Genomic DNA, 72089 nt, shown 5'->3' with positions numbered 1-72089 from the left:
CCATGTGACTTTTGTTATCACATCACATGTCCGCAATGCCACCAGATGGCATCCAATGTTGCGGTGAGCAGTGGTCATAATGTTTTAGCTTATGAATGTATTATTCTTCCAGACAAGTGATTAGGAAAAGGTTCTTTAGACATAAAATATAAGAAGAGAGGAAGAATAGTGTTTAATATCTTGTTGATATGAAGGGAAATTAGAAACTGAACACAAGTTAAAATTGGACAAGGCTGAGAAAGAAAATTTTCCATGGCCATTTTCAGATGAACCTGTCATTTACCTTCAACAATTTAGGCAAATTACTGAAAATCTGAACCTGGGAGGGCGGAAAGGGGATTTGAACTTCTGGATGGAACTCAGCACCTAAATTACTGTGCCATCTTAGGTAGTAGGTGAAATCTAATGATCATCATGTACTGTGAACCTTCAGTTGAGATATGAAAGACGTTGGATTCCCATGAAGAAGTGTAATTGGATCACATCTTCACTGTTTGACTAAGCCATCTATTTAAAAAGTGTTTTCTTGATGATTATCCAGAATAAAAGTTACATTTTTGATCAGAATATTTCAACAACTTACCTATTTATCTTTTTCAGGTGCTTCAGACAATAGTTTTAGGTGTGCTCTGGGGTCCTGACAACACAAACACTCAAGTTCAACATAGTCAACACCTGATAAAGGTGATATGTTTGTAGTCGAAGAATGCTGTATAAAAATTTAATCAACAGCTCAAAAACATATGCTGTCAATCACAGCATGGAAAAAGCACAGAAATCGCCACTATAAGTGGGCTGAGCCTGTCTTTTGAACTATTTTAGTGAGACTATTTCTGTTTAGTATGAGCAGTCATACCAACATAATTGTAAAGAAATCCAGTAATATCTAAACAAAACTCCAATTGAAGGGATTCTAAATGTAGATAAATGCAAAATGTTGCACAGACAAGAGGGAAACCTTTGATGCCTTTTTGCAGCAGACTCGCCAATATGCCTCTGGAGTTGGTCAAATAGATAAAATATATAGGAAATTTTTAACATAGCTGCTCTTCAGCAACAATGTCTGTAAATGAATGATTTGAGAAAATCAGCCAACCAGTTGCAGGTATAAATGTTTATTAACAACCCTTGACCCTGGTTTCAACAACTGTAAAATTTTCTTTCCCAGAAGTAAATGGACATGTAAAATCACATACTGGTGGTGACAAATTTCAAAACAATGATGCTCATGTGAAGTAACATGGTATATGTGACCATCAGTAAAACGAAATAAAATCCAGTCAGACATGTTTATTGGAGCTGGGCTAATCATAAATGTCTTCATATTAAAATGTACATTGAATTAAAAGGCAGTGAAACAACCAGTATGTGGCTGTTCTGAAATTTTTCCAGATTAAAACATCCACACAACTCCAAACCACCAGACTGCAGTCAATCCTTTTTATCATCATAATATTATTTGGACATCTAAAGCGGCCTATTCCGTAGCTACCTCAAAGGACGTGGGAGTCCGCAAATGCAAGTCAGCTTGCCTGAGAGTGGGTGCAGGTTGGATAGGCAACCCACCATGTAGTCCTATTGCACCCCGTTCAAATCTGGTTCTGCATATGTGCAAGCAATTTGTCCATTGATACCTGCAGGCAATGTGAGATATGATTGCAGTGCCTGTGCATGAGCACGTTGCCCACCCTAAGCACCTATTGACACCTGCAGGCAATGTGAGATATGATTGCAGTGCCTGAGCATGAGCACGTTGCCCACCCTAAGCACCTGTGCCCATGTGTGCCAAGCTGTCTGTGGGTAGCCATTTGTGTTATACAGCGTTATCTAAAGGAACCTCTGAACCCATGCGGCAGGTGCATTTATACTGCATTGAGATGCAATTTGTAATGGGATGCATCCAGTGAACTCAGTAGCCCCGAGTAGTCACAGCTCCTTGCCTCAGATGAAATACCCCTGACAAACACACTGAGTGCATACTGGTTTTACTTCCCAACCTGTCACCTGAAACTCTCACAATTTAAATTCCATCATCAGAAACCAGCATGCAATAAACATCAAACTGGCATAAAATGTACTACATGCCTGAATATGCAAATGGTAAGTATTTCTGCATCACCATACAAAGGGGTTTTGTGAATAAAACTGTTCAGATAACTTTATTTATATCTTTATTTATAATATCATTTTGGCTACTGCCATCATCAGATCTATAATTAACATTACAGAACATATGGACAAGAAGTGTTTCTAATACATCATCAGGCTACAAAAGATGAAATTTTTTTTTTTTCTAATTTAAAAAGTTCACTCGCCTAAACTAAAAACTTGTAAAACAAAATTCAATGTCAGTATAAATAAAACCCATGCCTAAGTGGGCCATCAACTGTCAACTCATCTCAAATATATCAAAGATGTACAGTAAGTGCTAGCCAATAGGTGACTGGAATGATCTTGAAACTTCCTGGCAGATTAAAACTGTGTGCCGGGCCAAGACTCGAACTCGGGACCTTTGCCTTTTGCGGGCAAGTGGTCTACCAAATGAGCTACCCAAGCACAACACACGCCCCGTCCTCACAGCCTTACTTCTGCCAGTACCTCATCTCCTACCTTCCAAACTTTACAGAAGCTCTCCTGCGAACCATGCAGAACTAGCACTCCTGCAAGGAAGGATATTGCGGAGACATGGCTTAGCCACAGCCTGGGGGATGTTTCCAGAATGAGATTTTAACACAGTTTTAATCTGCCAGGAAGTTTCATATCAGCGCACACTCCCCTGCAGAGTGAAAATCTCATTCTAGAAACATCCCCCAGGCTGTGGCTAAGCCATGTCTCCGCAATATCCTTTCTTTCAGGAGTGCTACTTCTGCATGGTTCACAGGAGAGCTTCTGTAAAGTTTAGAAGGTAGGAGATGAGGTACTGGCAGAAGTAAGGCTGTGAGGATGGGGCGTGAGTTGTGCTTGGGTAGCTCAGTTGGTAGAGCACTTGCCCGCAAAAGGCAAAGGTCCCAAGTTCGAGTCTTGGCCCGGCACACAGTTTTAATCTGCCAGGAAGTTTCATATCAGCGCACACTCCGCTGAAGAGTGAAAATCTCATTCTGGAATGATCTTCCTGGCACATAAAACACAAGTTATGATTTTTATCTTGTTAATATTTGTATGATACAGAATTATGTTGGATCTGTCCAAGGCTTTTCAGTAACCTCTCATTTTGATAATTTTATAAATTAATAATAATGATGGTGATGATAGTAACATTAATAACCCATATCCTTGTCTACAAATTTTTTTCAATATTATAAAATAAGAAAAACACCCAATACCAGTGTGATAAAAATGAGTATATGGGAGTCCTTACCACAGCAGGGCTACATAAATCATTGCAAATTAACAGCTTCCTCCTGTTTTGCTCAGATCCAAAATTAACATTAGCCAAATATCTCTCCCTTAAAATCACAAAATATCTACATACTCCAAAGTATCTTTTGCAGTGATTTGATACTCATCAAATCCTTACTCTCTGTATTCCACTAATGTGTCATGTCAGAAAGAAAGCCCAGATGCCTAGAAAGACCAGCATACCACTGTATGTTCTTTTTACAGTTTTACTAGTTTAAAACAATTTGTTGTGTAAATAGTTTGTATGGTTGAAGAGCAGCTAGTCAATCGCTGTCAACCTCCAACTGCGGAACATAAAATAAATAAACAAATAAATGACCCAGAAACAGTCATAATGGTATAATATAAAGTGAAATGTCTGTGGACATACACAGTTGTTTCACCTAGAGATGCCATCCACACAAACTAATAGTGTGTAGAAGCTTCCTTTGCTACTAAAACAGTATTTAATGTCTAGTGACAGCTTTCAATTAAGTTGCAGTACTGCACACGTTTTCCTGGAGCTTTGTTGATGACTGTTCTCAGGTTTTTGGACAAACTAAAATGGTGCTCATTAGAAGTTCCAGTTCGCCCCATAGATGTTAGTTGGAGTGCCAAGTCATCAATTTCACACAGTTTTCTTTGAATCACAAAGACTGTTCACCACACTGTGGACCGAAGTAATATTGCAGTGATACAGGAAAGATTTGATACCGAACTATTCCTCACAGTGTGACACGCATGGCTAGTCTAAATTGTATAGAAAAAAAACCTGAATTTTTGCCACAAAATAAAGCTACATCTACACTCTGAAACCACTCTGAAGTACATGACAGAGGGCACTTCTCACGGTACCACTTATTAGGGCTTCTCCCATTCCACACTCATGTGGAGCATGAGAAGAACTGTTGTTTGAATGCCACTGTGCATGCTGTAATTAATCTAACCCAATCATCACAATCTGTAGAGGAGTGACACTTAATGCTGGATCTCGAAAATTTTTAAGACCGAGTGCATTTTCCTAGTACCCTACCAATGAACAAAAGTCTACCACCTGCATTACGTACAACGAAGCCAATATGATCACTCCCTTTCATATCCCTACAAATTGGTACTTACAGCTATTTATATTGGTTAACTGCTTACAACCATTTTGTATTTTGTGAAGTGCACAGTTTTACATTTCTGAAAATTTGAAGTGTGATGACCAGACAGAAGTATTTCTGTCCAGTCATAACTATGGATTCGTTGATTGTTCTGGGAGAAGACTCATCAAACTAGAACACATGAAATATTATCTCACTTTATTACATAAAGGAATAAAAAATTTACTTAACTTTGACATAGTTCTTTGTTACAGGACTACTTGATAATTTACAACTGTGATTGACTATGAAAACATCACTTTATGCACAGAATAAAAAAGTTTTCTCTTGCAGCACGGTATTCAACATTTGTGACAATGAAAGTTCATCTGAAATTTCAAAAACTCATTGGTCCTACACTATGATGTTGACTCCTTCAGATGAGGTCATAAACTGGGCAGAGTAGTTGCACACTCGACACTATACTGACCTCACCATGAAGGTGCTCCTATACTAAGAGGGAGGCAGTGTCTTGGAGAGTGTCTTCCATTGGTTGTTGCAGATTGCAGTGAGCCCTCACTAATGTCCATTGTATCAATTCGCACTGCCAACTTTGGTGTTTGACTGTGACCTGTGGACGATACCACATAAAGTAAGTTGCCAATCTTTGCAGCACTTTGCAATCTTATCAGTATCTGGCTGAATATTGGGGCAGCTTTTTTTCAGAACGTAATCTGTTGTAGATATCTGCATCATCTGTGAAGATATTGAGATTGCTATTAACATTGTCATTAATGTACAATTTAAACAGCAGGGATCCCAACAAACTTCCTTGGGGCATGCCTGGTGTTATTTCTGCATCTCTTGATAACACTCCATCTGAGATAACAGACTGAGCCTTCTTTACCAATAAATCCTCGATCTAGTTATAATTTTGGCTTGATACCCCATATGATTGCACTTTTGGTTATAAGTGTAGGTGTGGTACTGAGTTCAAGGCGTTTTGGAAATAAAAAAATACTGCAACTACAAGTCTGCCTTGATCTTTGGTTTTCAAGATATCAACTGAGAAACATGGGAGTTAGATCTCACATGACCAATGTTTTCATAATCTGTGCTTGTTGGCATGGAGAAGGTAATTCCATTTTAAAAACTTCATTATATTTGAGATCAGAATATGTTCTAAGATTCTACAACAGATGGATATTGAGGATATTGGACAGTAGTTTTACGGATCATTTTTGCTACTGTTCTTGTAGAGAGATGTGACCTGTTCTTTCTACAACTGGGTACAGTTTTTTGTCCTTTATAGAACCTGATAAGGATTCCATCAGATGCTGGTACTTTGTTCTATTTTATAAATTGAGTTGTTTCTGATTGTCTCTATACCAGTTTTCTCTGCAGTAGTGCAGAAATTTAACTGGGAAAATACTTTTGAATTATCCTTTGTAAAGGATCATTTATAAATAAAGATCAGTGTTTCTAATCCACTAAATTTTGGACACGCAGCCATGCAAATACTACTTCTTCAACTGATATTTCAGCTGTGTATCATTCAGTGATCCTCAGAATGAGGAGCAAAGTGCCAAGTGTAGTCTGGTGGCATCTCCACAGTGGTACTCCGTATACGGGTCACAGATGCCAGTCAACTTACACATGTGCCACCTGTGGCAGAAGTGTTCAGAAACTGAATTTGCTTATTGATGTATATTCAGTGGCAGTACCACCTTGATGACTTTTGTGCACTTTAGTTACACCAAGAGCCAGATTCCATGTCTTATCCAAATTAAAACCATTATATGTATTTACTGGGTTATCACGTAATCTAATTTCTATGGCTTTCTTGAAAATAGAATCCTAAAAGGTAGAGGTAGATGTTAAAATTTTCACATCACTATGGTGCATTGAATGACCCATATCTATACAATGTTCTGACACAGCTGACTTATGTGGCTGTAATAAGCATGTGTATCTTTGGTGTTCCATGCACCTCTCACAAACAGTGCAGGTCATTCAATGGACTACAATGACATGATAGATTTTAGCATTCACCTCTTCTGTTAGGGATTCTATTTTCAAGGAAGCCTTAGAAACCAGATTAACTGATAAGATAATAAATAAAGGTAATGGTTTTAATTTAGATAAGGCAAGGAATCCGGCTCTTGGTGTAATTAAATTGCAGAGAAGTCATCAAGGTACTACCACCACTGAATATGTCTGAATGCTTTCACCACAGGTGGAATGCATGTAACTGTACTTCTTTGCCACTGATCAGCATATGTGACCCACATGTGCAGTGCCTCCATGGTCAAGCAGTGCTTGACACCTAGCTGTCAGTCTTGCAACTTACTCTGAGGATGGCCAGATGATATGAGGCCGAAATATGAGATGAAGAAGTAGTATTTGTGAAGCTTCAGGACAAAAATATAATGGATTATTCACTACTCTGTGAGGAGGTAAAAATGCACATAAGTATTTATGCTTTTGCTTTACCACCCTCAGTTTCAGTTCCTGTGTGTCTGGATATTATCATAGTTTCTTTGGGTTTTGTGAGAAATCTTTTGACAACATTCTGCAATAGCAATCATTGCAAGCATTATCTCCTTGACAATCAAACATATTTCATTTAGCATTTCTCTATCTATTTTACTATGTTTCGGTTTACAACTGTTGTGTAGCACACATTGTGATTACGGTGATTCTATATCGTGGAGGGTCCCTCGCATCATGAACTGTTCTGCTACGTACATATCTATCCAGAGCATAGTCAACTATTCTTCTAAACTCAAGCCACTGTTATTCTGCATGCTCTGGCCCAGAGTTACATGTTTGAAGTCCCTGACTGAAGTAAGACACTGAAACCTCTAGTGCATTGAGCATATAAATAATTCTACTTGTTTTAGTTGTCTCTTGTACTTTTCGCAATAATTGTTTCTACAACTGCCCCTTGGTCACTGATACTAGTTTCAACATGGACATCCTCAATGAGAACTTGTCTGTTTGAGGCCATTGAATCTAATAGATTTCCATCATGAATGGGCTCCCAAACTGTTTGTTGTAGTCAGTTTTGTGAGAAAGCATTTAGTACTGTTTCCCAGGACATCTTGACCTGCCAACCACTTACAGAACTGCAACTATCCCAGCTAATTGTTGAATGATTACAGTCTCCTCCAATGTTGATGGTATGATTGGGAAGAAACATGCTAGCAAACTGATGTTTCTCCTACATTTTTCAGTACATCTGGGGGTGACTGGTGATTGACAGAAAGATCTAATTATAAGTTTATGCCCACTCTAGTCCACCTGCTCAGCCGGGTGGTAATGTGCTTGCCCCAATGCAGTGGGCCCGGGTTCGATTCCCGACCGGGTTGGGGATTTTCTTCGCTTGTGGACCGGGTGTTGTGTTGTCCTCACCATCATGTCATCCTCACCATTGGCCACAAGTCGCCCAATGTGGCATTGACTGAAATAAGATTTGCACTTGGCAGCCGAACCCGAGTGGGACCTCCCGGCCAACGATGCCATACGATCATTTCATTTCATTGCCCATTCTAGGTATGGAGTCTTGCCCAAACTATCTCAAATGCAGCTTCATTTCCTATCTTGGTGGGTTTGAGATTCTTGTGTACTGAGATAAAGACACAACCTCCATTTCCCATGAGCCCATCCTTTTGATATACACTTAAATTGTTCCCAAAAATCTCACTGCTATGAATCTCAGATTTTAACCAGCTTTTTTATCTAGTATTATGTGAGCTCCATTGTATTTTATGAGTGCTGGGGTTTGGAGCCAAACCCCAGCACTTTGTTGTTTGTGCTGTAGTAGGTGATCACTATGGAAATTGTTCTGGTGGCAAGTGGAACAAATATTATCACATATGTGGACAGGTCAACTGATAAGATATTAATTAGCTGAAGGGTCATGGTCTTTGTCTGAATCCCAGTCTGGTCACAGTTTTAAAATGTCTAGCAGTTTCACGCCAGTAAGTGACACTGAAAGATTCTAGGTTGTGGCTAAGTCACTAAACAGGATGTTCTTTCTCTTATGAAAATTAATGCAGCAAGGGATGTGCTGAGTTTCTTGGGAAGCTACAAACAGATTGATGGTAAGCCATAAAGCAGGCCTGGATGGTCAGTCGATAAGAGTATTGCCTGTGAAAGGCAACCCATCAGGTAGTTTTGTAATCAAGATATCCTTTCCCCCTTTTTTAAAGAGACATTTAAGCATCATCATGCATCAACTCTACACAGTACAATTCTTCAAAAACATTCTACTATATGTTTCACTATTTCAGTTGGACAAAGAACTAGAAGTCATATAGTCAAGATCTATTCTAATGAAACAGTCTGGCAATCACCTAGTTCAGGAAACCACAGAAAAACTTGATTTGAATCGCCTCATGAGGATTATTATTCACTTCCACCTTCTTCTGCATAGGTAGGAAAAGGAATAATTTTGAAGTTAATCTTACAGTAGTCATTACACCCCTGGAGCACTGTACATGGTACATTTTACTACAAAAATATTCTTGTTAAAACACTGGGCTAATTGATAATGTTGAACAATGAATTCAGTAATAAGTGCTGTAGTTCAACAGAATAAATAAGAACAACATATTTAACATCTAAAACAACTTGTGTCCTTCAAGGTATCCATAAATATTAATCCTGAATCATAGTCAATGGGATTTTACTCCATTCCTCACAAAGATACTATTATGATTTCTTGAGAGATCTTGAAGGGGTTTGTGGGCCCTTAATTGCTTTTTTCCACTACAGACTGTAATAACATGACAATAATCAAAATCAGTAATTGTGGAGGACAGGGAATGTATATTACTCCACCCTCATTTTCACAAATCCAATCTTAGAGGTTGGGTTGTTTTGGGGGAGGAGACCAAGCAGCAAGGTCATCGGTCTCATCACATTAGGGAAGGGCAGGGAAGGAAGTCAACCATGCCCTTTCAAAGGAACCATCCCAGCATTTGCCCAGAGCGATTTAGGGAAATCACGGAAAACCTAAATCAGGATGGCCGGATGTGAGATTGAACCATCGTCCTCCCGAATGCAAGTCCAGTGTGCTAGCCACTGCACCACTTCACTTGGTTCAATCTTAGGTGGGGCCAGCTTGTGAGTATGGGCATCCTCTTAGAAAAATAGAGTCCACACTGCTGAGAAGTGCCTGCAACACTGAATTAACATACCCACATAAAATAGCTTCACAGACCTCCAAAAAAAGGGAAAGCTGCCATTAACATGAAGGTTGATTTGAACACCACATTGATTTACTGGATACAGTACTATTGGGAGGTGGTATGCTCCTACCTTCATCTGACCTTCTGCTTGACTTAACCATTCAGTTATAGAGGGACCTAGAGTTTAATGTGGACTCAGTAGTGCAACTCAGTAGTGTTTCACATCAACACACTTCACCAGAGCTGAAAGGAGTGGTAAGTGAGAGATAAAAATCCTAGGACTGAACAGAGATAAAAGTTCTTGTAATTGATCTCCATTCTGCCACTTTTCACTTTTTCACCCCTGGCAATGTTTGTTGATGTGAAAAAATTTGAAGCTGCACCATGATTCAGAGTCCACATTAAACTGCTGGTCCCCCTATAACTAGCTAGGTATGTCAGGTCAAAGGTTGGGGAAAGGCATACCTCATCCAATAGAACCAAGTATAGTAATGCATTGTAGTGTTCAAGCCAGACCTTATTAGTTATCTTTTACTTTCAGTGTGAGCATAGCTGATGAGCAAATAATGATCACCAGACCATTAGAGAACATACGTGACTTGTCAAAGTTGGAAGATATAACTTTATTATATGTGAATGTAGACTTCCCCAGCATATACTGCTGACAAAATCTTCTTTGGCTTGCATCTGGATGGCCATGTTTAAATTTCACAGTGTTTTGATAAATGTCATTTTTGTCACCTTCTGTCAACAATGATCAGGGTGACACTCAATCCCAAGAAGATTTCATCAACATTGCTGTATTGTTCGTCTTATGTTCACAGATAATCACATCCTACAATTGAGGATAGAAAAATAATAAAATCACCAGCCCACTCTGTTGGATTGTTGCCACTGTTTTTGGGATAACTACACCACTAAAACATCTTCTTCTCATTCCAATAATGGAAAGTGTGGCGATGCCATTCGTTGTATATTTGAGTAGCAGTCACATAAACAAGACTGAAACTGTTGCAGGCTATTTGAGCAATACTCCAGGCTTGACACAAGCTTTTGTTGTCACTGATATTTCCATCCATGATTTCTGAACACTTCTGCCACAGGTTGTCTGCTCATGGTCAGCAGTAAATCCAGGTTTGACTCTCAGTCCTTCACATATTTTCAATTGTCACTGCACCATGTGCATTGCAGACTCAACGTATCTGAACAGTTTACATTTATATCATTTCATCTCATTGCATCTTCACTGATTTCATTCACACTGATCCAGTCATTTAATTTGAGAGCATTTAATTTGCCTAGAGCAATTAGGCTTAGCAGTCAATTACAATTCAGTGGTATTCTTATGAGAGCTAATACACCTGTTTAATGTTCTGCTGCCTCTTCAATAATTTTACATTTTCCTTTTCTATTGTGTTATGGGGATGGTGTTTTGCCATCCACTCTGTATGTTGTCAAGGCACTAGACATAATAATTAATGGTATACCTCCCTAATTTATCATTTTTGTAATTATTGCAACATCTAAGTAGGCCCTGGAAATTTGTCTAGTTGAAAGTCTGTAAGATCTTACATGATATTAGATCAACACACAGCCCACAACGCACTAAGACATATTAGTGACACAGAACATTGCCACAGGTCTTATAGTGCAAGAGACAAGTGGGAGATGATGTCAGCATTTTTCAGGTAAGTTATAAGTTAGCCCTGTAAATGTGGTGCTTTTACGATGATGTACATATTACTTTGTCCAGCCTTTGCATACTCATCATATCCAAAGAAATATGGTATGAAACACAAAATGATGAGAGGACACACCATACTGTCACTTTAACGCTGTGACCTGACTTGTCTGAAGACTTAAGAGCTGTCACGTAACAAGTGTGTTAAGTTTTATTCATTGACTAGACTTGAAAGGTGAAAAGGGAATACATCATTAATCTCTTTATGTGCAAGACCTAATTCTCAAAAGGAAGTCTGTGTGCATGGTTGTAATTATTCTGTGCATTCACTTTTTGAAATTCACAAGTGACAGTGCTGATTTTGTCACAAAATTCCACTTGTTCTGTGATCAGAAATGCCTGGTGGTAACTGATGCTGATATACTGCTCTACTAGCATACCATCTACTCTAGCATTACATCTGAAATAATACTGATTTCCTTTTTAGTTGTCCTCTTAAGGCATGGCAAGCTCAGAAGAAGATGTTGTCCACATTATTATGATCATAACATGCACATGGAAACGTAAGCTGCGTCTACCTCACTTAGGGCAGCAACCTAGGAAAACAGAACACACTTTGTTTCACAGAAAGCACCAGCCAGTGGTAAGTGTCAACAAAACTGCAACTATGTCTTCAAAGGTGAGCTATGAATACATCTGTGATTGACCAGGAACTGCTTCATTATTTGTTTTTGTTCAAAACACAGGCTCATAAATGACTCACGACATATGTGAAAGAAATTATGACTGCTAGTGTGCTACAGTGTAAGAGATTTACAAGGGCTGGTAGAATCTGGAACTATCATATTGTTTAACTGAAGCTGGCCAAGTTCTGTCAATACAGAATTTAAGGAGAGATATAATGTGTAGGTAATATACACAAACAATACAATGCAAATTCTTTCCCTCAAATAGATACTATTTTTTTATCAAAAGAACATAATCCATGTTATGATAGTATGGTAGCAGGCACCAAAGCATTATAGGGGTTAGCAGAGTATTCTCATTGTAATCTAACCTCCTGATGTTGCAATAGAGCTTGACTCCACAAGCTGATGATAATGCAGAACTGTCCCTTAGCTCTTTCATACGGTGCTATTAAAATGGCAACAGGTTTAATCATAACTGTATAAATATGAGGTAATACAGAAGTAGTTTGCCGTGCAGGATTAGCCGAGCGGTCTAAGGCGCTGCAGTCATGTACTGTGCGGCTGGTCCCGGCGGAGGTTCGAGTCCTCCCTTGGGCATGGGTGTGTGTGTTTGTCCTTAGGATAATTTAGGTTAAGTAGTGTGTAAGCTTAGGGAATGCTGACCTTAGCAGTTAAGTCCCATAAGATTTCACACACATTTTTGAAGAGAAGTAGCTTATTACTGACTGTTCAAGTGTAGTTTGCAATTGTGGATTTACAGGCCCCACTAAATGTGCAGTGTATTTATCACCTACATCTTCTTTTATTCGTGTAGAAGGTTTTATTTTCTCAAAGATATAAGACATGTGTTGCATGGCACTTATCAACATGATGTGAGTTTTCAGCGCTGCCACATGGCTGGAAACCCAATGGCTTTTGATCAGTTATATGGTCAGTTGTGAAAGAGGCATATGACTGGTAATTGATGTAAACATATTACATATTTTCTGTGGGAGAATGGAACTGTTAGTGATGCACTAGAGTTGTGAAAATTATTTGATAACCACTTCAGACAATAGCTGGCAAGTTAAATCAGGATTTTATTTTTACTGGCAACTTTGCTGAATTTTCATATGCTGATCTCTTAAGAGAGTTATGTAACATATAGATACAGGAAAAACTGTAAGGCTAAAGTAGTATCAAATATTAAAACACTGAATAGTAAAGACTCACTTTGGTATGCTGCAATATCAAGTAAGCTTATTAAAATCAGTACACCATACTCTGTCATCCGTGCAATGTGTTTTCAAAACAGGTAACTTTCAACACATGTTACAACACTCATTAATAAAACTACTTGTTGCTGAGAGATCAAGAGATAATGTAGGCTGTTACAGTTAGTCATGGAAGTAGGGAAAACAGTCAGCAGTGGTTCATTTCATATCTAGAAAATAGGTTACTAGTATGACAAACAATTTTGTATATACATATTTTATATGTGAATCAACTTGATGCAAGAAACAAGCCAGGCTCTTGTATGAAGGACTATTAAAAAAGATGTTGCCTAAGGAAACATTGAGAAACATGTTGGAAGAATATTCAGTCCAATATTAAGACCACCCTATCAAAGAGATGAAATGATGAAAAGTACTGCTGTCCACAACCTAAAGGCTAATTTTAACAGCACAGTGCTTCTGGCAGAGGTATGCCCTTGCATTCCTCTGACATTTAACTGGCTAATCAAAGGAAACCCTACAGTTTAACACTGATCCCTTACCTCAGTGCATCTTTGAATTTTTCACATTATCAAATTATCTTAAAACTGAATAGGGACATGAACCCCCACACATCAGAGTTAGTTGTCTGGCACTTACCCATTGCGCCATGGAAATGGGATGGGCTCTACGTAGTACAGTCAGTCGCATAGTACCAAAGCTGAAAACCTATGTACATTCCCTTTGAAATTCACACCATACATGACCGATGTAAGCTCTTGAAAATATAGTGCTTACAATACTGTAATTTTCCACCGCCTAAGGTATTTTGTGGCGAGCAAAAGTATGGACTGAAATTATGGATGGAATGCCACGAAATAAAAATTAGTAAAGGTAAAATATTAAGGCAGCTAGGTATTTACGATAAATAGATGATCTAGGTTCGAGTCCCGATCTGGTAATAATTTTCGTTGTATGTGACATACTGGTGTTCATTAAATTGCAAGTTCTGAGAGTTTTTAACTGATTTCGTTTCTTGCCACTGTATGTTTCCTTATTTCATCCTCATTATGTCCATTCATTTGATGTCAGTGAATTTAATTTAATAGATGCGTTGAACAACGATTGGACATTCATTCATTGCAGGCAGATATTATTATTATCATTCATTTTTGTGCGGCATGCAAATGTAAATGGAGGCCAGGCTGTGCACCTCGGCTAAAGGTTATAAGTAACAAAATGCAGTTTTACATGACACCACAAAATTCAAAACTATAAGAAAATGGTGAAGAAGGTGTGGGAATATAAATTTACAATCACCTCCGAACGTACGTCAAGACGGCCGAGAACAAAATAAGATAAAACCTAAAACAACACATATTAAATCGCTGTTTCTCATCTGTCGCTAAGATTCTTGAAATGATGTAATTTTATTGAAAGCTCAAGATTTGTATCAGTACGTATTGTAAGTTATGCTTCCTAATCGTACAGATGTTATCCATTAATATGGTATGCAATCAGCTGACATATAAACAATATTTTCCTCTGTATAGTGAGTAGTGATACGTATCACCGCAATCATAAATGTAACTTATGCTGCATTAATATGGTATGCAATCAGCTGACATATAAATAATATTTTCCTCTGTATAGTGAGTAGTGATACGTATCACCGCAATCAGAAATGTAACTTATGTTGCAGTTCACTGATATGTGCCGTCGTACTATCAAATGTGATGGTTTGGTCCAAGCTAGAAATGAGATGAAATGATATGAAACGAACTGCCGCCCACGCACTTCAGATGTTCGCAGCACAGACCAGTCATTGGCAGTGTGTCACGTTGAAGGCAGCCAATAGGAAAGCGGTAACGGGTAGCCAATGATAAGCTCTTAACCGGTGACGTTGAATTGCCGGAAAATACGAATTGCTCGTACTGTGTGGACAGATCTTACTCTAATTTCTGCTTCGTGACGAGCTCTTAACCACATGACGTATATTTCCCGGAAAATGCGAATGGCTCACATTTTGTAGATGCCCTTCCTCCACTATTTGCGTTTGTCTCATGAAATGTCTCAATATCGCCACAGGATACATCTCCTTTAAGTACGTTTCACACAAGCGACTACCGTGTCTCAGTCAGCTACTCGTGGCAATGTATTGAGTGCAATACGGTAGCGTGCTGCGGAAATCGCTAACATTAAACTGCAATTGCCATGTGACTTCAGTAAATAATGGCATTTTTGGATGTGGGGGTTTGAACTATGGTAGCGGAAGACATCGCTAGACGTCGGACTTGAACTGTCACGTTTACGACACTGCAAACCTTACACAAGCAATCGCAGTGTAGCCGTTACCAAATGCTTTGTGTTCTATCCTTCGATTTGGGTTGTGTATTGCTCGTTGTATTCCTTTCGTATTTGGAAATGAGTAACGGGACTAATCCTGTTCCATTACAGGATTTGAGCATCACTCTTACGCACTAGAATGTATCAGAGATCCCTATGACAATGGGTGAATGTTGGCTGACAGCCTCGCGATTTTGTGATGGAGATTTGTTCCTCCGTACCGCGCCTCACCCCTCGGGAGATGGAAGTTCGTATTTGTTTACGCTCACGGCCGACTGCAAAGTCATATTTTCGGCAATAAAGTGTCGTTTATTTACATTTGTCGTTAAGACGGTGACTCTTACACGCGTTTGTCTTGTTTTCACACATTTACCTATTAGCAACGGATAACATATAACTGTGTAAAAACATACTAAATGCATGTAATATTAAAGTTTCGGTCTTAGCACCAAATGTGATGATGATAATAATTTCACGTGCCTCGACGGCCTGGTGCAACCTTGAGTGTCCCAAGTATGCCCCAGTAATCCTACTAGTAAAGAGGACCTACAGTTCAACGAGGAATTCTATTGGAACAGCGTGTCGTTTGTAGTGAATCTTAAGATGATTAAGAGGCGAAGACTAGGTTAAAGGCAGACTAGAATGATTCCAAGGTTCGACCAAGATTCGATCCCACAGCTTCCCAATTTACAAAGCGAGCTCGTTGCCGTTATATCACCTGGTCCAACTACTGTACGAAATGTAATGAACACAATGTACTCTCCAAGTTGCTAACAATACATTGGAATTTTCATGTGGCTGTTTCTTTATGTTTAGCGCTAATCCCACAACTTTAATATTACACGCATTTCTCCTGTTTCACGTATATATTTATTAATAACAGCATTGTTGAAGAGATTAAAGCTGCTGCGGATGCAAATCGAAATACATGAAAGAAGGAACCGTTACTTTCCATAGATAAGTACCACAAATTCGCGTCACTTTGAATATTGATTATACTGGCCACAAAAATTATGTTGTACGTATCTGAATCCTCATTCCACATTTATTACTATTTTGTGGCAAGTAAGTCTACCGCAACGCCCCTGGTGTATTGTTCTTGTACTAACAGTCGCTTGTCGCGAGTACTTTGTTTTTCATTGTGACGGCGCCAAGATCGCATGTGTGTACAAAGGTGGCTGCGTGCTTGGCGCACATGTTTTTTTGTGAAAGATAATTCATATTAGACATCCAAGAACGTTATAAACAGAAGGGAACTTTACTGTCAAATGGTGGTGTGTTTACACTAGACGAAACGTCGATATGATATTTGCGTCGCGTCGCGTAGCCCAGTACTGAACGGGAGAAGTGAGGTTATAAGGAGGTTATAAACAAACGCGTAATGTAGTAACGGCATTTAGGAGCGAGAAATGACAGCAGACTTCATGAAACCTTTTTAAACTGCCGTCCATGGGTTTCACTTGCTCGCTCCATAAACCAGATGTTGGCAATGCGGGTGTTTGAGGCAGCCAATCGGACGAGAGAATGTGATAGCCAATGAACATCTGTTCACCAAATACTAATTCATACCGCTCGTATACGAATTACATGTTTCGGACAGCCTTTCGTCTTATTTTGCTTTTTAAAGTTATATTTACCCGTTTTGTATGTGAATGCTATTTGTGATTCAGTCTAAAATACGTAACTTGGTTCTGGTGACAAAACTAAACGGAAATTAAAAGCCACACAAACTGCTTGCATTGTGTGGGCGGCCCTTTCTTGATTTTTTTACTTTTGGGCATTATTACGCTTCTGTTATTAATATATACTTACCACTTTCTTGTCGAAATATTTATTAATAAGTTCATCTGAAACACCGAATATTTGTTTCGGAAAAGAAATGATAAGAAACTGATTCTTATAAAGTAGGAATTATGATAGTGGTTTCAAACTCATTCATACATTTAGCACTGATGCATCTTTCGAGTGACAATATTTTAATTATTTCAACTGAAATACGAATCTTGGTTGTGGTGAAAAATGCGAATCACTCGCGTTGTGCATCACGCCGTTTCTGTTCTTGGTATACATTACCCTCTAGACTTTTATAGAAATAGTTTGTAATGCAATCGTCTGAAACTCGAAATATTGGTTGCGATGACAGATGGATACGGATTAATTCATAAAAAATACTAGATACTAGTTGTGACAGAGTCATACGAATTACTCGTATTGTGTGGAGGCCCTTCATTAATTTTTTAAAGTTTTTACACATACATGCGTTTCTGTTATTGATAAAAACAGCAGTTTGCTGTCTCTGTTGAAATGATATCGTCTCAGAGGCCAAATGTAAGTTGTAATAGGTTGATCAGTGGTCTAGGTTAGATTCGAAGGTGACAGTTTGGTTGTGAGTTGGTTTAGCCAGTATGTGAAATCTAGATGTTTATGAGAAACTGATCTGTTTGGCGAATCCCGAGATCAAGGTTAAGTGGGGTGAGTTTCGTTGTGAGTTGGCGCATACAACGAAGGTCAAGCTTGTATCTCGGTTCCGATTCCTGACAGACTTTGTAGTGTAGCCCAAGGTTAGGTTAGGTTGGAAACTGATAGTTTCGTTTTTCATTCTTTAATACTTATTTGCGCCCTGAGTCCTGCACTATTTTACAAATCACAAAATGTTCCACCTGGATTGTTACTGAATGTTTTATTTACCATCGCGATTTTGGATATTGTGCTGTTCTCAAGTAATACCTGTAACAACAAACGAGTCAGAAAGAACCATTTCAGTTTTATTGTTACATTCTGCTGTCATAAAATTTTCTTTTTCAAAAGATGATATATATTTTTAAAAAATATTGCCACTTCTTAGCCCGCTACGAACTGTGTCATTATACATTCATTCAGATCAAGAAAGTATCATCCTCGTGTTAACTATGTTTACACATTGCATGATGTGAAACAACAAAGATTCGTATTTCGGCAATATCATAAAACAAAAATGTGAAAACGTTGTATGTACCTGTAACAGAAACTCCTGTATTCGAGGGCAAGGCCGCCTATTCATTTGAGTGAATTTGGTATGAACCAAAATTCCAAATTTTGTGCTTATTAATTCGTATCAGAAGACCACATCACGGCAAGCGAGATTTTTTGTTGAACACTAATTCTTTAATAACTATTTCAATAGAAAAAGTACAAAAATTCCATCCATATGAATAACAGAAACGTCAAAAAAAAAAGAAGGAAAAAAAGATCGCTTCGCGATAGCCGTTACCTATTTACACTTCAAGGTCAGAGGGTGGGCAGCCCATCGAAAAGTAAAACGCATGAAGAATGTTCTAGATAAAGGTCGTGTGGTAAATATCCCACACTGCTTACAGCTGAAAGACTAAGAAAAGTGTCCCACAAATTTCAAAACATTGATATTTATATCCTAAAGGAAGTATGTGTACACGAACACATCAGACAATATTTAGAAATGCATTTTTACTTTATACGTAGAGCCGTGTTTCCATCCTTGATGACAAATAAAGTGACACACCTATCATTGAATTCGACAGGGTAGACTTTTTCACTGTTGACACAATTTTTTTTAATACACCTATTTTTAACTACCGATATTTACTTTCTTATTTATGCACGATATATAAATTTTCTTAGACCACGTAATGTAAAACCTATAATTTATTGGTTTCAGATATTTGATCTGTCCTACATAACACTCCTGGAAAAAATTAAGTCCTTAAGCAACTTTCAGACAGTGTCACGAAAACAAAGCAAACTATGAAATAAAGTTTAACAACGCAGAAAGTCCAATTTCGTACTATAACATAACATAGCACTGCGAGAAATGGTTAACTTTCCATGTTTAGACGCACCATGGTCTCCTATTTCAGCACATGTGCAGTCTTCATCATACACAGGACTTCTGATCATTGACGTTATCGAGGAATTTGCGAAGCGGTTGGCTACTGATGTACACACTAGCATCTGACACGCACGAAAAAAGTCGCTCGTCTAAAGGTTCAAACATCCCTGTGATGCCCCTTATAGTTGAAACAAACCATTAGTCGTTTTGTGTTCACCTTCGTTAGACACGTCCTATATCCCCTGTTAGTCCTATTTTGCATGTATCGCACACACTCGAGGAGAACTGCAGGATGGATCGCATGAATTTTTGTGTAGAAATTTCCTTTGAAGACCAACCATATTTTCCCAATCAACTGAAGTCTGCCACCTACTTTACCAATTGAGACTATGTTATCACCAGATTTCATATCCAAGGCCAGTTCGAGAACACTTTTCCACACTAGTGACGTATCATTTGACGCCACACCATCCTTGGGATTTTACTCATGCCATAAATATACAAATTAATTCGCTCCTTAGCTGAATCAAAGTGTTCACGCTTTTCACGCAGTGGACCTGGATTGGATATAGTGGCAGTACAAATTTAAACTGACATGCTCATCAATGAAATGAAGTCAGATGAAAATGTCTGCTCCAAGCTGTAATCCACAAAACATCTATCTCTATGTATATAAAAGGCAGTGATTGTTCCAGCTGACTGACTCATTCACTGACTGACTGACTCACTCACTCACTTACTCATCATCAGCCAGCCCAAACCGCCTAAGGATAGAAACTTGAAATTTGCAGAAGGTGTTGATCTTATACTGTAGGCGTCATTTAAGAAGCAATTTTTCGAAATTACAACCCTAAGGGGGTGATATAGGGGATGCAATTTTTTTTGGAAATATATGGCTATTACGGCAATTTTTAAGCCAGACCTACGAAAATTGGTATTTGGTTTCTCGGTCAGAAATAAAGAAACACGTGTTTCAGCATTTCTGAGAATTTAATCCCTTTGGGGGTGAAATAATGAGTGATATATTTTTTTAAAAAACAAGTCATTATTAAAAAACGCAAAGTATTTTTAAAGCTACATCCATGAAAATTGGTATTTGGCTTCTATGATTCATATAAAAGAAAATACGTGTTCCAGTGTTTTTGGAAATTCCATCCCTAAGGGTATGAAATTGGACCTGAAGTGTATTATGAAATATTTCATTATGAACGCACTTTCAAAGCTAAATCTATGAAAATATGCATTTGGTTTCTCCGTTATAAATAAAGCATGCGTGTGTCACTGTTTTTCGAAGTTCAGCGTCTATGGGGGTGAAATACGGGATGAAATTCTTTGTGGAAACGCTTCATTATGCAAGTATTTTTTAAATTAAATGTAAGAAAATTTGTATTTGCTTCTTTATTAGAAATTAAAAAATACTCATGTCTTTGTTTTTGGAAATTCAACCTCTAAGGGGGTGAAATAGGCCAGACTGATTCAGTAACTTACCGTCGCGCAGCCGAAACCGCTAAGGATAGAAACTTGAAATTTGAAGAGGGCGTGGATCTTATATTGTAGGTGTTTAAGAAGGGATTGTTCGAAATTCCACTCCTAAAGGTGATCAAAGGCTTTTTGAAAATATTAAGCCAATTTTGAAGATATAACTACCAAAATTGATACTTGATTTCTTGGTAAGAAATTTAAAAAAATACCTGTTTCAGCTTTTTTGGAAATTCAACCATTAATGGGGTAAAATAGTGGGTGCAAGTTTGTTTTGCAAATAATTCAGTATTAAAGACATACTAAAGCCGTGCGGGGTAGCCGTGCGGTCCATGTCGCCTTGTCACGGTCCGTGCAGCTCCCCCCGTCGGAAGTTCGAGTCCTCTCTCGGGCATGGGTGTGTGTGTGTTGTCCATAGCGTAAGTTAGTTTAAGTTAGACTAAGTAGTGTGTAGGCTTATGGGCCGATGACCTCAGCAGTTTGGTCCCATAAGACCTTACCACAAATTTACAATTTTTTACATACTAAAGCATTTTTGAAGCTACATCTTTGAAAATTAGTATTTTACTCCTCGGTTAGAAATTTAAAAAAATACGTCTTTCAGTGTTTATGGAAATTCAGCCCCTAAGGGAATGAAATAGGCGATGAAATTTTTTATCAAATTATTTCCCAATGAAAACATTAGACTCCTTTCTGTACTAATGTCAGTCCATTGAAGTCTTTGTATAGATTATTTTTCGTCTGGCGGTTATATGCATGCTTTTTACTCTTTTTGAGAATAAAGAAATATTAGTGATGATAAAGGACATTAATGAATACCGATATATATGTTGTGAACTGGCTGTCGAGATACCAATGTGTTTGAAGGTCTCTACAGGATCTGATAACCTTTACAGTAAGTTTAATTTTTACGTCACGCTTCTGTGAATGCAGTCATTTTAAGTAAGACGTTTCCACATCCCAGAGACTTACTTCAGCGGAATTCGTGTGATGACTAATGTGCCACGGAATAGAGAGGGGTAGGGGTATGGATACCGCCACTGATATCAATTCAATCACAATTCTTATTATCGTATGCGATTGAAACTTCTGTTCAGCTTAGACGTACGAAACGGTTATTATTATTATTATTTATTGAAATTATGGTCTCATTCGAAAAAAATATACTTGATCGAATTATTTGTCGGTATCGGATGTCATGTTTAATGGTTGTGATGTTGGTGACCATTTTAGCCACTGCTATTACCGGTTTATTCCTCAGCACATGTGCGGGCCAAACAATTTGAAAGAGGGAGTTTGGGATTTTTTTATCCGTTTGACCGCCGCTTTTCCGCCTCGCACCACGTGATAAAAAGAAAAACAGTTTTAGTTCGCAATCACAGGAAAAATGACAACAGGGACTTTTAACGTCAACAAGATGATTATCTCACATCTTCATTCGTATACACCATCAGAGTGTCATCAAGGTCAGAGCGGATATAGCAAATGAAGTTTCCGTACTCTTATTTAAGAGTTTCAAGCAGTTTCTTCATTAGAATCAGACGGAACGGAGTGAAAGATGAAAACAGATCCAGTTCTTTATATCCTTAATCGACATCCCCAACCAGTCACAAATGGTATCTACAGTTTAGAGGGTACTGATTTGCTTTTGACTTATAGCATCCTTAATTCCGTAATATTTTGTTATGCGAAGTTAACTTCTACGTTAATACGACAACAGAAGGACGTAGTTCCCGAGATGTTGTTCTCGCAGGTTCTGACAAACCATTACTGTGGAATGTCTTAAGAATGTTCTTCGGACTGATGTTGGAAACATTGTACTTACCAACTGTAAAAAAAGTTACAGAACGCAGAGATTACGGACAGTAGAAGACGCCTTAACAATAACATCTAGTTTCATTCGAACGCAGACGAGAAATAAAATCCCACCAATGTTGCAAGTATATTGGGGCGAGATTGCTTGTATCATTTGTGCAACTTAACAGTATGAGTAACCAGAATTGATATATTTCCTGGAGGGTCTTCCGGTCAGTTCAATTGAGCAGATGTTTAATGGCATCAGAATTCTTTTAGAACCCACCTGCCAAGTATATTCAAAGAGATTTCTATGACACCACATTGGAGCATTAATCGGGATTATTTGGGTTTTAGTTGCCAACAGCGTTCATCTTACGAGCTCGTATTCAAATACGTATTACATAATCATCTGAATTAAATACTAACGATTGTGAAAAAAGGGCTTTAATAACTAAACTTTTGTAGCTACCAATACTTAAGTTTCATCACGAATCAGTAATAGCGCATCGACGATGCTACCTAGACGCAATTTTGGCCTTTAGGTAGTGATATAGACTACCTATTTTAGGCTGACCAGATTTCAGAGAAAAAAAACCTGGACACCTGTGTTTACACCTAATTTCATTACTACACTCACGCTTATCTTTCTTGTTTGTTATCGTGATATTTTGAAATCTATAATGCCTGTGATGATGCAGCAGTTGAAAACCCCGTATCAAGAATGTATCTTCACTTTGTGAATTGGAAGAGAAAATGTGGGCATACAACACACAAATAAACTTCTCTTCTTCAGAACCAAAAAAGACTTTCTATTGTAATAGCCTCCATATGTTTTCTGCAATGTTTGTCATTAGGGTGCATAGGTACTATTTGTTAATTCTAAAAACTGTGTAATATTGCTAATCAATTATCAGATACAAATTATACGTTTCATATTAAAATTTAATATTTCAGACAGTTAGGGCAAGCGTGCATAACGGATAAACAATATTCAATATGCGCTGCTAACACACGCCGCGCCGCTCACATTCTTCCTAAAATTACCTTCCACAAGGCTGCAGTCCCGCTAGGCAAAATGTTTTATATTATATGATGCTCCTTTATACCTGCATTGGTTTTGGTTTTATTGGTCTCGAGGGCCATAAGGTGGAAGGTTAGAGGCGAAGGTAGGTAATACCTGCTTTCCTTTTCAATATATCTCTTAGTTTTTCTTTACGCATAATATGAGTTAAACCAAATCCGGTAGACCAATATACTGTGAAAATATATATTTCGATACCGTTCTACGTCTAGGAAACTTGTTTCCCGCAAATCTTTAATTAAAGGAAAATATTACATTCACTTTATTTCTTGATTAAAAACCGGGACAATTATGTGTCTCGAATTATTTACTCGAGTAGGTCATTTATGTGAAAACCAGGACTGTCCCGACAAAACAAGGACGTCTAGTCAGCCTGACAATATTGCGGCATGCATTTGCAGGCGACTTCTGGAGTACTGATCAGTTTATGTTAATTGTAGATCTTTCATTAACGGTTTTTATTTATTAAAACGTGAAATATTGTACAGCGTTTGATTGTACTGAAAGATACATGAAAGGAAATAGTATTTCGTCCCACACATAAAGTTGTTTTAAAAACACAATAAATTGCGAAACTTTTTTCCAGATTAAGTCAGTAAATTTACAGGCTGAAACTAAGGAATATGTATTGTTGAAGAATCGTCAGAAACTAAATAGCTCTTGCCACACTGATAAAAAAATAATAATAATAAAAATAAAAAAAAAATCAATGTTTCAGACTGTGTGGTACCATTTCACCTGGTCCAATGCAAAACGACAAACATAATATTAATATTTGGAATTTCGGATGAATTAGGGTAACTTTATTGCTACAAGTCATCCAGTTGTTAAAATCAAGGCTTGATTTCAACTATAAGTGAGAAAAACCTTAAATGTCAGAGCCACTCGAGTTTTCTGCCCCTTAACACAGCCCCTTAACACAGCAGAAATAGGGAAGTATATATATTCAACCCTCACATACATCTTCGAAGAACGCCATATATGTAGAGAAATACACAGCAGCATTTTCCATTTTCTCTCTCTCTTCCTCTCCTGAACACACACACACACACACACACACACACACACACACACACTTGCTCATGTGTTAACTTTATCTGGATTTGTTCCACAGTCACGATACAACCTCGCGCATGAAAGACAAGGTCTATGTGAATCTTGGAAAGTTACGGTAGTTAGACGTTTTCAAGCATCCAGGCTTTTGCGATGCATGCCGCTCGCATTCTGCTGCTGGCTGAAACAACTATTTAGAAGCGACGTTGGCACAAAGCTCCTTTAGCCATCCATTCGGTGTGGCTTGTATCCCCTCAGGACAGAAAAAAAAGAGGTTGTTTCTCAAAAATAGGTCTTTTAGAATTTCTTGGCTATAATTAGTGCTCAGTGTTCCAGGTACACAGCAGTACACTTGCCTGCCCAGGGAAACTAATTACAAGATAAGCAGCAAAAATACTCGAGTTAGGATTCTACCCTTAGATAATAACACAGACGAAGCAATGGACAACAGGCAACGTAATAATGTTCGGACCAAGTGGCCAACGCCATTAGATGCAAAAACAAATGCATACGTTTGTGGAATTAACTGAACAACAAGAGTAAAACCGTCGAATTAAAAACATTTAGAAAAGAATCTGAATACATTGATACAATTTGTGTAGCTACACTCCATCTTATTGGCAACAAAATTTTCGAAGGCAGTCGCCAGTGTATTACTTTTGTCGATTAGTTCTCATGGGTTAGTAAGGCATCATTTCGAATGTACCGGTACAGCTATGATTGATTTTTGTAAGTAATATTTTTCCCTTGTAATTACAGTAATTTTCACATAAATTACAGGTTACCAGTTTTTTATTACCTCAAATATTGCTATTCTTTTAGACATGTACCGGCACAAAAAAGAATGAGCGTTCTTTATATACGAGACAATATAATCAGAAGTCGGATTAAAATACCTCCGAATTAATTTCCCTGCAGGACGCTACACTATACACGAAACGAAAGAGCCGTAATAAACAAGCGCAAAATGCGAGACAACATACGAGCTGTGTACCTATGCGAGAGATTAGTTCGAGGAAAATTCCAGGAATGTAGGCCTGACTGGTGCCTACGTCCGTAACCGAATTAGTAAGAAGCGCTGAGTTCATGTCTTACTCGCGCTGAGCATGATGTTTGAACACATCCGAACATCCTTGCGTTTCATTATAACTAATCGTAGCAAAAAGGATGGCTTTTGTCCCGATGCTTCAGAATAACATATAACACTAGTCAAAGAAGTACTGCACCAGCTAGCTAGTCAGATGTCGGTACTGACAACTTTGAGTTAAACGACCTCGAAATACGTCCCGTGGTTTTACATCTACATCTACATTTATACTCCGCAAGCCACCCAACGGTGTGTGGCGGAGGGCACTTTACGTGCCACTGTCATTACCTCCCTTTCCTGTTCCAGTCGCGTATGGTTCGCGGGAAGAACGACTGTCTGAAAGCCTCCGTGCGCGCTCTAATCCCTCTAATTTTACTTTCGTGATCTCCTCGGGAGGTATAAGTAGGGGGAAGCAATATATTCGATACCTCATCCAGAAACGCACCCTCTCGAAACCTGGCGAGCAATCTACACCGCGATGCAGAGCGCCTCTCTTGCAGAGTCTGCCACTTGAGTTTATTAAACATCTCCGTAACGCTATCACGGTTACCAAATAACCCTGTGACGAAACGCGCCGCTCTCCTTTGGATCTTCTCTATCTCCTTCGTCAAACCGATCTGGTACGGATCCCACACTGATGAGCAATACTCAAGTATAGGTCGAACGAGTGTTTTGTAAGCCACGTCCTTTGTTGATGGACTACATTTTCTAAGCACTCTCCCAATGAATCTCAACCTGGCTTTTCCGATGAAAAGCCAGCGTTACCCGAAGATGTCCTGATGAGTGGCATTACAGAATTAAAAGTCTAAGTAAACAGCAATGAACGTAGTGCTAAGACGACTGGACTTGACTTTCTGTAACGATGAAACCAAATTGTGTACGAGAAATTAATAAAAGTCACCCTGTTTAAACGCCAACATTGGACGAAATTTACATTTGCCCAAAGATGACAGAATACTCATCGGTGCAGCTTTGTTTTACTACTCACTGTAGTGAAAACGAAATCCGCCCTCGACTCACTGTAGTTAAAACGAAATCCGCCCTCGTTGTTAGTAGACAGTATTTAAAAAGCCTTGCGCTTTCGCACATAATTTGAAATACTTAATGTAGAAACGACAGCCGTACAATTAAAATCTGAACCGAAATACTTAGTACATAGTTCTCCATTAGCCAATTGAAGTATAACAAATAGTTGCACATGAAGACAGTTTCGAAGTTCTGACAAAGTATTAATTCAGAGGACGCTGTCAAATAATTTTATATATATTTCTGTGAGTGATGAGGTCCTAGATCACATAAGGAAACTGGAGTTATTTAACGTCGTAAAGCATGTTCCGTGTGCACAGCTGTAGTCAAGATCACGATGGTACGATATTAAAATGGCGTACAACAGCCAGTTGAACTGGCAATTTCAGCGACTGAGGTCAACTGGCTGTTGTACACATCGTCAACTTCAGCTGTTGTTGCTGTCTGAAGATGGCCTAAGTATAGGCTGAAGCCGGTCATTTTAATAAAGAGTCATCGCGATCTAGACTGTTTTTTCACTGATTTTATGCTCACACGACAGCTAAAAAGCACGAAAACGGCATTCTTGGTCATGCTCCTGGAACACTATCAAACCTACGTAACGCATTTTCTATTCAGAAATGCCAGTGAAACAGTCTTAAGAGTTATTCATACGTATTACAGCTGGAGATAAAACAGAAGTATGCACTCGGGCAAACGGGTGCAGTCATAAAAGTCTGTGCTATTCGATAATGTCGTTTTAAAAATGCTTTTGGTCAGACACTAAATGTGTTATCTGACGTTGTGAATTCAGTGCACCAGTAGAGCGGTAAAATCCGTTGATTTTCTCGTGTCGTACACGTCATTGCGTTCCAACTATTATTGCCTGATCTCGCAGCTACCTTAGTGGCACGGAACTTAGCCTACTGTACGCACACACGTCTGACGTTGTAATTCATTGCGTCACTGTTACAAAAACTTTGTGCAAGTGAGCACACGTCTTTTCATCTGTACTGTACTAGTGTCCTAGACGCTTGAATTTTTTTTTTTTTCCCGAAGGTGGTGATATTCGTACACTTTTGACAGAACAATAATTGGGCGAAATTGAAATTTGATCAACTCCATAAGGCAGTTACACGGAATCTGATTACTTTACAGTGTGTAGAGCTCAGATAATAAAAGTACAGCAAAATAGCAGTTATATGTGATTGTAAGGGTTACTTAGGAAAGACATTTGATTTGAGGTGGTTTCAAGGACGCAATAGTGACAAGATGTCGGTGTGACTAGCGTAGTGTGTCTTGGTAGATCACGAAGTGGCAAGTATAAACGCTTTCGTGGATATTTCGATTGTTAGTGCGGACTAAAGTTAGTGAGTGAATTAGTCAGTCGCAGTGTGTATTGAAGATGGATAATGCTGGAGCAAGTGGATCTACGAGCCCTGTGAAGAATTTTACCGATAAATTTGGAGAAAATTTTGTTTTTCCGTACTGCGATGACGCTACAAAACACCAGACAGTGGCAAAAATAGGTGAAGGAACATACGGAGAAGTGTTTCAAGCGCGACATAAGGATGATCCGAATAAATTTGTCGCACTGAAGAAAATTTTCGTGCCTAACGAAATGGAGGGATTTCCACTGACAGCACTGAGGGAAATAAAACTGCTGAAATATCTGAAGCATGAAAATGTCATCGATTTAATTGAAGTCTGCCAAAGCCAAATTCTCCTGCACAATCGACGGCGATTCTCATTTTATTTGGTGCTCGAATTTTGTGAGTATGATTTAGCTGACCTGCTGTGTAATTTGAGATTACACATTAGTCTGGCAGATATTAAAAGAATAATACAGCAATTGTTAAATGGGTTGTATTATATCCACATCAAGAGAGTAGTTCACAGAGATTTAAAGCCAAATAACATCCTTATTACAAAGGACGGTATCTTGAAGATAGCCGATTTTGGTCTAGCACGAGAGTTTAGTGATACTGAATATGGAAAGAAGCAGTGTTATACAAGTCCAGTTGTGGCATTGTGGTACCGGCCACCGGAGGTTCTGCTTGGAGCCCGTCACTATGGGTCAGCTCTTGACATGTGGGGTGCTGGCTGCCTTATGGCTCAGATGTGGAGACGGAGAGCAATTATGAGAGGCAACAGTGAGCAGGCACAGCTAATAATAATCTCAAAGCTTTGTGGTTCTATTACTCCTGAAGTTTGGCCTGGCGTACAATCACTTCCATTGTACAACAAGATTCAGCTGCCACAGGGACAAAGACGCAAGGTGAAGCCCTGGCTAAGGCAATATGTGAATGATCCACATGCATGGGATCTCTTGGATAAACTGCTAGTCCTCGACCCATCAAAGCGGTACGATGCCAACTCCGCCCTCGACCACAATTTCTTCTGGACGGATCCTATGCCAAGTGATCTTACAAGGTTGTTGACCCAACATAGAGAAAGCAACTTCAAACGTGTAACAGCGGCACTTCAATGTAAGGGTCGTAAGTTATAGGAGCAGCAGGAAAGGCTGCAAAGTCATTAATATATTGCATTAATAGACAGTGGACATCAAATTCTTGTGCTTTAAGAATCACACTTTCAATGGACCTTATTCATAATTTTTCAGTTTTTCTTGTGTTAAATTGAAACTTTTTCTACAGGATTATGCTTATGCTACCTGTAATGCAATAGTACCAGTACCTCAAAACTTCTGCCACACCTAAAAATCACACTTTCAAATATGTCTTATTCATAAACTTTCATTTCTTCTTGTGTTTAGTTGTATATTAATTCTACAGGACTAGTCATTATTGTCTGTGATGCAATGGTAATTCAAAACATTTATCTTGTCTAAAGATCACACATTCAAATGTGCCTTATTCATAATTCTGCAGTACTTCTTTGGTGGAGTTGTTTGTTAATTCAACAGGACTATGCCATTATTGCCTGTGATATCCCTAGAATTAAATCAAAGCTTTTATCTCAACCAACATTGGTCTTATACACTGTTTCTCAAGATCATAATTAACAAGTAATTTAGCTAGACTGTTGTCTGTAGTTTTGACGCAATGTAACTAGGATAAAATCAAGTGTTCATTGCAAGTGTTTTACATTCTCTGCTATCCATTTGATGGATTATTAGACCAGTCTTATTGCGTTCTGTGACTGAAAGTTACTTAGTAATTTGTGCTGTGGTAGACAATCCAGTGCTATGTGACATTAATCATGAAGAGACAGGTGGTGCAGATTACAAATAAATGTTTTATTTCATTCTATGACTCAAAGCTACTTAGTAATTTGTGCTATGATAGACAATTCAGTGCTATGTGACATTAATCATGAAGAGACATGAGATGCAGATTACAAATAAATGTTTTATTTCATTCTATGACTGAAAGCTACTTGGTAATTTGTGCTATGGTAGACAATTCAGTGCTATGTGACATTAATCATGAAGAGACATGTGATGCAGATTACAAATGAATATAACTTCTGTATCGATAAAAGTTTGTTGGGACATTGACATCATGATACATTAGTCTTTTTATTTGCACTATATGTATTCTTAGTTGTCTATGACTATTGTTATAGACATTAAATGTCCAAAGAATACTGAATGTTTACCAGAGAATGTAATTTTCTTTATATAGTAATATAATTGTCTTGTATCATGTTATTGTATGTCTGCTTTATTACTGGAAATGGTCATGAAGGAAATATGGAACTTCTCATAAACTGGTAAGAAATTGGCTGCCATGAAGTATATGGGTGTAAACTGGAAAGAAAGTAATTGAACTGAAAGTGAGGTGGTGCAGTTGTCTGAACTTGAATTGTGTTCTGTCACTGGCTACTATGGAACAAATGTTGCACTTACAGACATCTCTCACCATGTTTGACTACCAGTCAGTGCATCAGAATACCACCACCTCATACAGAATAACATCTATTGTAGTATATTGTTTAGAACAAAGAGTACTTTTGAATAACATTACATTTCAGGTGGATATCATAAGAAAGTAATCACTTTCACCTCTTCACTTTTACCCAAAAATATCTCCTTTGCCAGACTGAAAATGAAAGTATCACACTGACAGATGGTGTTCCTGAGTCCTACAGAACAATCAGTGAGATAGGTATGTAGCTAAACACGAAAGCTAAACAGGAAGGGCAGCAGGCAGTGTTATTAGTTGTACTAAGATCTATTGTCTGTGTCTCACGTAATTCTTCATTTTTGTAATACATTCTAAATTCCAGTATGAAGGTACCATTTTGTACTTTCCAACCTCAAGTTGAGCAGTGTGGTAAGTATTAAGACATAAATGTGCAAGGATGACAATGGCCTTGCTGCAGTGGTAACACCAGTTCCTGTCAAGATCACTGAAGTTAAATGCTGTTGGACTTGGATGGGAAACCATCTGGTCAGCCAAGTACTGTTGGCAAGCTGGGTGCACTCAGCCCTTTACTGAGGAGCTACTTGATCGAGAAGTAGCAGCTGTGGTCTCGTAAACTGACATACGGCCAGGAGAGCAGTGTGCTGACCACATGCCCCTCTGTGTCCGCATCCAGTGACGCCTGAGTGCTTAGGATGACACGGATGCCGGTCAGTACTGTTGGGCCTTCATGGCCTGTTTGGGCAGAGTTTATTTTAGTTTGTAAATGTGCAAGGACCCTCTGAAGTACCAGCCTTATGAAGTGTTACCTTTTCTAAGATATTGCATGGCTTATTTTCCACTTCCAAAGCATCCCATGTGACAAAACTGGAGCATAATTTAAATAACACTCCCTTTAATTGTTATGGGCAGTTGATATGTACACCCAGCATATTAAAAGCTGTACTGTGTGAAGTCTTGCTGAAAATACAAAGAAATGCATCAGTAAACAGCAGTAATAGTCCATGCCCAGGGCTGTATAATTCAATTGTTGTTGCTGGTGTTGTTGTCATTGTTGTTGTCTTCAGTACAGAGACTGATTTGAGAAGCCTCTTCATCTCTAAATAACTACTGGAACCTACATCCTTCTGAATCTGCTTAGTGTATTCATTTCTTGGTCTCCCTCTATGATTTTTACCCTCCACACTTCCCTCCAATACTAAACTGGTGATCCCCTGATGCCTCAGAACATGTCCTATCAACAGATCCCTTCTTCTAGTCAAGTTGTGCCACGAATTCCTCTTCTATTCAGTACCTCCTCATTAGTTACATGATCTTTGCATCAAATCTCTGTAGCACCACATTTCGAATGCTTCTATTTTCTTCTTGAGTACACTGTTTATCATCCATGTTTCACTTCCACACTCTGTACAAATACTTTCAGAAAAGGCTTCCTGACGCTTAAATCTGTACTCGATGCTAACAAATTTCTCTTCTTCAGAAATGTATTCCTTGCCATAGCCATTCTACATTTTATATCCTCTCTACTTCGACCGTCATCAGTTATTTGGCTCCCCAAACACCAAAACTCATCTACTACTTTAAGTGTCTCATATCCTAATCTAATTCCCTCAGCAGCACTTGATTTAATTTGACTACATTCCATTATCCTCGTTTTGCTTTTGTTGATGTACATCTTATATCCTCATTTCAAGACAGTGTCCATTCCATTCAGCTGATCTTCCTTTGCTGTCTCTGACAGAATTACAATGTCGTCGGCAAACCTCGAAGTTTTTATTTCTTCTCCATGGATTTTAATTCCTACTCCATTTTTAGTTTCCTTTACTGTTTACTCAATATATACAGATTGAATAACATTGGGGATAGGCTACAACCCTGTCTCACTCCCTTCTCAACCACTGCTTCCCTTTCATGCCCCTCAACTCTTATAACTGCCACCTGGTTTCTGTATAAATTGTACATAGCCTTTACTCACTGTGTTTTATACCTGCCACCTTCAGAATTTGAAAGATAGTATTCCAGTCAGCATTGTCAAAAGACTTTTCTAAGTTTACAAATGCTAGAAATATAGGTTTGCCTTTCCTTGATCTACCTTCAAACATAAGTCGTAGGATCAGTATTGCCTCACGTGTTCCAACATTTCCATGGAATCCAAGGTCCGCCTGCTTAGCTGAGTGGTAATGTGCTTGCCTCCCATGCAGTGGGTCTGGGTTTGATTCCTGGCTGGGTTGGAGATTTTCTCCACTTGTGGTCTGGGTGTAGTGTTGCCCTCATAATCATTACATCCCCATCACCCACTCTCAAGTCACCCAATGTGGCATCAACTGAAGTAAGACTTGCACTCAGCGGCCGAACTTCCCTGAATGTGGCCTCCTGGCCAACAATGTCACAAGATCATTTCATTTTTTTTTTATGGAACCCAAACTGATCTTCCCCAAGGTCAGCTTCTACCAGTTTTTCCATTTGTTTGTAAAGAATGTGTGTCAGTATTTTGTAACCATGACTTATTAAACTGATAGTTCAGTAATTTCCACACTTGTCAGCACCTGCTTTCTTTGGGAGTGGAATTATTATACTCCTCTTGAAGTCTGAAGGTATTTTGCCTGTCTCATACATCTTGCTCATCAGTTGAAAGAGTTTTGTCATGGCTGGCACTCCCAAGGCTATCAGTAGTTCCAATGGAATCTTGTCCACTCCTGGGGCCTTGTTTTGGCTTAGGACTTTCACTGGTCTGTCAAATTCTTCATGAAATATCATATCTCCCATTTCATCTTCATCTACTTCCTCTTCCATTTCCATGATATTGTCCTCAAGAACATCGCCCTTGCATAGACCCTCTATATACTCCTTCCACCTTTCTGCTTTCCCTTCTTTGCTTAGAACTGGGTTTCCACCTGAGCTCTTGATATTCATACAAGTGGTTCTCTTTTCTCCAAAGGTCTCTTTAATTTTCCTGTAGGCAGTATCTATCTTATCCCTAGTGATATACAGCTCTACATCCTTACATTTGTCCTCTAGCCATCCCTGCTTAGCCATTTTGCACTTCCTGTCAATCTCATTTTTGAGACTTTTGTATTCCTTTTTGCCTGCTTCATTTACTGCATTTTTATATTTTATCCTTTCATCAATTAAATTCAATGTCTCTTCTGTTACCCAAGGGTTTCTATTTGCCTTTGTCTTTTTACCTATTAGATCCTCTGCTGCTTTCACTATTCCATCACTCAAAGCTACCCATTCTCCTTCTACTGTATTTCTTTCCCCCATTCTTGTCAATCGTTCCCTAATGCTCTCCCTGAAACACTCTACAACCTCTGCTTTTTTCATAATATTGCCCTCAAGTACATCGCCCTTGTGCAGATACTCTATATACTCCTTCCACCTTGCCTAGGACTGGTTTTCCATCTGAGCTCTTGATATTAATACAGGTGGTTCTCTTTTCTCCTAAGGTCTCTTTAATTTTCCTGTAGGCAGTATCTATCTTACCCCTAGTGAGATAAGCCTCTACATCCTTACATTTGTCCTCTAGCCATCCCTGCTTAGCCATTTTGCACTTCCTGTTGATCTCATTTTTGAGTTGTTTGTATTCCTTTTTGATGCTTCATTTACTGCATTTTTATATTTTCTTCTTTCCTCAATTAAATTCAATATCTCTTCAGTTACCTAAGGATTTCTACTAGCCCTCGTCTTTTTACCTACATGATCTTCTGCTGTCTTCACTATTTCATCTCTCAAAGCTACCCATTCTTCTTCTACTGTATTTTTGTCCCTTGTTCTTGTCACTTGTTCCCTAATGCTCCATCTGAAACTCTCTACAACCTCTAGTTTATTCAGATCCCATCTCCTTAAATTCCTACCTTTTTTGCAGTTTTTTCAGTTTTAATCCAGAGTTCATAACCAGTAAATTGTAGTCTGAATCCACATCTGCACCTGGAAATGTCTTACAGTTTAAAACCTGGTTCCCACATCTCTGTCTTACCAGTATATAATTTATCTGAAACCTTCCAGTGTCTCCAGGCCTCTTCCACGTATACAACCTTCTTTCATGATCCTTAAATCAAATGTTAGCTATGATTAAGTTATGCTCTGCACAAAATTCTACAAGGCGGCTTCCTCTTGCATTCCTTACCCCTATTCCATATTCACCTACTACTTTTTCTTCTTTTCCTTTTCCTACAATTGAATTCCAGTCCCCCATGACTATTAAATTTTCGTCCCCTTTCACTATCTGAATAATTTCTTTTATTGCATCATACATTTCTTCAATCTCTTTATCATCTGAGGAGCTATTTGGCATATAAACTTGTACTACCGCAGTAGATGTGGGCTTCATGTCTACCTTGGCTACAATAATGGGTTCACTATGCTGTTTGTAGTAGCTTATCCACATTCCTATTTTTTTTTTCATTATTAAACTTACTCCTGCATTACCATTAATTGATTCTGTATTTATAACCCTGTACTCACCTGGCCAGAAGTCTTGTTCCTTCTGCCACTGAACTTCACTAATTCCCACTATATCTAACTTTAACTTATCAATTTCCCTGTTTGATTTTCTAGCCTACTTGCCCGATATCCAATCTATAGAACACCAGTTTTGTTTCTCCTGATAACAACTTTCTCCTGAGTAGTCCCCACCCGGAGATCCAAAAAAATCTCCATGCTGCCGAGAAAAATTACGACCATAGTTTTCCCTTGCTTTCAGCTGTTTGGTTGATGTTACAAGGCCAGATCAGTCAATTATACAGACTATTGTCCCTGCAACTACTGAAAAGGCTGCTGCACTTCTTCAGGAACGACACTCTTGTCCTACCTCTCAACAGATACTCCTCTGTTGTGATTGCACCTATGGTATGGCTAGCTGTAATACTGAGGCACACAAGCCTCCCCACCAATGGCAACATCCATCAAGGTGATCATCAATAGAGTAAAAGAGGTTACTGACAAGTGATAATCTGTGATTTAGCTCTGAAAAAAGATAGACATCCTGAGACTATCTGAGTACCACATAACCACAAGGTTACATAAGTTACATATTAAAAATTAGTCTCTAACAGCTTACTCGTGCACAACTAATCTGGGAAAGGGAGGAGTTGTTACATATATTAACAGAGGAGACAAGTTCAAAAACATTGATGCAAGTAGAGTTTGTTGTGATCAGCACATAGAATTATAGGCTTGTGAATTAATACTGAAAAACTGTTCATTTTTAATTGGAATTGTATATAGATCCACAGTGGGAATTTTTGAACTGTTTATGAAGAATCTGGATTCCTTACTACACTATCTGCAAGACAGCAGCAAACAGTTTATGGTCTGTTGTGACTTCAGTGTAGATAGATATGAGCTGAAAACCTTATTTGGGTCATAAGATTTGATGTCAGAAATTAACCTTCCAACATGGGTGGAAAAAAAAGTACTTGCCTAATTGATTATGGTTTCCTTTATGAAGCTCAGAGCAAGAAAATGACAGTTGTATACCCAGTAACAAATGCTCTCTCTCATCATGATGCACAGTTAGTTAGGATAAGTAAGATAATACCTTACTGTACTGATATTCCTCCCTTGAAAACAGAATAATTAATGACTATAGAAGAAATGTTCTTAACAATAGTTTTCAAGAGATAACCTGGGATGAAATTTATAATGAACCAAATGCTGACATCAAATTTAATCTATTCCATGATAAATTCATACAATTACTTGAAAATGGCTTCCTGTGTATGCTAATCAGAAAGGACATTTGATACCCATCTAAAAAACCATGTACCACTATACAGATTAAGTATCTTGTGAAAGGAAAATGGAAATGTATCTGTTGCCAATAACGAGTGGAGATTCTGCAGTAGTTGCGCACTACAAAAACTGCTCAGAGTTACTCAGAAGGGTTATTAAAAATCAGGTAACATGCACATAATATCAGAAATCAGTAATTCTGACCACAGGCTTAAGGCTATATAGAATGTAGTGAAGTGAGAGACAGGATAACTAACTACAGAACAAGATGACATCACTCTTGAACTGAAAAGAAGGGCTATAAATGTTGAGTCACAGGTAGCAAATATATTTAGTAAACATTGCTTAAATGTGGTAGAAATTATAGGGACAAAGTGTTCCAAGAGAAAAATCACAGCAGTGCAGTGAAAAAGCAACTCTCATAAAATTCGGTCATATAACTGTATCACCAACTTCTCTTTGTGAAATTAAAAAAATAATATATTCTCTCAAAAATAAAAGCTCATTGGGTTTTGATGAAGTTTCCAACAGAGTACTAATGATTTTTTCCCAAAATAATAAGCCCTGTCTTATCTAAAATATAAGGAGTAATAAGAAAGTAAGTTTTGACTGGTTGTGAAATGGAAACCACTGTGAAAATGAAAAATGTTTTGTTTTCAAGAGCTAGCCACAACTTCCAGTTACATATCTACAGAGGCACTGATCCAACTTAGACATTTGTCGTAGCATTGTACCAACTTTCCAATACCCTCATCACAGAAGGTAGCGGCCAGTGTTTTCTGCCAATTCTCTATGCTGGTTACAGCTCATGTCTGTGCCAAAATGTTGTCTTCATAGCCAGCAGTTCATGTGAGCAGAGATGAAACTCAGAGGGAGCCATTTAAGGACTGTATTATGGGTGATCGAAAACTTCACATTGAAAATGCTGAAGGAGCATCTTCATTGCCTCTGCAGAATGCATGTGAGGATTGTCTCTAAGAAGGAAACACATGACAGGTATGTTATGTGGGCTGCATAGCTTCAGGTGAAATTTCTCATCAGGCCCTCATACTTGGTGGGAGACACTATTTTCTAGGCATCTTTATGTGCTCACTGTGTGCTCAGAACTGAATAGGCCAACATGACGCAATCAACGGGTATGCTAGAGACATTGCCCGACACCTCTGTCCTAAGATTCATTGGATTTTCACCGTGGTTTCCATTTTGTTACCAATCAGAGTTCATTTTCCAAATAGCCCTCGTATGTAATGCGTTGCTAACTCAAGTTATTTTTCCAGAGAGACTGAAATGTACTGTTGTCAGACCCCTCTTTAAGAAAGGTTAGCCGGCTGGAGAGACCGAGCGGTTCTAGGTGCTACAGCTGGAACCGCGCGACCGCTACGGTCGCAGGTTCGAATCCTGCCTTGGGCATGGATGTGTGTGATGTCCTTAGGTTAGTTAGGTTTAGGTAGTTCTAAGTTCTAGGGGACTGATGACCTCAGAAGTTAAGTCCCATAGTGCTCAGACCCATTTAAGAAAGGTTATGGGAGAAATGTCAATAGCTACTGACCTGCATCACTGCTGACATCATTTTCCAAAATCTTTGAGAAGGTGGTGTACTCTACAATAGTATCTCACCTATGCAACAGTAATATCCTCAGCAGCTCACAGTTTGGGCTTCATAACATTTGCTCTACTTAGAAAGCCATTTACATGTTCACTCACCAAATTTTACTACCATTAAATAATAAAATACCGCTGGCTGTTATTTTCTGTGGCCTATCTAAGGCATTTCACTGCATGAATCACAGTATTCTCCTAGATAAATTAAAGTTTTATGAGATTGATGGTATAGCCAACTGATGGATAATGTTATATCTAACCAAAAGAATGCAGAAAGTTGTACTTATTAATTAAACGACTGTAGTCTGGATACATTATATGACTCGGGCGATATTATGTATGGGGTTCCCCAAGTCTCAAATTTAGGTCCACTGTTGTTCCTCATATATGTAAATGATATTCCATCTAATATAAAACAAGTAGAACTAGTTTTTTTTTTTTTTTGCAGATGACACCAGTATTGTAATCAGTCCAAGCACACACACATAAACAGAAGAAATAGTAAACAAGATTCTTAAAAATATCACTGACTAATTTTCTGTGCATGGTCTCACCCTCAATTTTAAAAAGACACAACATATTCAGTTCTGCATATCTAGGGGTACTACACCAGTAATAAATGCAACACTTGATGAGGAAATAATAAATAGGGTCAAACTTCAAAAACATTAGTTGTCCGTATTCATGAGAATTTAAACTGGAAAAAGCGCATTTTGAAACTCCTAAAGTAATTTAGTTCAGCCACATTTGCAGTTAGAATCATTGCAAATCTTCTGGAGAGGCAAAGCAGTTAGTTGGTGTATTTAGCATATTTATATTCAATAATGTCATATGGAATATTGTTCTGGGGTAACTCATCTTTAAGAAAAAGTTCTTCATTGCTCAAAAATGTGCTGCAGGAATAACATGTGGTGCTCACCCATGATCATCTTGCAGACATCCTTTTAACAATTTGGGCAGTCTGACTACTGTTTCAAAGTATGTTTATTCGTTCATGAAGTTGGTGTAAATAATCCACTGCATTTCAAAATGAACAATGATGTACATAATTACAATACCAGAAGGAAAACTAACATTCATTATTGCCTCATCAGGCAATGACGCCAACATGACGCAATCAACGGGTATGCTAGAGACATTGCCCAACACCTCTGTCCTAAGATTCATTGGATTTTCACCGTGGTTTCCATTTTGTGACCGATCAGAGTTTATTTTCCAAATAGCCCTCGTATGTAATGCATTGCTAACTCAAGTTATTTTTCCAGAGAGACTGAAATGTACTGTTGTCAGACCCCTCTTTAAGAAAGGTTAGCCGGCTGGAGTGGCCTTATCACTTATAGATGTTAACTTATTTATGGAGGACTTTAAATGACACTTACACATAAGCTTTTGTCCACAGCCTTTGTTAGAAAAGAAAGAAAAACACCCAACAGTCATTCAAAAAAGGGGTGCACAATACTGCAACTAAAATATTTGCTATCTTACCCAGTGATATATATGACAAACAGCAAAGTAAAATTTGGGGGTAGGAATTACTAACTCTCATCGGTACATCTTTCTTTCTTTTTAAAAAGGAGTTATAAATGTTCAGCATGTAGCCATATTTACAAATTAATTTGTGATATGAATGTAAAATGACTCATTCCCCATCAGTATGATTTACTGTGCAAATGATTCATGGAACATGAAACTAACTAACTAACTAAACAAGCTCATATTGGGCAATGATGGGCAAGAAAATTGGTGTGGCTCCTGTTTGAGGTCAAATGATGGGTCTTTGGTAATTTCTTTTCCTAGATCTGAAAACCAATGATTTAATTTTATATGTTGGCATAGATGGTGATTTAAGTTCTACCCTATTTTCTGCTGCTACTCAAATAAAATAATTCTAGAAAATCTCTATTATTAACCTTGCTTCTTTTTAACACAGGTGCAGTTGTGAAATGATACCCATAGTGTTCAATTTATAACCATTACAACATTTGTGAAAACAGTGCAATATCAATGTTGTAATATTTTAAAAAAAGAAACAGGAAATAACAATAATTATATATGTGTCACCTGAGTCCCTTTGATCTGCTTGAAGAATCATAACATTTAATCAGTGAAATACTGGATATAAAAATGTTGGAACTTTGTCATCCCATGTGCTTACTCCAACTTACTTCTTGTTTAATGATAAGTTTTATGGACAAGCTGACAGTGGCTATGGGAAATTCCTTATCACTTATAGATGTTAACTTATTTATGGAGGACTTTAAATGACACTTACACATAAGCTTTTGTCCACAGCCTTTGTTAGAAAAAGAAAGAAAAACACCCAACAGTCATTCATGCAAGCAAGCACACCTCATGCACACATGATCACCAATTCCTGCAGCTCGGACTAGATCACAAGCCTCTTGACCAGCATACATTGGGAAGAATCCAATCTTATATGTAATCAAAGGAGAAGCCAGTGACCTTAGATCTCTAGTTTACAAGACACCATCCCTCTGTTCATCAAGTGATGACTGCCAGCTGTCGACGGATGACTGAAGGGATAGTATCATGTAAGCCAGAGATCTATGGACACCGGTTGTGGATCAAGGGGCCTGAAGATGATGTAATGGAACACTGAAACTAGCTGGAAAAATAAATTAAACACAAAAGAGATGGCTGCATGTGTTCTAATTTTCATTTCACATTGAACAGCTGAAATCCTTGTAACCATCTATTCATATCAAGATTTAAAACTATCTTGTGTCTGGAGATGTGTTGATGACATGGTTTTAGTATGGTCACATTGAGTGATGCCCCTAACTACACTACTGGCCATTAAAATTGCTACACCAAGAAGAAATGCAGATGATAAATGGGTATTCATTGGACACATATATTATACTAGAACTGACATGTGATCACATTTTCACGCAATTTGGGTGCATAGATCCTGAGAAATCAGTACCCAGAACAACCACCTATGGCCGTAATAATGGCCTTGATATGCCTGGGCATTGAGTCAAACAGAGCTTGATGGCGTGTACAGGTGCAGCTGCCCCTGCAGCTTCAACACGATACCACAGTTCATCAAGAGTAGTGACTGGCGTATTGTGACGAGCCAGTTCCTCGGCCACCATTGACCAGACGTTTTCAATTGGTGAGAGATCTGGAGAATGTGCTGGCCAGGGCAGCAGTTGAACATTATCTGTATCCAGAAAGACCCGTACAGGACCTGCAACATGCAGTCGTGCATTATCCTGGTGAAATGTAGGGTTTCGCAGGGATCAAATGAAGGGTAGAGCCACAGGCTGTAACACATCTGAAATGTAACGTCCACTGTTCAAAGTGCCGTCAATGCAAACAAGAGGTGACCAGGACGTGTAACCAATGGCACCCCATACCATCCAGGTGATACGCCAGTATGGTGATGACGAATACACGCTTCCAATATGTGTTCACCACAATGTCACCAAACACGGATCCGACCATCATGATGCTGTAAACAGAACCTGGATTCATCCGAAAAAATGACGTTTTGCCATTTGTGCACCCAGGTTCGTCGTTGAGTACCTCATCGCAGGCGCTCCTGTCTGTGATGCAGCGTCAAGGTTAACTGCAAACATGGTCTCCGAGCTGATAGTCCATGCTGCTGCAAATGTCCTCGAACTGTTCATGTAGATGGTTGTTGTGGTGCAAACATCTCGATCTGTTGACTCAGGGATCGACACGTGGCTGCACGATCCATTACAGCCATGCAGATAAGACGCCTGTCATCTCGACTGCTAGTGATACAAGGCCATTAGGATCCAGCACGGCGTTCTGTATTACTCTCCTGAACCCACCGATTCCCTATTCTGCTAACAGTCATTGGATCTCGACCAACGCGAGCAGCAATGTCGCGATAAAATAAACCGTAATCGCGATAGGCTACAATTCGACCTTTATCAAAGTCGGAAACGTGGTGGTACGCATTTCTCCTCCTTACACGAGGCATGACAACAACGTTTCACTGGGCAACGCGGGTCAACTGCTGTTTGTGTATGAGAAATTGGTTGGAAACTTTCCTCATGTCAGCACGTTGTAGGTGTCACCACTGGCGCCAACCTTGTGTGAATGCTCTGAAAAGCTAATCATTTGCATATCACAGCATCTTCTTCCTGTCAGATAAATTTTGTGTCTGTAGCATGTGATCTTCATGGTGTAGCAATTTCAATGGCCAGTAGTGTCTTTCTTAGGGGTATTAATCTTGTTCACACCAGCATTAAGTTTACACAGAAAGTGGATATTGAGAGAACTTCCCATTTTTGGGGCATAGAATTTACTGTAAACCTACACATACTGATCAGGATATGCATGCAACTAGCTGCCATCCACCATATCCACGCACTGGGGTTGCTAGGTTGCTGGTCCAAAGAGTGTATTCTATGCATGATGTGGAAAGCTTACCACAGGAAATTGAACATGTAAAGCCTGTATTTAAATGGAATGGATTCTCTGCAAAGCAGATCTGTCATGCCATGGAGTTTGGACAATCACTGAACATACAGCAGTGTGAATCTACATCAGACACACTCCTAACTTTTGCAGGGAGTATACCAGCCAAAGTAGAGAGAATTTTAAGGAATATTACCAGCAAGGTTGTGTTTCATCAGGCAACCAAGCTTAATGCCATTTTGGATTAGTGTTAAAGATGATGTGGGGCTAAGGAAGCTTTCATGCTACTGTGATAAAGCATACTGTTGAGGCCAAGCATGTAGAAAATCACCACCACACACAGTAACAAGAGCATGAAAAAATCTGTTGCTTAGCCAAGGGACACACATTGAAATATGAAACATACATAATTACTGCCACTGCCCATTCCTGGGATTGTTTTCTGAAACAATCTATTCAAATTAGGCTGGTTGGTAATCTTACTAATAGAAACAAGATCCTCTGAGTAAATCATTCATCCCTGTGCCAACCTACATTAAAACATGACATACTCAATTGGCAGAATATTTTGACATTAGTTGCAGCTGTGATATCTTTGTTTTTGTTTGCCTTCACTACTGATGGTGCTGCTCATGTCTTTGCACTTCCAGCAATTGGCAAATGTGCTGAGTAGAGTCTTCTGTCCTATATAGGGGTTTTGGATCCAGAGTAGCAACAGTTTAACAGGATTCAGCAACAGCAAAGTCTCACCTGATGATGATGGGTAGGTGGACCACCAAAATATTGTGACAACTTTTCTTGATGATCTGGTTGCAAACCTGAGAAGAGTGTCACAAAAACAAGAACGATAATAACGTACATTTGAATGAAAATTCACAAATTACCAGAAACCAAAAAGATAGCAGATTTGGTTATAAAAATGTGCAGACATGATCTCTGAACCACTAAATTATCTTATAAATTTCTTCTTCTCTATTGGTGTATTTCCAGACTGCTTAAAAAAACGAAGATGTGAAGTGGTGACAAAACTACTAGCCAGTCTCTTAACTATTAGTCATTTAAATATAATCAAAAGTTTGTTTATAACAGACTGTCAGATTTCTTAAATAAATACAATATATTAATAGAATTCCAATGTGGATATAAAAGGAATCACTCAACTGAAACAGCTATATTTTCTTTTCTGTTTGAAGTGCAACAGGGAATAGATAGATAGGATATTTTTTCAAGCATATTTCTATAATTACCAAATGTTTTTATACCATGTGCTATGGTAAACCGCCTAGGGGGACAGAGAATTAGATTTACGGTAGCAAAATGCCTCGATTAAATTGCACCCCCATCAAAGAAATCAGCCCATAGAGATAACACAGGAAGAAAACAACACAGTTAATAACCATTAATAAGATCTATTAGCAATCAAATATGGTGTGCCTTAAGTATCCATATTGGAGGCAGTCCTGTTTTTACTGTATGTAAATAGCTTAAACATAAACAGCATCAATGGTAACATATGTATGCCAATTTGCAGATGACACCAGCATCTTAATAACACGAAATATGGAAGAAATAATGGGAGAAATATTTAAGGCATCAAGCAGAATATAGTAGATTACTTTGAGGTAAACAACTTATTTATTACAACTCATTACGAGTTATTTATCGACTTGGAAAAAACTGTTACCAACGACATATTTACTACACAGAATAGGCCACCGGCTAACCCCCATATTAAAATAAATGGATAATCACCAAGCACAGAGTACAAAATATCTAGGCATTTGGATACAAAAGAACATGACTGGGGTATACATATGAGACTATAAACAGAAAACTATATGAAAAATAAAGAGGTGCATCTTGTATAATAATCACTGGACTACATATTTTGATCGAGCTCACTCAGTACTGAAATATTGGGTAGTATTTTGGGCAAACTGTGAAGCAAGCCAGATATTTTTCAGATAGCATGAAAAGATATTTAGATTACATAAGCAGATCAAAGAATATCACATAGGCAACTATTTATGGAAAATAAGTTTTTACCTCTTCCCAGTAGATACATATTAGAAGATGTAATTCTTACAAGAGAAAAAAATGAACAGCAATGATCACTGTATCTCTTGTAGTGAATTTATACATAGATATTACATAAGACAAACAACTAATGTATATGTTCAGCAGACAAATACAGCACTATTCCATAAACGCATACTCTGTCCTATGATCTAACTATGTAACATATAACAGAGAAATATAAAAGTACAATAATAAAATAATAGCATATTTAAACCATCAGTAAAAGATTACTTGGTTGAGCACTAATTCTATTCTCTCAATAAGTACCTAGAAAAACAAAATTATACCACCCTTTAATGCTATATTTGTAAAATGTCCGCAATAATACAACATTCTGTAATATTATCTCTAGTTCAAAAAAATTGTGTTTTGTATAAGTATACAGTACAGTACTAGATGTACATGATCATTAAGGAAATAAGTACACTGCAGTAAACTGTGACATCTTAAATACAAATCAAGACAGGCGATCCTTTAAGTTTGTTAAAAGCTTTGTCAGACAGTAAACTTTATTAAAATAGGAATGGATATTATATTCTCTCTCTGAAAATCAGGAATGGATCAGAATTAGTCTGCTGTGGAATAAATGCTGTTATGACATTTCCTGAAAGATTTTAATGTTTGAAGCACAATTTGACAAAGAGTTTGACTGGTAAAGCTGTCATGTGGTGTGTACATTCCTTGCACCATGAACTTGTAAAATAGCAGTTGTTTTCAAAATGGTACTGATCACAACTTATTTATTACAACTTACTGCAAGTTATTTATCGACTTGGAAAAAACTGTTACCGGCGACATATTTACTACACAGAATAGGCCACCAGCTAACCCCCATATTAACCATTTGTGTTGGCCTTCTCTGTGTGTGTTCAATATTCCCTAATAGTCCCATGAAATACTCTAGAATGGGTCACATGCATGATTTGAAAGCAATCTCCTTTATAAGCTGTTTACATTTCCACAGGAAACGGAGGTAATGACAGTGGCATGTAAAGTGCCCTCCGCCACACACCGTTGGGTGGCTTGCAGAGTATAAATGTAGATGTAGAAGAGTAAATTGCTCCCATAAAAGTGATAATAGTGAAAAAGTCTTAATATTGTAAGTTATGTTACAAAAAAGTCAAGAAAGGTATCCAGTGCAAATGGTGTACTTAGTGGTTTCATGAAAACTGTTACAAAATAAACATAAAACTGGTAACTGTGAACTACTTGTAATCATGTGATGCTTGTGTTATGGAAGTGTGCAAAAAAATTATTCAGATATTATCAGAGACAAGGATTCAATAATTCAGATGTTGCAAAGTGGTACTGAAGCATTACAAAGGAATTGTGCTGCTCTAGAAAACAAATGTAAGATTCTGAGAAAGAGCAATACTCTGAAAGTGGAAAAAATACATGTTTTGTAACATGTGGCTCACATGTAACAAAGAAAGCTACCAATTTTGTGAAGTTATTGGCTATGGAGGCTCTGCAAACTACAGGGTTATTACAAATGATTGAAGCGATTTCACAGCTCTACAATAACTTTATTATTTGAGATATTTTCACAATGCTTTGCACACACATACAAAAACTCAAAAAGTTTTTTTAGGCATTCACAAATGTTCGATATGTGCCCCTTTAGTGATTCGGCAGACATCAAGCCGATAATCAAGTTCCTTCCACACTCGGCGCAGCATGTCCCCATCAATGGGTTCAAAAGCATCATTGATGCGAGCTCGCAGTTCTGGCACGTTTCTTGGTAGAGGAGGTTTAAACACTGAATCTTTCACATAACCCCACAGAAAGAAATCGCATGGGGTTAAGTCGGGAGAGTATGGAGGCCATGACATGAATTGTTGATCATGATCTCCACCATGACCGATCCATCGGTTTTCCGATCTCCTGTTTAAGAAATGCCGAACATCATGATGGAAGTGCGGTGGAGCACCATCCTGTTCAAAGATGAAGTCAGCGCTGTCAGTCTCCAGTTGTGACATGAGCCAGTTTTCCAGCATGTCCAGATACATGTGTCCTGTAACATTTTTTTCGCAGAAGAAAAAGGGGCCGTAAACTTTAAACCGTGAGATTGCACAAAACACGTTAACTTTTGGTGAATTGCGAATTTGCTGCACGAATGCGTGAGGATTCTCTACCGCCCAGATTCGCACATTGTGTCTGCTCACTTCACCATTAAGAAAAAATGTTGCTTCATCACTGAAAACAAGTTTCGCACTGAATGCATCCTCTTCCATGAGCTGTTGCAACCGCGCCGAAAATTCAAAGCATTTGACTTTGTCATCAGGTGTCAGGGCTTGTAGCAATTGTAAATGGTAAGGGTTCTGCTTTAGCCTTTTCCGTAAGATTTTCCAAACCATTGGCTGTGGTACATTTAGTTCCCTGCTTGCTTTATTCGTCGACTTCCGCGGGCTACGCGTGAAACTTGCCCGCACGCGTTCAACCATTTCTTTGCTCACTGCAGGCCGACCCGTTTATTTCCCCTTACAGAGGCATCCAGAAGCTTTAAACTGCGCATACCATCGCCGAATGGAGTTAGCAGTTGGTGGATCTTTGTTGAACTTCGTCCTGAAGTGTCGTTGCACTGTTATGACAGACTGATGTGAGTGCATTTCAAGCACGACATACGCTTTCTCGGCTCCTGTCGCCATTTTGTCTCACTGCACTCTCGAGCGCTCTGGCAGCAGAAACCTGAAGTGCGGCTTCAGCCGAACAAAACTTTATGAGTTTTTCTACGTATCTGTAGTGTGTCGTGACCATATGTCAATGACTGGAGCTACAGTGAATTTATGAAATCGCTTCAATCATTTGTAATAGCCCTGTAGTTCATTTCTCAGCAAACTTTGAAATCAGACAGAATTTTAGCCGTCTAGATGAAGAACTCGTATTTCAAAATTTTACAGAATTTGAGGAGCGTAACTGTGAATCATCAGTATACACTGCATTGCTGGGTACCAGATAAACTCTGAATTCCTGTATAAATTACATACGCATCTACATGTCTATTCTACAGACCACTGTGAAGTGTATGGAAGAGGGTATGTCTCATTGTACCAGTTATTAGAGTTTCTTATTGTTCCATCCACATATGGATCGCAGAAAGAATGATATGCTGCAATTAATCTAATTTTGTCCTCATGATCCCTCTGTGAACTATACATATGGAGTTGAATTATATTCCTAGAGTCACCATTTAAAGCCACTTGTTGAAACTATGTAAGAAGGCTTCTTGGGATAGTTTATGTCTATCTTTAAGTCTCTGCCAGTTCAGTTTCTTCAACATCTCTTTCACAATCTCCCAAGGGTCGCACAAATCTGTGACCATTTGTGTTGGCCTTCTCTGCGTATGTTCAATATTCCCTAATAGTCCAATGAAATACTCTAGAATGGGTCACATGAAAGATTTGAAAGCAATCTCCTTTATAGGCTGTTTACATTTTCACAGTATCCTACCAATAAACTGAAGTCTACTATCTGCTTCACCCATGACTCAGCTTATGTGATCATTCCATTTCATATCCCTACAAAATGTTACTCTCAGGTATTTGTGTGAGTTGGTCAATTTCAGCTGTGACCCATTGCTGTTGTAGTCATAGGATAGTATGCTTTTTCATTTTGTGAAGTGCACAACTTTACATTTCTGAACATATAAAGATTCGTTGTAGATAATTGCATCATCTGCAAAAAGTCTGAGGTTACTACTCGTATTGTCCACAAGGCCATTAATATACAGCAAGAACAGCAATGGTTCCAACACACTTCACTGGGGCACACCTGAAGTTACTTGTACATCTGTTGATGTATCTCCATCCAAGATAACTTGATGCTTCCTCCCCACCAAAACATACCAGTCACAAATTTTGCTTGATACTGCATATGATCTTACTTTTGACAATAAGCATAGATGTGGTACTGACTCAAATGTTTTTCAGAAATCCAGAAATACTGCATCTACCAGACTGCATTGATCCAAAGCTTTCAGTATGTGAGAAAAGTGTGAGTTGGTTTTCATATGATCAATGTTTTTGGAATCCTTGCTGGCTGGCATGGAATAGGTCATTCTGTTCAAGATACCTCATTGTGTTTGAACTCATAATATGTTCCAATATTCCACAACAAATCAGTGTCAACGATATTGGACAGTAGTTTTGTGGATCACTTTTATTAGCCTTGTTGTAGCCGAAAATTGAGTGCGGAATTTGATAGGGATTCCATCAGGCCCTGGAGGGTTGCTCAATTTTAACAATTTCAGCTGTTTCTCAACACTAATGAGACTAACACTTATTTTAGACATCCTCTCAGTAGTACGAGAATTAAATTGAGGCAATTCTCCTGGGTTTTCCTTTGTAAAGGAACATTTGAAAATGACATTAAGCATTACAGCTTTTGCTTTGCTACCTCAATTTCAGCTCCTGACTTATTCACAAGTGACTAGACACTGACTTTGGTGCCACTAACAACATCTGCATATGACCATAATTTCTTTGGGTTTTGTGAAAGATCATTTGACAACATTCTGCTATGGCAGAGCTTCACAACATATGTGCTTGCGGAGCAAGCTGTGAGCAGCAAGGCGCGAGCACGGAGCAGCGTGAGCATGCTACCCCCACTACCAGACCAGAGCGGAGAGTGGGGAGAGTCACGTGGGGCACACAACAGCTGCCGCCAGTCAATGTAAATCCCCGGCCACCTGCAGGGATATCACTCACCAATTGTTACTGTGACAAATGAAACAAATAAAGGAGAATGTACACGTGCCACATAATTTTATTAGCTTAGTGTATGCCTCTACATTCGTATTAATTTGTGAACTGTTACACAATAAAAGGTGTCACTGAAGTGTGGGATTCTCTGTTATCTTGTACTTTTTGCCCTATACAATTGCGTCTATGTTTGGAGTAATTGTTCTTGTGCATCGTAGGCGCAGCGTGCAGTTTAAATTTCGATCAGACAATGCGTTTCTCAGGCGTGTCTTGTTACATTTCATTGCAGAGAACAGTTATTCACAAACATACATGGAACTGAACATTGATATTATTGTAGCTGCCAGTTTGTGCAAATGAGGAAATCTATCCTGAGGGAAGTGTCAGTAAATTTCCAAAATGTTTTTCTTGTCCTGAAATTTGTCTCTGTATTCTCTGTCACACTGCAGGTCAATAATTTCTAGTTGCAGCTCAGGACGAATCTCTTCAATATTTGCTGAATATGGAGAGGAGAACAGATCAGAATCACTGTCTAGTGCTGTCAGATCTTGAAAGCATTGATCAAATTCTACCTTAAGGGCAACTTAACTATGTGAATAATGTTCACAGTTTTTGTGAAAATCTTGCATGGATGGTAATTTAGGAAAATGAGCTAGATTTCCTGTTTCCAGCTGACTCACCCAAAGTGTCAATTTAATTTTAAAAGCTCGTATTCGATCTATGAAATGAGTAATTAGCAGATCTTTACCTTGTAGTGAAATGTTCAAAGCATTCAGATGGCTAGTTAAATCTGCTAAGAACGTGAGATCACATTTCCATGAAGGCTCTTTCAATTCAGGAACACACATGTTATTTATTTCCATGAACATATTTATCTCATCTAATAGGCAAAAATTCAATTTAATAATTCGCCATGACTAAGCCAGCGGACCTCGCTGTAATAAGGCAGGCTACCATACTGGCTTTCTACATCCTCAAGAAAGCTTTTAAATTGTCTGTGTTGTAGCCCATGCTTCCTTATATAATTGGTTCTAGGAACAACAACACTCATCACATTTTTTAGAGTGATGCTCTTTGAACATAAGTTTTCCTGGTGGATCACACAGTGAATGCCCCTTATTTCATTCAGAATGGTCAGCTTTTGCATTTTCTCCTTCAACAGCGCAACGAAACCTAATTTTTTCCCTGTCATCGCTGGTGCACCGTCTGTAGACACTGAAATTAAAGAATTCAACGACAATCCTATATTTTCAACACTTTCTTCAACACTACTTAAAATATCACATCCGGTTGTAGTGTTCTTCATGGCTACTACATCGAGGAGCTCCTTCCTCACCTGAAGATCCCTATTAACACCTCTAATAAATATGGAAAGCTGCGCTGTTCCAGTGATATCAACACTTTCGTCCAGAGCTAGAGAATACGCCATAAAATCTTTATAGATATTTGCAAGCTGGCTCTGGACGTCATCTGCTGTGTCCTGTATGCGACGCATAATGGTCATGTCAGATAACGGCACAATCCGAAACTGTTCAACTTGAGATGGACACAAATGTTCCACTGCAACTACCAAACATCTTTTATTAAATCGCCATCAGTGAAGGGGCGCAGGGATTTTGCTAAAAACAAAGCAATTTTGTAGCTCACTCTGAGAGCTGCCTCAGTTGATTTTTCTTCGTCATCCAGATCTTTTTCGGATAGCTTCCTTTTAAGTTTAATAACTTCCTGTGCACGATCTGGTCCATCACATTTTCCACTTCCGTAGTCTTTCGCATGGTACGACATATAATGTCGCTGCAAATTAAATTTCCTAAAAGAATTCATCGTTTTGTGACATACTAAACATTTTGCAACACCATCTTTTTCTGTAAACAGATACAATTCCTCCCAATGGGGGTTGAAATGCGAAATCATGGTTGGGGTTACACAACGGCGACTTGACATGATTCTTAACCAGCGAAGTGACTGTTAGAGCTGATCGTAGTACTTTTAACGTTATACAGTTGGTGCGAATTCAATAGGCACGCTGCGGTCCTATTCATACGTGCGCGCACATTTCCCCTCCCTCCCTACTCCACGACCTTGCACCTGCTCGCGAGCACATGCCTGAGCAGACGCCAGTACTCGTGCTCAAAACCAGCCAGTTATTAAGCCCTGTGCTATGGTAATCATTGAGGGCTTCATGCATTGTTCTCTTGACAGCCGAATAAAAAATTTGAAACACTATTACATAAATGAAAATCTGGCTTCATATTTAAAGAACCTGATAGCCACAAACAGGCTGAATCTAAATTTTGCCCAATGTACAAGAATATGAGCAGCTCCTTCTGTATGCATTGATAATATTGCAAGTAGTTCTAATTAAAGTGTAAAAGAAAAATTTATTCAAGATTTAGGATTATCAGACCATGCAGCACTATTTGCATCACTATCAAAATTAATTTCAGCCTGCACAACCAGAAGATGTAGGAAATCAGTCAACAAAAATTGGAGGATGTGGTCCGACACAAACACAGTTCACCAAATGATAACTCAATAACTTTTCAACTGGATTGTTGAGTATATTCAGTGAATGCTTTACTTCTGTAGCTGTAGTGACTGAGTGTCATAAAAATATGTCAAAGGTAACAAAAGGAGTTAGAATTTCTTACATTATGAAGAGGAAACAGAATATGGAGGCAAAAGTCAACTAAAGCCTTGAATTTCTTAAATATGTAAGCTCATACAATAACATTTGAGAAACTAGATAAATGAACAATGTGTACTGCAAACAATAGATCCATTTCAAGTGTAAAAAACAAAGAAAAGCTGTTTGATCTGATATAAGAAGTGAAGTTGGCAGTGAAATGGAGAGAAAATGCCTCTTTAAACTAATGATAAATGGTACAGCTGTTACAGATCCCAATGCCATATATGAATCCTTCAGTGAATTCTTCTAAATTTTAATAAAATTGATGACTGCTCACCACCAAGAGCAAATCCAAGTAGGACAGATGGAAATTGCCCAGATTTGAATTTTTCTGATGTTTCAAGTTCTTATGTTATGAAATTATAATGTCACTAAAAATTTTAAACTCAGTGGGTTGATATGCTGTACCCACTAGAATAATAAAAACAGTCTGTAATAGGGTTGCACATCCACTTTACCTCATAATCAACTCGTCTTTTGGCAAGGGATGTTTTACAGACTGACTAAAATATACTAAAGTTCAGCCTATTCATAAAAATGGACAGAGATGGTGAAATGGAAAATTATAAACCTGACATCTTGGGTTGTCGGGCGTTCTGCCGGATATCAGCGTCGTACTTGCACAATATTTTGGTCACGTAGCTCGTGGCCTTCATCAGGTGCGACCTGAGACTGCTCCTCAAGTGGACCTGGTCCAGTATTTATGCCTATGGCCTTCCCCCTCCACCAACGGCTGCAGGCACTTCCTCTGTGGTCCGCGCCCATTCCCTGCGACCTGCTGGAGCGTTGCTGCTCCATTTTCTGTCCGCTGCGGTTCTAGGTGTTCCCTCTGCGGTCCGCACCCACCAAACCCGCTCCTGGGGGTTTCATCTACAGTCTGGAGTACCAAGCGTTCCCCCTGGGGCCTCTTCTGCACAGCTCTAGTTGGCGGGAAGCCTTAGCATTGAACGGTTGTGTTGTTACAGTGTTAAGTAAGGAACACTGGGCAGACAGTCGGTCAATGCGATTTAAGTAGTGTTCAGTCATTGAATTCTTGACAGCAGAAGGTGTCACCCCAAAGGAGATTCATCAGAGAATGAAAGCAATTTATAGTGGTTGTGTTGATGTGGGGCTGGAACATCTGACCTGCGTGACAAACAAATCATGGCCACGGTGTTCTGGGACACAGATGGTATTATCCATGTTGATTTCCTTGATCGTGGAATAACAATAAATTCATAACATTACATCACAATGCTGCAAACTCTGAAATGATGGCTAACAAGGTTCTGAAAGGAAAAGGAAAATGTTTTCCTGCAGCATGACAATGCCAAACCACACATTTCTCATGCCACCACAGCAGATCTTCAGAGACTGAATCTCACCACCGTACGGCATCCTCCATTCAGTCCAGATTTAGCACCGTCTGACTTCCATCTCTTCCCAATAATGAAAGATGATCTTTGGGGACATCATTATGCTTCTGATGAAGATGTTGAGAGAACTGTGAGACTGTGGTTGTGGAAACAGAGTGACGATTTCTTCCATGATGGCTTCAGAAAACTTGTTCATTATTGGCAGAAATGTATCCAATTGGCTGGTGATTATGAGGAAAAGTGAATATTGGTAACTAAAGATCACATTCTAAGGATTATTTCTGCATTTGATTTATTAAAATATTCCCATCCAAACAAAATTAATGAAGATGGAAGCATTACTTTTCATTCAACCCTCATAAATTTAGTTTCTCAAATAAAGGTTTGCAGTATTGTTTCTTTCTGGATCCCACCATGGTTCAGATGACCTTTTTCTGTAGTCTAGAAGCTCTGAGTATATTAGGTTTCTCAGACCCCTAAAAGATTGTACTATATCTAGTAACTGAAAAAAATATGTATACTATAGTTTTTTGGATCTGAGTTGGTGATATTATACAAGTGACATGACTTAAATCTTACAGCAGACTATCACTGTTGAGTCATCTGCATACAAGATGGCATGACACTGATCCTGGCATGGCATGTCATTGACATAATACATAAACAGTGGTAGTCCTAATATTGAGCCTTGTGGTATGCCTAATTGTGATTGTACCCAGGTAGAGTGGACTTCCTATCATGAACAAGTACTCTTTGTTTTCTGGTAGCTAAGTATGATGACATCCAATTATGAGATTTTCCTTGAAAATCATAGCTTGTCAGTTTGCAAAGGTGCAGTTCATGATGCATGGTCTTGGAAGCTTTGGTGAGGTCACAAATGATCCCTGATACACACATTCTATTATCAAGATATCAGCTAATTTTTGTGACCATTTCATTTATTGTGTGGATTGTGATCATTTATTGTGTGGATTGTGCTGCAGCCTTTTTTGAAAACATACTGATTGTGTAAAACATAGCTTCACAGCAAACATGCTCCATGAGCAGGCAGTGAGTACAGGTCCATAAACAGTGAGTAGCATCATGACAGGGACCAGGGTGGGGAGCTATGTGGATTTTGTGTAAATGAGTAGACTGATCCTGAGGGAAATACATAGAAAAATCTACAATTCTGTATAGTTTCTGTTGCACTGGATATCAATTACTTCAAGCAACAGATCAGTGCATACTGTATATTGAAAACTTTATTACTTTCAAATTCAGTTCTATTACAATTCTTTATTTATTTCCCTACATGACTGGCACTCAGTGTGTAGACACATGAACTAATAAACCCACATTTTCTACATTTTGTTGAATACTGCTAAGAATGTAACATCCAGCTGCATGCTAGTGACATGTACAGTTTCATACAGGACTAAATAATAACACTCTACAAAAATTCTACAAGCAGACTGTGAACTTTGCCATAAACTGTGTGGGACATATGATTGTCATATTTGATAACAGAACCACACAAAACTATTCTGCCTGAAGTGGATGTCAATGTTTTGCTGCAACTACCATGTATTTCTGATGTACCTTCAGTAATGACATGCTTGATTTCAGAGATCATGCATCCATACAGTTCACAGGCCAGCTTATAGAGCCCACCCCTGGTGAGCTGCTAAAGAAACAGTATTATTTAAACGATTGCAAAAGAGTGCTTGGCCTATTCTGTAACCTGTATTACTGTTGTCCATTTACTGTGTTCAGTGCTACACACAACTTGTACTTCATTGTCTCTTACGTAGGCTCTATAAAGTACTATGTTCCGTATCCATGTTTGTTCTTGCTATAACATACTTGGCAATGAGTGAGGGTTACATTTTCTCCACTTGTTAGTGTCAGCACTGAGTCACACAACAAACATCTTGATGGGAGAAATGCTCAAACATATCAATGCCGAGCAGCAAACTTTCACAGAACAACAGTAGCTCTCACCACCATTCTAAGTCGAGCAACATCTGCGAGTTCACAGCACGTTACTTTTCCATCAGTGCAACCACCGCCCTTTCCAGCATATAATGAATCGGCTGAAGACGGACTCCTACGAGAGATGGTTATGCCAACATTTCCAGGTTTTTTGAATGGATGATGCACACCTGGGTAGGGCTTTCTTTCTTTCCTGGCTTTTGCTACGCATATATTAGTTGCTGTGCCAACTTCTGTGTTTGTGAGAATCAGCCAGCTTATATTTGATGAAATATGCAAGCTTCCCTCACCCTGTTCCTGTGACAGAATGTGTACAGAATTTTACCATTGTTGGAAACACCCAAACCAGTCTTACAAAGCCTGGACTGAAGAATTACACAGGTTGAGCCATCATTGTAAATTTGTCACTAGTACTCATCTTGGATCCTACACCTATCACATGGTGTCTGTGATGTTATTGTTTGCTGGCCCTAGATAGGGAAGTCCATGAAAAAGCACTTGAATGCGAGAATCCAACATATACGGGTGTGCCCAATGTAGTGCAGTCCTGTGAAGTGTCACAAGCCGTAGATGATCAGACTGCTACCTGGGAAAGGTATTGGAAGTTGCTCACTCAACCCCTGTTAGGCACACTGCAAGTATTCAGGACATTGCAGAAGCCATTGCAGCAGTACAACCTTTGACTGAGCATCCCATAGGGCAGTGTCAGTTATGGCCACAGCAACAATATACCACATCACAACAGCGGCCATGTGCCCCCCCTTCTGTCCTGCCTGTACTACTTCGTCCAACACAAGTGTGCTGCATGCCCTAAGCATTGTGCTATTTGCAACAAGTGTTGAAAGAAACGCCACGCTGTATTGGTGTGTAACTACTTTTCAAACATGGCAGACACAGTAGTACCGATGTAAACCATTACAAATGCAAATAGACACAGGAGATGCAGCAACTTTAGTAAATGCACAAATGTACATGGACTTGGGCTCCCCTCCCCTTACACAGGTTTCACGGCAGTTTGAGGCGTAGCGCCTTTGTGTCGCTCCTGTCACTTGTTAGGACGATATTGTTATAGGCATGAGTCATCGACAGATGTCACCAGCTGACATGGACCTGAGTTACAGAGCTGCACGTAGTTGTACTAGTGGGCGGCAGAGGTCAGCAGTTGACGGACAGTGCGAGCAGTCGTAGTCAAAACAATGTTGTAAAGTTATGTTTGATTAATATTTAATGTATTTGCATAATTATAATTGTTTTATATGTGTAGTAATTAGCAGTGTGAGTGTTGTATGAGTGAAGAAGAACAGAAGTAAATGAAAATTGTTTTGTTTATTCACGAAGTACCAATTAAACTATACAGGGGATTTACTATAATTAAATGTGCAGTCAATTTATGGTACTAATAAATTGTGAGTAGAACACAAATTAATTGGTAATTTCAGAAGGAGTAATTTTATATTTGATACTTTTCTAAATTTATTTATTTAGCAATTGCCATAGAAAGAAATGTTTTACTATGATTGGTCATTGAAGTAAAGCGCGGGTTAGTGCGGGATAATACTGCAACCTGATTTGCTGTTTGTGATATCAGCCAATCAGAAAAATGCAGACTCGCACCAATCTATGCTGGGAGCAAAGCCATTGGTGTGATCTAGGGGGGTCAGGGCTGAGGGTTCGAACTAGTAACATCTCATTGAAAGCAGCTCTGATGAAAGAACTGTAAAATAGCGGAAAAATGCTAATTACGAGTTCACGAAGTAGTACAAAGTGTATTTAAGTGAACGGTATAGTGGAAGTTGTGTGGAATTTTGGACGGAATATCAAAATTATTGCTTTTGACTGTTAGTTAAAACCGTGTGGCGTGTTGTGTGATCTAAGACTGGAACAGGTATTACGTGTAGAGCAGAGTGCACAACATTTGAGCGAGCATTTTCATAACTAAATGATCTGGTGAACTCTATTAACTTCGGTAATGGGTGTAAATACCATAAACTGGCTACATGTGTGATTGTGGTGTGCGTGTGAACTCTACATTGTGTTGCCACTTACAAGGGAACCTCCCCATCGCACCCCCTTCAGATTTAGTTATAAGTTGGCACAGTGGATAGGCCTTGAAAAACTGAACACAGATCAATCGAGAAAACAGGAAGAAGTTGTGTGGAACTATGAAAAAATAAGCAAAATATACAAACTGAGTAGTCCATGTGCAAGATAGGCAACATCAAGGTTAATGTGAGCTCAGGACCGCCATGGTCCCATGGTTAGCGTGCGAAGCTGCGGAACGAGTGGTCCTTAGTTCAAGTCTTCCCTCGAGTGAAATGTTTAATATTTTCAGTTTATGTGACAAACTCTTATGTTTTCATTACTTTTTTGGGAGTGATTATCACATCCACAAAAAAACCGAAATCGGGCAAGGTAGAAGAATCTTTTTAACCATTCGCCAAGTGTACAAGTTAGGTGGGTCGACAACATATTCCTGTCATGTGACGCACATGCCGTCACCAGTGTCATATAGAATATATCAGATGTGTTTTCCTGTGGAGGAATCGGTTGACCTATGACCTTGCGATCAAATGTTTTCAGTTCCCATTGGAGAGGCACGTCCTTTCATCTACTAATCGCATAGTTTTCCGGTGCGGTCGCAAAACACAGACACTAAACTTATTACAGTGAACAGAGATGTCAATGAACGAACGGACAGATCATAACATTGCGAAAAAAACGAAATTAAACTTTTCACACGAGGGAAGACTTGAACCAAGGACCTCTCGTTCCGCAGCTGCTCACGCTAACTACGGGACCACGGCGCTCCTCAGCTCAGATTAAACTTGATGTTGCCTATCTTGCACACGGACAACTCAGTTTGTATATTTTGCTTATTTTTTCGTAGTTCCACACAAATTCTTCCTGTTTTCTTGATTGATCTGTGTTCAGTTTTTCAAGGCCTATCCAGTGTGCCAACTTATATCTAAATCTGAGGGGGGTGCGATGGGGAGGTTCCCTTGTTAGTATGTACTTGGCAGTATTAACTGTGATCTTTATCGTAAAAATACACCTGAAAATTTACATTGCCAAGTTAAAACTTTTATTTCAGTAGCTAGCCACATCCCATTTACCAGACAATTCTATGTATGTTGCAACCTGCAATAGACAGTAGTGGTCTAGTATTTTCTACTACAGCTTTTAGCTGGCAGGGCGGTAAAAAGTATCGTGCCGCACCACAAGTTGGTTAGCTACAATAAACAGCAGATTCCAATCCTAGGTCAGTGCTCCACTGCTGTACCTTAGAAGTCTGTTGTTCACTCTCTTACCTTCCTTGCTGTGGATCACTCCACCAAAGACGTGTTCAAGTTAGATGCATTTAACATTTTAGGTTTCTCCATTGCCAATTAGATGAATTTAGTGTCAGATCAAGTTCTATATCACAACTGGAGTCCCTCCGCTGTGAGTTTTTGTCACTGTCTTCCCCTGGGCTTGGCTGTGCTACCAGTTTTCAGGTCCACATTATCATGAAAGAGTCCACCTGCCCTTGCTTTTTTTATCAGGAACGGCAGGTGCCTGACACTTTGCGCAACTCTGTCAAGGCTGAATTAGACCTTTTAAGATCCCTCGATCTCATTTGGCCTATTTCTTCCCGTGAATGGGCAATAGCACAGGTCACCATTAAGTCGAGGGGTACGCTTTGTCTCTGCAGCGACTTTAGTGTCACAGTTAATGCACAGTCTTGGACTGTACATACCCTTTGCCAAGCCCTGACAAGTTGCCCACAAAATTATCAGGCAGACATTACCTTTTCAAGATTGATTTGTTGGAAGCATATCTCTAGCTCCCCTTGGATGAGGCCACCAGGTACCTCCTTGTTGTCACTACACCTTTCAGCCTATATCAATATCAATGCTTGTCTTTTGGCATCACTAGCAGGCCTGCAATTTTTCAGCATTTTTTAGGACAGCTGACAACCTCTGTGCCCAGCTGCTTCAATTACATCAACAATATCATTGTTTCAGGTTCTCCCACTGAGGACCACCTCAGCAATTCCTGATCATTGGTTTCTATTTTGTAGTCTGCGGGTCTCAAGTGCAGTCTTGCCAAATCTTAATTCTTTCGGCTGTCAAATGGGTACCTAGGTTTTGAGGTTTCCCACACAGGGGTCAAGCCATTGTGCCACCATGTGGATGTAATTGTGGCTTTGCCATAGCTGACCTCCATTAAGGAACAGCAGGCATCTCTAGATAAAGTTGTGTGCTGCCGTAGGTTTTTACTGGATGCATCCACTGTTGCTCATCCAGTGCATGCACTTTTGCATAAAAATCTGACTTTTTCTTGGTCCCTAGCTTGTGACTGTGCATTCGCTTTGCTTCAATCTGCCCCATTTCTGGCCAATTTTCAGCCAGCTCAGCATCTTGTGTTGGCTACAGGTGCCTCTGAGCATGGTCTTGGTGCAGTTTTGGTGCGGATAGGTCTGAACAACCCATTGCTTATGCTTCTAAGACTTTAATTCCCACTCAGCAGTGGTATTCTCAGACTGAAAAGGAGGCTTTCGCAATTGTGTTTGCCCTCAAGAAATTTCATGTCTACTTGTATGGTTCTAAGTTCCATTTAACCACAGATCAGAAGCCACAGGTTGCTCTTTTTAACCCTTCGGCTTCCATGTGGGACAAGGCTGCACATCGTTTGCAACAATAGCCTCTCTTCCTCTCCCATTATCATTATCATATCCATAAGTGGCTGTCGGTGCAGCACGCCAATGCCAATGCCTTACCCTACCTTCTGACTGGACCGGACCTGGTGTTCAATCAGGATGAGTTGCTTTGTTTCTATTTAGATATTGAGAACCAGAATACAGTCAAAGGTTTTTCCCATCACAAATGCCACGATAGCATCGGCCATAATTGCGGATCCTGTACTTAGTTGAGTCCTCTCTTTCGTGCAGCACAGGTGGCTGGAATAATTCTCAGGCCTTGTTACAGAACCCTTGTTTCATTACTTCTCCCTCCAGTACCACCTTTCTGTGTCTGTCGGGGGGTTCTTTTGTTAGCTACAGAGGACACTGCTCCCTAGGTTGTGATTCCTGCTTCCATATGGTATAATGTACTGCAGCCTCTGTGTGATGGTCACTGGGGGACCTCTTGCACCAAAGCTTTGGCTCACTGGTATGCTTATTGGTTGGGAAAGATGTGGAAATTATGCAGCTTATTGCTGCTTGCACTCACTGTGTTTAGCAACATGCAGCCCTGTGGGTGTCCTTTCCCCCTGGCTGATGCCGCAGTGCCTGTGGGAGCATCTACATGTCAATTTTTCTGGGCCCTTCCCAAATCAATTCTGGCTCATTTTAGTGGACACCTATTCAAAGTTTCCCTTTGTGGCGAGTAGTCCATCCGTATCTGTGGCAGCCACTATTTCAGTCCTGTCCAAGGTTTTTGAAATTGAGGGACTTCCTTATACCATGGTTACTGATAACAGCCCCCAGTTTGTTTCTCGATAATTTGCATCTTTTGGTATGGCTAGTGGTATTTGCCATCCCACAGCTCCCCTGTTTCATCCTCACTCTAATCATGAGGCCAAACACATTCTTCAGACGTTTAAAACTGAGATGCAAAAGAGTGTATCTGGCAGGTCGCCTGAAGCTGTTATAGACTATTTTTTGAGTTCTTACAGTTTCACTCCAGCAGGGGACAAGCCATGGAACCTTCTTCAAATGCTGCGTTCGATGCCGCATCCTCTGGTGTCGCCGGTTCCATGACAGTTCCAGCTGGGTGCACCTGTGTGGGCTCATCGTTTCGACTGTAAGCCAAACTGGGTTCCTGCTGTCATCGAGCATCGCTGAAGCTGGTACCTGTGCATCATCCACACTCCTGATGGGCAGAATCCCATCACTTTGAGCAGCTGTGATCATGCACGGCGGGATATGTTCCGGTGGGCCCATGGCCCGCCGCCACTGCTGCCAGTTCCTGTGTCGCAGACACTCCGGTTTTCACTGCAGCAGGGGTTGCCACCTTACACTTGAGGGCTCCACACAAAGTAATTGCACACTGACTACTAAATCAACTCATTATTTAGCTACGAATATAGCAAAAATATGTTTATGGCGTGTAAACTCAAATTCAAGTTATGCAAAGCTGTAAATGTAAACAAATATAGCAATTCCCATATCTTGGGGCATGCTATAATGAAGAAAATTTCTTGAATGTCTCAGATACAAGCATGGGCAGGTTAAAGGAGAGATGGTCGGAGGAGGCAATCGCTCTCCCACCACCTGAGAGTTGAAACTAAATTAAAAGCAAACAGTTTTTTTTTTTTTTTTAAATCTGTGCCAAAGTTTAGCACACAAATTTAGAGTCTTGGACAATTTAATTCAGTGTTCCCCCAGGCCATCTTACTCTGGGTGCCTGAGAGAATGTGCTATTTTTACCAGTGACCCTCCTCCTGTTCAAATTGTGGATGCCAAATATTAGCAGGGCTTCTCAATCACTGACAGCAGCATGTGCTTCGCATTTTGCTTGGGGCACTATCTGCTTTGTCCCCATCATTGTCATTCTTGCTACTATTGTTAGACTGCTTGCCTAGAATTCAGGACCATATCCAAACAGTTATTTAGAAATTATGAACTACAGTTTTAAATGTATTTATTTTAATTTCAGTTTATTTGCTTTTAATTTGTTTATCAGCTCTGTGTTAACAAAAGGCTTGTAAGCTCATTGCTGTGTATTAACAATTATATATAAGAAGTTACTAAGAAAAAGGTTGTGAATGCTACACATTTAAAGAAATTTAAAACTTTTTTGTCTAAAATGAAGCACATTTTTGCAATTAATGATATTTTTAAATATCAAAACAGTTTAAAACAGCAGTTTTTGAAGGTTTTTTCGTTAACTTCAGGGGGGGGGGGGCCTGGATCTTCTTTCTCTTCTAGTCAACCACCTCCACCCACCACATTTCATTAATCTGCCACTGGCTACAAGCATCCTTCTTAAGTACTGTAGTGCATATGACAATTTACACTCTTGGAGGTTATGGCTGATATTATTTATTACCACTTATTACCAGGCCTGTGTCATTCAGCACCCATGACTGGATAGACTGCAGCCTGATGGGTGACCACAGGGTTGTAGTCCACAGGTAATATAGCTATGAAAGAGGGCATGATATATGGTTAGCAAATATTGGTCTGTAATTATGCTGTTTAATCTCCTCAGGAGACAGTTTCTTGCACACCTCTTCAGCATATCCTTTCCATGTGACTTTGTGATCTATTACAAAATGCAGTAGTTTCACAGTCTCTACCTCCAGATGTGTAGTTTTGCTGAGGCTGCATACCATACACTAACAAGGAGAGGCCACGAGGTTGGGATCACAGATTTACTTCAAACTTAGTACACCTTTAGTAGGCCATTAAAATAACAGTGTGCAAATAGTAAGGTGCACTACTATGGCAATTCCAAGTAATAATGCATCTATTATGAAACAGGTGTATCTGTGCATAGGTGCTGGACATTAAAGTTCGTGGTGGTCAAGTAGTTAGAGGTTCAAGTATCAAAAGATGAACCCGTATGAAACAATGGTTCAATTCCTGCTCAAAATTAATTTTTAATCTATTTTTTTCATCATTGGTCATATTATTTAATTTATATGACATTTGAGAGGTAATATAATTTTTAAAAAAGCCATGCGTATTTGTATTTGCATGAAGTTTTAGTGAATTTCATATTATTTGACAAATAACTACTTTTAATTAACCCCTTATGGCATACTGGATGAGATATGGCACATACTATTTCCCACATTGTGGAGCTCAGATTTGAAAATATATTTCGTAAATGCATGTTGGGATAGATATGGTACACTGTTAAGAATATATCTGCAAACAGTGACTGCCATCTGTAGAGAGAATAAGGAGCTATGTAGTAAGAATGTTTGCTTTGTGCTGCAAGCTGTTTACATCAAGTTCGGTCATACGAAAAGTTGTATTTGACACAGTAAACATTTGAGTTCAAAGTTTATATAATTTCTAGGGGTGAAAGAACATCTGTGGATAATTTTAAAGATGTAAGTTTATATATTTGTCAATTAGAATACATGTAATATTGAAAAATCAGTTCGTGACACGTATGGCACAACATGCATTATTGGTAGCATAAAGAAAACATTCATCATAACCTAACTTTTATAGTAAAATATATCTTTTCTTGTCAGCTGTGTTAGTGCAATGACTGTAACAAAGTTTTACAGCTCTTCTGCCACAATAAGAGCTATTGAGGATGGAAATGTTAGTGAAGACCCAGATATGTCAGATGACAAAACATTTTCTGCAAAACATTATTTTCAAAATGAAGATGTTGTGCTTTGTTCAGAGTCAGATAGTGATGATGATATCAGACCTAAGAGCTATAACATAACAAAGAAAGAACTGTGATACCATAAACAGAATCAGAGTCAGAAGATAACAGTGAGCTGAGGCTTACTGCTGATTGTAACCTTGATGATAATCGTGTTGCAGATAGGGTTAGAGCAAAGCAACGAATTTCAAAACCTTCTACTAAGGTGGAGTAACCTACAATACACTGGAAAGTAGGACACTTGATTAGAAAAGATGCAGAGGTAAAATTCACTGGTAATACTAATCTTCCTGAGGGAATATTGGATCTTGGCACTCCTGTGGAATATTGTCAGTATTTCTTTACTGAAGACATAGTGCACTACATAACCAAACAAACTAATTTGTATTGTGTACAATGCCAGCCCAATAAAAGTGTAAATGTAAATGTATAAGAAATGGAACAATTTATTGGTGTGGCCATGCTTATGTCCATTTTTCAACTCCCAGCAACAAGACATTATTGGTCTCAACATCTAGGTCACCCTGCTGTAACTGACATAATGCGCTGTAACCAATAGGAAAAAATAAAATGCATCATACACTTCTGTGATAACAGTAATCTAGTCCCCGCTAGTGACCCCAACCATGACAAACTTTTCAAAATTTGTCCACTGCTAGACCAGTTGCGTGAAAGACTGTTGCGAGTACCAAGAGAGGAATTTTTAGCTGTGGATGAAGAGAGTATTCCAACAAAGTGCAGATATTCACTAAAACAATACAATCCTAGTAAACCATGTAAATGGGGGTTCAAAGCTTTTGTTCTTAGTGGGGTGTCAGAATTCAGCTACAATTACAAAATTTTTGCTGGAGCTTAGAATAATGTTATAGTACCTGGTGTTGTGGAACTAGGAGCTAGCAGCCATGTTGTTGTGCATCTTATGCAAACAGTACCACGACACGGGAGTCGAACCATCATCTCATACAAGTTGGTCTTATGTAGATCGAACACTAACCACTTGACCACCCTGAACTCTAACCTCTGGCACCTATGTACAGATACATCAGTTGCATAATAGACACGTAAAATTTCTCTTGTGATTTTCTCAGAATTGCCAGAGTAGTACACCTTGCTACTTGCACATTCTGTTGTCTTAATGGCCTACTAAATGTGTACACAGTTTAAAATAAATATGTGATCCCAGCATTGTGGCCTCCTCTTGTGAGTTTTGTCTGCATTTAGTTTCAATTTATTTGAGGTGAACCTTTCCCCGGCCTTTCTGAAGACACATCTGATTCCAGGACTGCTTGAGTTGGATTTTCCCCCTTTGCGGTAGGAGTGGTGTCACTGGCAAATTGTAGTGTGTTACTATCTCGACTTAGATCATTTACAAAAATGAGAAAGGAGAGAGGGGTTGTGATGGAACCTTGTGGTGTGCCATGTTCGAACTTCTGTCCCAGCGGTCACTGCTCCTTGGAATGAAACAATCTGTTATCTGTTTTCTTAGCAGCACTGAAGGGTAGCTAGAACAGCACCTCCCATACCATAGCATTTTAATACTTTTAGTAAGGTCTTATGAGGAATGCAATCAAATGCTTTGCTCAAATAACACAGTGTGTGTGCCACCAACTTTCTCTCTTCGAATGCCAGCTTTATTTATTTATTTTAATAAGTCCACTACAACAGTAGCTGTAGATTTTCCCTTTCAAAACCATGTTGCACATGATGGAAGAGTCTGTTACTCGTACTAATCAAGAAGCTGATTTTTCATTATGGATTCAGTCACCTTAGCCAACAGTGGAGTGACTGAAAGTTCCCTATAGTAAGGAGTTTTTCTAGTGATCATACTTGAAACCCTCAAATACACTGAAGCGTCAAAGAAACTGGTATAGGCATGCGTATTCAAATACAGAGACATGTAAACAGGCACAATATAACACTGTGGTTGGCAATGCCTATATAGGACAACAAGTGTCTGGCAAAGTTGTTAGATTGCTTACTGCTGTTACAATGGCAGGTTGTCAAGATTTAAGTGAGTTTGAATGTGGTGTTATAGTTGGTGCACGAGCGATGGGACACAGCATCTCCAAGGCAGTGATGAAGTGGGGACTTTCCAGTATGAGCATTTCACAAGTGTACCATGAATGTCAGGGATCTGACAAAACATCGAATCTCCAGTCCACTGGCCAGAAGGGAACCAATGGTGACTGAAGGGAATCATTCAATGTGGCAGAAGTGCAACCCTTCCGCAAATTGCTGCAGTTTTCAATGCTGGGCTATCAATAAGGGTCAGTGAACGAACCATTCAAGGAAACATCATCGATATGGGCTTTGGGAGTCAAAGGCCCACTTATGTCCCCTCAATTATTGCATGACACAAAGCTTTACAACATCGACACTGGACCGTTGATGACTGAAAACATGTTGCCTGGTAAGATGAGTCTCATTTCAAATTGTGTTGAGCAGATGGATGTGTACAGGTATGTAGACAGCCTTATGAGTCCATGGAGCCCGCATGTCAGCAGGGGACTGTGCTGGTGGAGGCACTGTAATGGTGTGGGGTGTGTGCAGTTGGAGTGATGTGCGACCCCTGATACATCTAGATATGGCTCTGACAGGTGACACATGGATCCATTCATGTCCATTGTGTGTTCCAACAAACTTGACCAATTCCAGCAGGATCCCACATCTACAGAATTGCAACAGAATGGCTCCAGAAAACTGTTCTCAGTTTAAACACTTCCACTGGCCACCAAAGACTCCAGACATGAACATTATTGAGTGCATCTGGGATGCCTTGTAATATGCTGCACAGAAGAGATCTCCACCCTCTCATGCCCTGACTGATTTATGGAAAGCCCTGCAGGATTCATGGTGTCAGTTCCCTCCAGCACTACTTCAGACATTTGTTGAGCCCATGCCATGTTGTGTTGTGGCACTTCTGCATGCTCGCTCATCAGGGCCCTACATGATGTTAGGCTGGTGTACCAGTTTCTTTGGCTCTTCAGTGCATTTTTATATGATGTCATCTGAATGTAGACTTTTCCTAGGAGGAAAAATGTGTACCAGGTGAAAGAGCACATGAAAGTCCAGGGAGGAAAGGAGTAAGAGATGAAAGTCTAATAACAAATTTTGAGAGAAATGAGGTGTGTGTAATCATATGTTTTATTATACAGACTGAATCACCCTCGAAAAATGAAAATAATTACTTTGATTTTTCCTCATAAAGGCACATACATATTTATATAAAGACTGTGGTTTGTATTCTTGCGTGCCACAAGACTGATGCCTTACATCAGGTGCTCTAGCTTGAGTGAATGTGAGTGAAGTCATAGCGGGACAAAATAGCCTGCATCACTGGTAGTTCAGATTGTTCTCATAAATAGGGCTGTTTAAAGTTACATAGGGTCCAGACCATGCAAGGACCTTATTTGTGCAATATGTACTCACACTCTTTTTTGAAATGTTTTTACTTTTCATCAATATAATATATGAATGCAACATTTGAAGCAAATATTTCATTAATTTAAACACTAACAGATGCTATGCACTTTAATTCATTATCTAACCAACATAACGAACATGAGTCAAGACACAGTTACCTACAACAGTCGACTTTTATTAGCTCCATTCACACAGCATGGAAAAACTGCTGTTTAGACAAATAAATAGTTTAATGGCAATATGTGATTGCTTCCCTCCCAAGAAGAGAATTGTTGCTCCATTGAGGATACTACGCAGTAATGTGTCAAGACTGATCATGGATGTAGGTGATGTTTTGATTCAAGTGAGGTTTGTTGTGGTTCAGTTCCACTGATCAACCTTAGTCCAGGTTCAGGCAAATATCCATATTTGTGTAGGCAAAGAGACTGCATTGGTCCACCTCTGGCCCTTATGTAATCAGTTATTCAGCTTGGCATTGATTAATAGAGTTGTTGGATGTCTTCCTGAGGGATATTATGCCCAGTTCTGTCCAATTGGTGTACTAGAACATCAACATACTGAGCTGGTTGGAAGGCTCCACCCCTAATGCCCCAAATGTTATCAGTTGTTAAGACATCTGGCGACTTTGCTGGCCAAAATAAGGTTGGGCAGGCATGAAGACAAGCAGTAGAAACTCTCACTATGTGCAGGTGGACAATATTTTGCTAAAATGTAAGCCCAGGACACCTTGCTATGAAGAGCAAGATACATGGCATAGAATATCATCGATATACTACTATTTTATAAGGGTGCCATGGATGACAACCAAAGGGGTCTTGTTATGAAAGGAAGTGGCACCCCAGACCAACATCCCCTGCTGTCAGGTCATCTCTTGGGCAGTCATCAGGTCTGAATTCGAATCGGGACTCATCACTGAAGCTAATTCTACTCCAGTCAATGAGAATCCATGCCAAAGATGTGTCTGGAGATGCCCAAGACAGTGATAGGATACCAACCTGTCTGTTGCCTGCCATAAGGTCTGACAGCCAGGAGTGGTGGTCTTGGGTGCCATTTCTTTTCATGGCAGGACCCCTTTGGTTGTCATCTGTGACACCTTTACAGTGCAGTCTTACATCAGTGATATTCTAAGCCTCGTTTTGTTGCTCTTCCTGGCAAGCCATCCTGGGCTTACATTTCAGTAAGAAATTCTCACCTATACACAGGAAGAGTTTCCACTGCTTATCTTCATACTTGCCAAACCCTACCTTGGCCAGCAAGGTTGCTGGATATCTCCACAATTGAGAACATCTGGAGCATTATGGACAGGCCCCTCCATCCATCTCAGGACTTTGGCAGTGTAACACACCAATTGGTCAGAATATGGTACAGTATCCCTCAGGAGGACATCAAACAACTCTATCAATGAATTCCAAGCTGAATAACTGCTTGCATAAGGGCCAGTGGTGGACCAACATGTTACTGACTTGGTCAATTTGTGAAGCCTCTCCTCTTGAACAAATCATCAAATATTTCTGAAATTGTAATCATTTGTTTGTCTGTACATGTACATCACCTCTACTGATTTCCATCCCATTTGGCTAATTCCTTAGTGGTGCATATTTTTTTTGTATTAAATTCTATTTAAGCCTTGGTCTCACTCTTCAGTTTTTACTCCATCCCTACCCCAACTTTCCAGCAGTACCAAATAATTTCTTGATGCCTCACAATGTGTCATATAATATACCCCTTCTTTTAGTCAAGTTTTGCCACAAAGTTTTTTTCTTCTCAATTTCATTTAATATCTCTTCATTAACTACTTGATTTACTCATCTGATCTTCATTATTCTTCTGTGGCATGACATCTGAAAAGATTCTGTTCTCTTCTGGTCTGTAGTCTTTATTGTCCATGTTTCATGTCCAGACAAAGCTAGATTCTAGGCAAATACTTTAGAAATTATTCCTAACACTTAAATGTATATTCATGTACTAGCAGTGTTGATGTTAAATAATCAAAACGCTCATAAACAAGACACAACTTTGCTAGCGTTCTGACAAATCCTTTTTCAAGCTGGAGTACACACACACACACACACACACACACACACACACACACACACACACACATGTACTTAACATGTTTTCCCTGTTTTGCATACATTTCTTTTTGCATATAGTTATCAAATAATGACTTTTGCAAATGTCATATTGTGTGTAAAGGTTTAGTACATATCATATTTGTGTACAAAGTTTTAATACACAACATATTTATCTGTCCAGGTTAATACATAATATATATACATGGCTTAGAATTCTTTCAGAGAATATAGACATTTATTTATGAGAAAAAAATTAAAAATTTGTTTTAAAGTCATTGCTGGTATGTGCTCTTATGGATTCTGGCAATTTGTTGTGCTGCTGAGATATAGACTGCAATTTTGCTTTAAACACATTGGCAGTATGTCCTCTTATGTATCCTAGCAATTTGATGTACCTCATTGAGCTGCTGATACAAAGACTGGTCTGATTAACTCCATTACTTTTGTTTTACTTACACTCTAAAAAGCAAATGGACAGAAAGTATAAAATAACAAAGCATACATGGCTAGAGGAGAAATACAAACCTAAAGAAGCATATATGAGAATGGGGTGTCATGTTATCCAGTTTGAAAACACTCCTCATTTCATTCAACTGAAGTTCCAATGCTTTGTTGTGTCTGGCAGAGTTACTTATTTATTTCAATTTTATCTATTTTTGCATGTAGTCCCATCAAATGATGGCTTTTGCAAACATCATATTGTTACAGAGGTATAGTACATATCATATTTATGTACAAAATAAAATAAATAATGTATTTAAATGAGGAGTCTAATACATGATATATGCAGCAAGAAAAGTTTTTAATTGTGTTTTAAATGGATTTCCAGTATGTGCTCTTAGTGATTCTGGCAATTTGCTGCACCACATTGAGCCACTGATGTATGCATTGTGCTCTGTTACTTTTAATTCTGTTCCTTGTCTGTAATAACTGTGCTTATTTCTTGTGTTGTGACTGTGTACATCATAACAATTGGCTGTGTCACCCTGATGACTTACAAAACGACGTGATAAGACTGGGAACAGATATTTATAGAACTGTGGTATTCTTGGTCTCCATTAAAAAAAGCTAGAACTACAAGGAAACCTAAAAATAAAATGCTTTACAGGTTTACCGAAGAACTTCATGAAATTAGGGAAAACTTGCACACATAACATCAGATTTATAAGCATACCTGTATTCACACGACTGAGCAGAGAGAGAGAGAGAGAGAGAGAGAGAGAGAGAGAGAGAGAGAATTTATAACTCGTACGCTAAATCCAAAAAATAGCCTTTACATATGTCTGCTTTTGTCTGTATATGTGCGGATGGATATGCGTATGTGTGCACGAGTGTATACCTGTCCTTTTTTTCCCCCCTAAGGTAAGTCTTTCTGCTCCTAGGATTGGAATGACTCCTTACCCTCTCCCTTAAAACCCACATCCTTTCGTCTTTCCCTCTCCTTCCCTCTTTCTTGATGAAGCAACCGTTGGTTGCAAAAGCTTGAATTTTGTGTGTGTGTGTTTATGTTTGTTAGTGTCTCTATCCACATACCAACGCTTTCGTTTGGTAAGTTATATATATATATAAAAGTGCGGGCATGTTGATAGACACACAAACAAACACAAACATACACACAAAATTCAAGCTTTCGCAACAAACGGTTGCTTCATCAGGAAAGAGGGGGTAAGGAGTCATTCCAATCCCGGGAGCGGAAAGACTTACCTTAGGGGGAAAAAAGGACAGGTATACACACACGCACACACACATATCCATCCGCACATATACAGACACAAGCAGACATTTGTAAACGCAAAGAGTTGGGCCTTTACGAATGTCCGCCCATGTCCGTATATGTGCGGATGGACACATTGTAGGGAAGCAGCACACTCACGCCTTATAAAATTCACATCAGTCTTTCCATTGTGTGCCAGCCTAGTCCGCTGTAACTAGCTCTGACGTCATAAATATTGCGCAATACTTTAAAATGAAGTAAATAACCTGAAACGTTTCTAGCGTGTCAGGAGTAATACAAAATCAATATTTGTTGGATATCAGTTCAATAACTTTAACCATTTTCGAAATTTGGATGTTTTTCTGTAAAAATCACTGGCGCAACAGAAAAGAGCTAGAAACTTAAAAATTTATATTTAGATTCCTTTTGCATAATAATTTAGTAGAAACAGTATTATGGATCTCACAAATTAAAATTTTAGTTGAAATTCATGATTTTCTGGTTTTTGTCTTAGAAATTAAGGAAGCAAGATAGATTAAGCAGGCGAATAAATAAAGCTAGGATGTTTAAATGTAAGTAGAAGGGATATCCGCTATAATCATAAAAATATGAGAAGTTTCAACAGAATAACTGTAAAACTATAGCTATAGCGTATCTCCAAAGAGCAAGTTCAGAGCTCGTCTACTGCGTGTAGTGTAATTAAATTAATTCTCTCGCCCAAAATATTTGACTTAGCCACGTCAGACTTTTATTATGATTACTTACTTGTGTGCTGATTGCACAATTAAATTGAAAGCTTCATCGGCCATCAGCAAAGGAAGCAATGATTTACTCAATAACTTAAAGTGGTGCATTACTAGCCCAGCAGCTAGTCAGGAGAGCAGATTTGATCAGAGGTTCCCTTAGCCGTCCGCACCGTGGCTTTATATGTAAGAACACTGCGCAAGAGAAAGAAGGCCCCAGTTCTCTCCAGACGCTGATTAGTGCACCACCTGTGCCGGGAGTCGCGTCGCGTCGGTATCATTGATATAAACAGCCTCGGATGCAGTAACAAGTTACTCAGGATACGCGTAACCATGAAATTGTTTTCGAGTGAAGTGTTAATTTTGGGATGACGTTAATGATCTATCTTTAGTTGGCGTATGTCGTATTTTCACGTGCCGCCACAGGACAGACATTCTACCATTATTAGCATG

General features: G+C 39.0%; 1 protein-coding gene and 1 non-coding gene across 2 annotated transcripts; both read left to right on the top strand.

The window, feature by feature from the left end:
- The first annotated feature begins 2958 nt into the window (after positions 1–2958).
- On the top strand, positions 2959–3033 carry Trnal-caa (transfer RNA leucine (anticodon CAA)). Its single transcript has one exon. It is a non-coding gene; the product is annotated as a tRNA-Leu (tRNA).
- Positions 3034–28318: 25285 nt separating this feature from the next.
- LOC126471014 (cyclin-dependent kinase 9-like) lies at positions 28319–63758 on the top strand. Its single transcript, XM_050099074.1, has 3 exons — positions 28319–29411; positions 55823–55943; positions 63539–63758. Exons 1-3 carry the CDS (start codon positions 28319–28321, stop codon positions 63756–63758), a joined length of 1434 nt encoding a protein of 477 aa, XP_049955031.1.
- Positions 63759–72089: the final 8331 nt, after the last annotated feature.

This window comes from Schistocerca serialis, chromosome 3 (assembly GCF_023864345.2).
Source record: "Schistocerca serialis cubense isolate TAMUIC-IGC-003099 chromosome 3, iqSchSeri2.2, whole genome shotgun sequence".
Classification (NCBI taxonomy): Eukaryota; Metazoa; Arthropoda; class Insecta; order Orthoptera; family Acrididae; genus Schistocerca; species Schistocerca serialis.
Note: the sequence above shows the minus strand (reverse complement) of the source record. Positions and strands in the feature narration are given on the sequence as shown.

Bases quoted from the DNA above. Each gene is read 5' to 3' on its own strand.
- LOC126471014 (XM_050099074.1), top strand. From the start codon at position 28,319: ATGGATAATGCTGGAGCAAGTGGATCTACGAGCCCTGTGAAGAATTTT. The intron at 29,412-55,822 runs GTAAGTTATAGG...TGCTGGCCCTAG, and splicing joins GGCACTTCAATGTAAGGGTC to ATAGGGAAGTCCATGAAAAA. The intron at 55,944-63,538 runs GTATTGGAAGTT...TTTTCTTGTCAG, and splicing joins CAGACTGCTACCTGGGAAAG to CTGTGTTAGTGCAATGACTG.